The sequence below is a fragment of the Homo sapiens genome, chromosome 1 (genome assembly GCF_000001405.40).
Source record: "Homo sapiens chromosome 1, GRCh38.p14 Primary Assembly".
Taxonomy (NCBI): domain Eukaryota; kingdom Metazoa; phylum Chordata; class Mammalia; order Primates; family Hominidae; genus Homo; species Homo sapiens.
Window position 1 is genome coordinate 105,558,483 of NC_000001.11, and position 72,089 is coordinate 105,630,571.

Sequence of the window (72,089 nt, forward strand, 5' to 3'; positions counted from 1 at the left end):
CCACAGGCCAAATCCAGGCTGCTTCCATTTACACAAACATTGTTTCAGGAGGGCCAACTATCTTCTTCTCACAATCCCAGGTATACACAGAATAATATATATCGAAAGTTATCAGAATATATGTATACATGTGTATATGTGTGTATATATGTGTATATACAACCTACCACAAGACATTAGCTACCTAACCACTTATAATATGCTTTCAATGTTACTTCTTTCTTTCATCAATAATGTTTTCCTTTGGGAAATCTATTTAATTTTTCTTAATGTTGTCTTTTCTTAGGCACGACTGCACAGTTGATGTTCCTGTGTTCTACTTTTAATAAAATTCATAGTTCATGTCACAGTTCATCCATCTTTTCCTTTGCTCTTTCAAACCCAGAAAGTTCTCCTTGTGTACTGCTTTGTTCTGAATTCATCACGTGGATCAATAAGTTTTGGAAGCACACAGTAAGAACAAGAATAGGTAATTATGTCTGTCCTTGAGAAATAGCCTTTACAGTATTAGACATATTAATATTTTATGAATATATTTAAATATGATTTTGTCATGTTTGTTTAAGCAGTATAAAAAAGCAAACATATTTGGCTAGGGTGGTAGAGAGATATTTCTTTAGAAAGTGACTTTTTTGTCTTGCTTTGTTTCTTCAGGGATATGAAATTACTGTGAACATATATTCATGTTGAACTTGATTTTTAAAGGCCAATATTCTGCCCAAACCTACAGCGAGGAGCATTCTATTCAACAATACCTTTTTTTTGCACACAAAATTTTTCCAAATCTGGCACTTCGACTTATGTATAAAACCTTCTCTCTAATTTGTTCTTCCTTGTCTGCTCCAAAGGAACTGCTATATGTACCGACCTTTGAACCCATAACACCCAGTTTGGCTTTTTCTCAAGCTGTGACCTCTCTAATGACTCCCCTATTTCCATTTATTGACACCACATGCCAAGACAAACGATTCCAGCCTGACTGGCTCTCTAGCCTCATAGCCAGGATCATAGTATCTTGGATTCATGCTGTTGGGTAGCGTGTGTGTGTGTGTGTGTGTGTGCATATGCAAGAGAAGATCTTCCAAGTCCATTCAGAGAACAACTAGTATTCGCAAATAAATAAATCAGCCAAGCTTACTAGCTATCATCATCATTAAGGATCAGCAGTAAGTAAAGATCAGGTTGATTTCAGGACTTCAGAAAATAACTTTTGCATACTCTTACATTTGATATCCTTCAAAATTCTAACACTTGACCATCTCTCTTAGCAATCTAAATATGCTTCCTTCGTGATCTTATCTCACCAGCTCTATAGGTTAAAAATGTTATTTTTGGTGTTGACTCTCAAATTATTTCCTTCAAACTGCACTACTCAATACTACATAATAAAAGCTAATTTTTATTAAGTAACCACTGCACACTCAATCTGCCCTAAGAACTTTTATATTTTAACTCATTTAGCCCTCAAAAGAATTGTATCTATTTTTACCTCCTTTAGAGATGAAAACTGGAGCATATACATGACATATGTGAAACCAGCTAAAATTTTCAATTCCTTTAAAACTACACTTTGTTTGAAATGTTTTAGGGACAGTGCATTAAATCAAAGAAATATATTAAAAAAACTTCTAATACAATAGAATTCTGATAAGGGATTAGTTTTTGTATAAGCCTGTTCCAATGTTTGTATCATGTAAATTATCTCTTACTCTTTCAATATATTACATGGGTAAATCAAACAATAGCAAACATTTTAAACCAAAGATATTTTCATAATCAGAGTTGTAGAACTCAAACGTATTGCAGGTTTAAATAATTTGATAAGTGTCAGAAAAACAAAATTGAGACAGTCATTGTAATACTTAATTTTTCCACCCAGATAACACTGCTATCAACTTCTTCTCTATCTTTCATTCTATTTTAATACAAGCTCTTATGCATACATAATATATATACATATAGATATGCACATTATATTTAATAGCTGCACAGTATTCAATGGTGGGGATTTACTTTAGTGTATTAACTTTTTTTAAGATTTAGGCTTGTATCAGTTAGCTTTGGTGAATAACAAACATACCACAAGTTTAGTGCCTTAAATACCCAATTTACTATTTGGTATAGATTGATAAGTGAGATGGTTTTTCTAATTTGGACCAGGGTAGGCTCACCTTGGGTGGGCTTACTCTTGTATCTGTGGTTATCTGTGTGGTTGGCTCTTGACTGGATAATCTAGAATAGCCTCAGTTTAAATATGAGTTTTTCCCCACCATGCGGTCTCTAATTCTCCGACTTACACAAGACTTGTTCTCATAATAGTAACAGATAACCAAAAGAGAGAACCATCTTAATCAAGTTTTGAAGGAGAAAGTAGAGAATCAAGAGTGACAGTATAAATATGCAGCTTCTTTTTTGGACCTCTACTTGAACCAAATTAGTTACTAGCTAATTGACAAAAGCAAGTCACAGGACCAAGCACATACTTCATAATGAAGAAGGGGACTCACCCACAAAGTGACTATGTAGGCAGGCATGGAATATTGTCTTCATTGATAAAATATATTTGCACAAAGGTTTATTATCTTGATTTTTTCTTAAGATAAAGGGCAGGAAACATTCTTTAGCTAACAATTTTCATTTTATTTTTAAATTATTTTTAATGAGAAAAATTGTATACATTTATTGTGTACAAAATAAAATTGTTAAATCAAGCTAATTAAAATATCCATTACCTGATATACTTATCATTTTTTGTTGTAAGAACACTTACAATTGACTCTCTTAGCAATCCTTACTCATATGTTACTTCATTATTAATTATAGTCACCATGTTGACAATAGTTCTCTGTATCTTGTTTCTTCATTATAACTGAAGTTTGTATCCTTTGATTAACATCTTCCCAATCCCACTCCCACCTCCAGCCACTGGAAAACACCATTCTACTCTGAGTCTATGAGTACAAATTTTTTAAGGTCCCACAAAAAAGTGAGATCATATGGTGTTTAACTGTTTGTACCTGGTTTATTTCACTTAAATTCATGTCCTCCACATTCATCTTTGTTTTCACAAATGATAGGAATTCTGATATACACAGTAATGGAATTGTTGGATCATATTGCCATTTTATTTTAATTTTTTGAGAAATTTTCATACTCTTTTACACAAATCCTGAACCAATATACACTCATAACAACAATGCACAAGTGTTCCCTGTTCTCCACACCTTCATCAACATGCTATCTTTGTCTCTTTAATGAAAGCCGTAATAATAAATGTGAGGTGATATCTCATTGTGGTTTTGATTTTGCATTTTCCTGATCATTAGTAATGTTGAACATTTCTTCATATACCTGTTGGTCATTTGTATGCCATCCTTGAAGGCATGTTGATTCAAGTCCTTAAACCATGTTTTTAAATGTTTGTCTTCTTAATATTGAGATATTTGATTTCCTTATATACTTTGAATATTAACCTCTTATCAGGAGTGTGACTTGCAAATATGTTCTTTCCTTCTGTAGGTTGTCTCTTTATTCTGTTGATTTTTTCATTTGTAGTGCAGAAGATTTTTGCACAGTCCCATTTGCCTATTTTTGCTTTTGTTGTCTCTGCTTTTGAAGTCATTTCTAAAGCATTATTGTCCAGATTAATGTCAAAATACCTTTCCCTATGTTTTCTTATAACAGTTTTACAGTTTCTATCTTAAGTTTACATTTTAATCCATTTTAGATTTATTTTTGTATAGGATGTGAGTCAAGAGTCTAATTTTCTTCTGCATGTATATATTCCATTTTCTCCACACAATTTATCAAAGAGACTCTTTCCTCCATTGTGTATTTTTCACACATTTTTTTAAAAAAATCAATTAACCAAATAAATCAGGCATAGTAAGACAAATAGTGCATTATCTTGCTTATATAAGGAATATAAAAAAGTTGAACTCACAGATGCAGAGTAGAATGGTGGTTGCCAGGAGCTGGATGTGGGAGTAAAATTGGGAAGGTTTTGGTCAAGGACACAAAATTTTAGTTAGACAAGAGAAGAAGTTCTGGGATGATTAATAATAATGTATTGTTTCTTGAAAACTACTAAGAGAGTGGATTTTGTGTTATTGACACACAAAAAAAGATGTTTGTGAAGTAATACAAATGTTAATTAGTTTAATTTAGCCATTCCACAACTTATTCATACTTCATGATAAATAGGCATGATTTTTACCAATTAAAAATATAAATAGGCCGACCACAGACTAAAAATAAAATTAGCCAGTCATGCCTGTAGCCCCAGCTTCCTGGGAGACTGATTCAGGAAGCTCAATTGAGCTCAGAGTTTGAGGATGCAGTGAGTTATGATAATGCCACAGCATCCTAGCCTGAGTGACACAGTGAGACCTTGTTGCATATATATATATATATATATATATATATATATATATATATATATGAGTTATATCTCCTATATATAGTTATCTCCTATATATAATCTCCTATATTGATATGTAAGACAGAGAGATATAGATATATATGTGTATATATATCTATAGGTACACCTACAATATATATTATTGATATACATATATATTCCTAGCACATTAAAAATAATATATATATGTGTGTGTGTAAATATATATTTAATATGTATAAATGAGGAAAACTTAAAAAGAACAATTGACTGTAAATGTGTGGATTTATTTCTGGGCTCCCTATTCTCTTCCACTGGTTTGTGTATCTGTTTTTATGCTGGTACCAAGCTGTTTTCATTACTATAGCTTTGTAATATATTTTAGTCCAGGTACAAGTGGTGTGATGCCTCTGACTTCATTTTTGTTCAAGCTTGCTTTCACTATTCAGGATTTTCAGTGGTTTTGTAAAAACATGATTTATTTCCTATTTTTACAAAACATTTTAATGGAAATTTGATAAGGATTGCATAAAATCTGTAGATTGCTTTGGTCAATATAAACATTTCAACAATATTAATTTTTACAATTCAGGAACACAGAGGATCTTTTAATTTTTCTGTGCCTTTTTTGATTTCTTTCTGAATGTTTTCTTTTTTCAGTATATACATCTTTCATCTCATTTGTTAGCTTTATTCATAAGTATTTTTTTTGGAAACTACAGTGAATAAGATCAGTTTCATAATTTCTTTTTTGCACAATTTATTGTTAGTGTATAGAAATGCTACTGAGTTTTATGTGTTGTTTTTATCCTGCAGCTTTACTGAATTTATTAGTCCTATTTTTGGTGGAGTCTTTATAGTTTTCTATATATAATATGATATCACCAGCAAACAGAGACAATTTAACTTTTTCATTCTGATTCAGATGGCTTTTATTTTATTTTCTTACTTAATTGCTCTGGCTAAGACTTCCAGTAGTATAGTAAATAGAAGTATAAATTCCTAGGATGATATAACCTACTAAGACTAAATAATGAAATAGATAATCTGAACAGACTCATAATGAGTAAGAAAATTGAATCAGTAATAAAAAATCTCCCATCAGAGAAAAGGCCAGGATTTGGTAGCTTTAGTGTGGAACACTACCAAATATTTAAAGAGCTAATTCCAATTCTTCCCAAACTACCAAAAAATTGAGAAGAGGAGACTACTTCCAAACTCACTCTATGAGGAAAGAATTATCCTGATAAGTAAAGCCAGACAAAGAAATCACAAGAAAAGAAAATTACAGCTCAGTATACCTGATGATCATAGATTCAAAAATCCTCAGCAGTCTATCACTTTAAGCCAGTGAGATTTATCCCTAGGATGCAAGGATGGCTCAAGATATACTAAGCACTAAATAAGATATCACATTAGTGATGAGGAACAAAAACCATACAATAATATCAATAGATGCAGAATAAACATTTGACAAAATTCAACATCATTTATGATAAAAACTCAAAAATTATGTATAAAAAGGACACACTGCAACACAATAAAGACTATATATAAACAAGCCCACAGCAAACATCATACACAATGATGAAAAGTTAAAACCTTTTCCTCTAAGATGAGGAAGAAATAATTTTATATTTATAATTTGACAGAGAATTTTACTTTAAGCTCTAGAAGATTCAGTGTTAAACATCTTTTGTATATGGAGCTTGTCAAAACACAAGTGACAAATTCTAACAGGTATGGAATGAAATTTATAACAAAATAAAAAAATAACACAAAGATAACACAACATTGCTAGCTCTGATTCAAAAGATGTTAAGAAATTGAAAAGTACTACAAAAAAGATGTCAATTTTTTTAACAGTGGCCACAGGACACTAAAAAACAGCTTCAGAAACATTAAGAATCAATGATGTGTGAAATGTTGACATTTTCAGTATTTTGGTTTACACTGTTACACTGTTCGGAAGATGATTGCCTTTAGGATAAAATTCCCATCATTTCATGTCAAACTTGAAAAATTGAAGTACAACAATATATATTGTCGTTACAAAATATACACAACTGCCTAGTCAGGCTCTTAACTTCTCTGGACTTAATAATATTTTTACTCTACTTTACCAAGAAGTCTAACAGCTATATATTCATATTATATTGAAACCTTATAAGAAAATTAATCCTCATAAGCATGAGTGAGTAAAATGATCCAAGAAAGGCCAGCTCACTGTGCATAATCTTGGCTCTTTTTCGTTAAAATTGCCTGTCAAGTACTGATAGAAATTTGAGATGCAGATAACCTGTAGATGGAGATGCTTTGTCATGCTACAATCTAAGCCATGTATGTATGCTAAATACACATTCATGTGTGACATTTATGAAGTGAAGATTTCAAACCTACCACTAGTTAAATAAATACAAAATGGCTCATGAGTGTCAAAATAAGACCGTATATATATACATGAAATTACTTTCTTATCTATAAAATAATAACTAAGACAAATGATAAGAAATTGTTTCCCAAGAAAATTTTAGTGAAGTTTGTTCTACATGTATGCATTAATAAAAATCTCAACAATGACATCCAATCGATACAGTTCACTATGTTTCCATTTCATAATCTTATGGTGCTTGTTCCACTCATGCTTGCAGGATGCATTAACTAGATTTCTAACGTCTGGTCGTTCCCATTCCTCAACTATGTTGTCATATTTTTTTCCATCTCATACCACTAAGTATCAATATAAATTATAAAAAGAGCATCAACTTAGCTTATGTCACATATTAATTTAGTACCTTATCAGGAAATTTTGTTTTGAGTGCAGAAGTGGAAGAGGTCTGTCTCTATCCTTTTCTACTTTTATTTTTCAATCTTAATAGACTTGGAAGTATTTTACTCATGCCTTGATAGAGCATCCAAGTACCTTATAATTTCCTTGCATTAACCTAAATTCTCGGCTTCTACTTACTATCATAGGAGATTGGTTGTTGTCCCACACAATCAGTATCCTCCCACACACCACTATGTATAAAACATTTTGAAACGTTTAAGAGATATCAAGAGAAAGTACTATATGCATGATCTATGCCATATAGTATTTGATCTATTACTACTCTATAGGCATGATCTATGCCATTACACAGTTATTAATTTGATAGCCTCCTATATTATAATACCATAACCCAGATCTGTTGGTTAATATGGCAAAGTAATGTGGAAGTTATTTGTAGTTACAGGTTTTAATAAACTATGCATGACAATAAATTAAAATTTTAATTAAGTAAACAAATTATTTTGTATATAATTAAAATATATTAAATACACCTAATATATTATTTAAAATAATTAAAATGAAAATAGATGATTCTTTATCTTTATTTATCTTACAAAAAGATCACTGGCCAATATATCAGCAGCTTGCATGTGGTATGTCTCATTAAGCATGAAGATCACCATGTATACTGTATCATAGATTTCATGTTTTTCTCAAATGTAAGGCACCCCTTTAACTTTTCATAAATATTAACATATTCAGCATAACAACATATTTGTTTACAACATACTCAATTTAATAGTATGTGTCTGTATAAAACAAATAGATAATATATGTTTTAAATACCATTTTGGCTGTATGAAACACCAGCCTCTTTATGTGAACCTTTCTCAACAAGAATCAATATGGGAACATTCATTCACATGTTTAAATTCTATTACTGAAAGCTGCTTCCTTTATCAGGATAAAACAGAATCATTGGTGGAAATATATTTTACTATTAAATAAAATCAAAACTATGTTTCTACAGGAAGAACAAACAAATTCAACTACAGGACAGAGTAAATTTAGGAGAAATTTCCTAAGTTATGACTCTGAAAAAGAACAGAAGCATATTATGTGAGAGAATACACATAAAAATTTGATACTATTGTATCTATTACAAGAAATCTAAAAATGTCAAAATGGAAATGTCATTTATATTGTTACTATGATATAAAATAGAATTGTCTAAAATTAATGAATATAGAAGGTATTATAAGTCTATTTAAAAATTCCTTAATTGAAAACCTATGTCTGTTAAAAACACTGTGTGATAAAATGACAAAATATTAGAAATAATTTTTGTTAGTGACAGTGTATATCTTAGAATTTTAAATACATTTTATAATAGCTTATGGTTTTTCATTATATTTTATAGTATTAAGGAATTATATTTGTTCCCTATTAATGTTGTTACAAATTTGATGGCTTAAAACACCACAGATTTAATCTATTGTAGTTCTGGAGGTTAGAAGTCTTGTCCTGAATGTAGCTGGGCTAAGGTTAGGTGTTGACATGGTTGTGCTCCTTTTGGAAGCTCTAGAAGATAATTAATTTCCTGTTTTTCCCAATTTCTAGAAACCACCCACTTTCTTTGACTGAAGTCCCTTTCATTCATCTTCAAAGCCAGTCACTTCAAAGTGAGTCCTTTCCACACCATCATGTCTCTGAATCTCTACCTGGTTTTCTCTTCCACTTTTAAAGGACTCTTGTGATTACATTAGGGCTGCTCAGGTAATCCAGGATTACCTTTCATTATAATATCCTTAACCTAATCACATCAAGAAAGTTCTTCCCCCCAGGTAAGGTAACAAATTCACAGGTATTTGTTACATATTCTTATTTTTATTTATTTATTTATTGAGATGCAGTCTTGCTCTGTCACCCAGGCTGGAGTGCAATGGCAGGATCTTGGCTCACTGCAATCTCCGCCTCCCAGGTTCAAGCGATTCTCCTGCCTCAGCTTCCTGAGTCACTGGGACTACAGATGCACAACACCACTCCCAGCTAATTTTTGTATTTTTAGTAGAGATGGGGTTTCACCATGTCTGCCAGGCTGGTCTTGAACTCCTGACCTCAAGTGATCTGCCTGCCTTGGCTTCCCAGAGTGCTAGGTTTACAGGTGTGAGCCACTGTGCCCTGCCACATATTGTTACATATTTATAGGTAATTGCTTCAGCAACACTTTGTTTCCTGGTACAAAAGCTATATTACTTTCCAATTGCTGCTATAAAAACTTACCAGACAATTAGTATTGCTGAATTAGAATCAAAGTATCACATGATTACTTCCTTTTTGAGGAATCTAATGGTGTGCATTCATCAGGGTTCTCTAGTAAAGCAGAACCAATAGAAGATTGTGTACACACACACACACACACATGGGGACATCAAAAAGTTTGTGGAAAAATGGAATTAAACCAGAAAAAAATAAAATATAAACATGATTTCTCAACATAATCTCCATCAATTTCATGACACCTTTGTAAGTAATGACACCAGCCATTTAGTCCATCCCTAAAGAACCGAGGTTCTTGGGAATTTAACCATGTCAATGTAGTCTTTTTTATACTATTAACTGGAAAAAAATATTTAAATATGTTTTTAAGATTAAAAAACAAAAATAACTCAGAAGGAGCCAAATCAGGACTATATGGTAGATGCCTAATAGTTCTCAAAACTCATAAAATTGCCGTTATTTGATGAAAGGAATGAGCACAAGACTATCATAATGGAAAAGGGCTCTTAGGTGAAGATTTCCCAGGCAATTTTTTTTTCTGCTAAAGCTTCAACCAACTTTCTCAAAACACTTTCATAATAGTCAAATGTTATTGTTCTTTGGCCTTCCAGAAAGTCAACAAGCAAATTGCCTTAAGCATCTCCAAGGGAGTTTTGCCATGATTTTACTCCTGGCCAGTCCACTTTTGCTTTGACTGGACCACTACCATCTCTTGGTAGCTATTGCTTTGATTATGCTTTGTCACCAGGATATTACTGGTAAAGCCATGTTTCATCCACCATTATCATTCTTCAAAGAAATACTTCAGGATCTTTATCTCATTGTTTAGGATTTCCATTGAAAGCTCTGCTCTTGTCTGCAGCTGACCTGGGAGCAATAGTTTTGGCACCCGTTAAGTGGAAAATTTGTTCAACTTTAATTTTTCAGTCAGAATTACGTAAGCTGAACCAATCGAGATCATCTATGGTGTAGGTTATTGTTTCTGCTGTTAATCATTGGTGCTTTTCAATTAGAACATGTACAAAATAAAATTTTTCTTTGAAAATTGATGTGAATGGTTTGCCACTGCAGACCCCATCTTTAACATTATCTTGTTTCTTCTTAAAACGAGGTTGGTATTTGTAAACTGATGATTTCTTTGGGGCATTTCCCACATAAACTTTTGGTAAAGCATTGATGATTTCACCATTCTTCCACCCAAAGTTCACTGTAAATTTAAGATTTGTTCTTACTTCAATTTTAGCAGAATTCATAATTCATTTGCAATCAATTAATATTTGTCAAAGTTGCCAAGAAAGCATAATAGAGGAAGGGAAGTCTTTTCAACAAATGGTATTGAATAAACTGGATATTTACATGCAGAAGATTGAAATGAGACCCATCTCTTACACCATATCTAAAAGTCAACTCAAAATGCATTAAAAACTTAAATAGAAGACCTGAAACTGCAGAGCTACTAGAAGAAAACAAAGGGAAACCTTTTGGACATTGTTTTTGGCAATGAATTCTTTTTTGGTTATAACCCCAAAAGCACAGGCAACAAAAGCAAAAAAAGACAAATAGAACTATGTCAGACTAAAAATCTCCCACTCAGCAAAGGGACAAATTAACAGAGTAAAAAGGCAACCTACAAAGATGAGGAAAATCTTCGTAACCATGCATGTAATCAGAAGTTAATATGCAAACTGTACAAGAAACTCAAATAAATCAATATAAAAAAAGAACCAGTTATAAAATGGGTGGAAGAACTGAATAGACATTTCTCAAAAAAAGACATACAAATGACCAACAGGTATAGGGTATAATATACAATGTCACTAATCAACAGGAAAATTAAAATTATAATGAATTATCACCTCTTATATGTCAGAGTACTTATAAAAAGTCAAAAGATAAACATTGTTGGTAACACTGTGAAGAAAATGGAACTTTTGTATACTGTTTTGATCATAGTGTAAATTGGTACAGGCATTACAGAAATTTATGGAAGTTCCTCAAAAATTAAAAATAAAGTTATATAATCTAAGAGTTCCATTTTTTGGTGTATATCCAAAAGAACTGCAGTCAGTATCTCAAAGAGATATCTGGAGTTTCAAACACATTGAAGCATTATTTGTCACAGCAAAGATACAAAGTTAACATAAATGTCCATGTAGAGGTAAATTAAGAAAATGTGGCTGGGTGTGGTGGCTCACGCCTTTAATCACAGCACTTTGGGAGGCCAAGGAGGGTGGATCATGTGTCAGGAGTTCAAGACCAGCCTGGCCAAGATGGTGAAACTCCGTTTCTACTAAAAACACAAAAATTAGGCCAGGCGCGGTGGCTCCCGCCTGTAATCCCAGTACATTGGGAGGCCGAGACTGGCGGATCACAAGGTCAGGAGATTGAAACCATCCTGGCTAACACGGTGAAACACTGTCTCTACTAAAAATACAAAAAAAAAATTAGCCGGGCATGGTGGCAGGCGCCTGCAGTCCCAGCTACTCAGGAGGCTGGGGCTTGAGAATGGTGTGAACCCAGGAGGCGGTGGTTGCAGTGAGCCGAGATCGCACCACGGCACTCCAGCCTGGGCGACAGAGAGAGACTCTGTCTCAAAAAAAAAAGAAAAGAAAATTAGCCAGGCGTGGTAGTGGGCACCTGTAATCCCAGTTACCTGGGAGGCGAGGCAGGAGAATCGCTTGAACCCAGGAGGCGGAGGTTGCAGTGAACTGAGATCGCACCACTGCACGCCAGACTGCGAAACAGCAAGACTCCGTCAAAAAAAAAAAAAAAAAGGAAAAAAGAAAAGAAAATATGTATGTGTTTGTATATCACACATATTTAACGGACTATTTCATGGAATACTATTTAACCTTAAAAAAGAAGGAAATCCTGTTATTTGTTACAAATTGGATGAATGGAGAACAGTATACTAAGTGAAATAAGCCAGGCACAGATACCAAACACTGCGTAATCTCACTGTGTGTGGAATCATCTAAAAAAATCTTTCTCACAGAAGCAAAGAGTTGAACGATCATTGTCAGGGTCTGGGATGTAGTGGAAATAGGGAGATGTTGGTCAAATGATACAAAGTTTCAGTTAGGCAGAATGAATAGTTCTAAAGATCTAATGTACAGCTTGGTGACTAAATTGCATGCTTGTACTTTGCTAAGAAAGTAAAAATCTTAAATGTTTTCACCACACACAGGCAAAATGGTAATTATGTGAGAGATGGACATATTAATTAGCTCGATTGTGGTAATCATCTTAGAACATATACATATACCAAAATATCATAGAATATATCATAAACATATACAATTTCAATTTGTTAATTACATCTCAATAAATTGGAGAAAAATGAAAATATAAGGAGATAGAAGCATCTAGTTTAGTATGTGTGAAATCCTTTCTCTCATAACTAACTTACCTACCTCATTGTTATATTCAACAACGAAAACAAAATCCATAGGGCTCTACCTGCCACATTTCTATAATTACTAAATAACTTTATGTATCCATTTGGTGATTAGAATTTCTAATTTTACAGCAAGAAAGCAATATAAAGTAGATAAAATATGCAACATTGCATTTAGGCCTAGAATGTTAGTAATAGAAATAAATTAGAAAATATGTAGGTATGTGAACACAAAACATTGTGTTTTTTTGTGTGTGCGTTGGAATAGAAATTTCTCCACAAACTAATCAGAGGTAAATTTATTTCCACCTCATCAAATGACCTGGAAGGAGAGTCATTATTCCTTCTTTACCCTGCAGAACGATATATACTGGACGTCAGAAAGATGAGAGATATTTCTATAGGTGTTCTTACTTTTAAATAGCTTGTTGAATAAAACTTCACCAAAGACAAATCTTATACACTTTTAATAAAAATAATTTATTTAGTTATTACATCAGTTATTCCATTTTGTTTATAATACTAAATATGTTTATTTTATACATATAGAACTAGTTTATTCAATAAATATTTCATAAGTGTATACATTATCTTTTCATCTGATGGTAAACCAGTACAGTATATCAGTATTCACAGTCCATTTAATGTGCTGAGTGTTTTTGTTTTTTGTTTTGAGATGGAGTTTTGCTCTTGTTGCCCAGGCTGAAGTGAAGTGGAGCGATCTCAGCTCACTGCAACCTCCGCCTCTCGGGTTCAAGCTATTCTCCTGCCACAGCCTCCCAAGTAGCTGGGATTACAGGAGTGCACCCTCATGCCCGGCTAATTTTTGTATTTTTAGCAGAGACGAGGTTTCATCATATTGGTCAAGCTGGTCTCGAACTCCTGACCTCAGGTGATCTGCCCACCTCAGCTTCCCAAAGTGCTGGGGTTACAGGCGTGAGCCACCACGCCCGGCCCAGTGTATTTGTTAAACAATGTTAACTTCTTTGATTTTTAACCTAGCAATGTGAATGGCAGTGCCTAAAGCAAGAAGAAAAGACATTGTCACTGTCACTGGATAGTTTAGTGATTTTTAATAGTGCAAACCAGTATAGCTAAATGATAGATTTCTTTACATAATGAGTCTCTGATTAACAATACGAGTTGGTCTTGGTTTGCTTTAAAATGAAACTTACCCATGCAAAAAGCATTCATTTGCATACTTGTACACACACTTTTAAGTAACACTTACACTGTATAAAGTGATGTAGATATGGGCCTATTTTCAGATTCAGTCATTTGTGTAAAGAGATGACTACTGTATCTAGATAATGGCAAAGTTTCTTCAATTAGAGGCATGGGAAGAATGGAACACAGAGTTCAATCATAATTATTGTAGACATTTCAATGGACTGTCACTATATACACATTTAAAGTTCATTAGGTTCAAGTGGCAGTAGCAATCTAAAATTGTATATAATTCCAAACAATAATCTAACAATGCTGAATAATGTCACTTGACATCAAACATTGACTAAAATTTATCCTAAAATTATAAGCTTAGTATAGAATATTTCCACCTAAATACTGCCTTGCAGCAACAGTAAATTTATATAGTGCTACCACATGTCATCTTGTACTTAAATTAGGTGCATCATGCCCCTAAACAGCCTGTTCTTACAACAATCTTCAAAAGTGATTTTAAGCTCAAACTCCTGTGCACAGTATCAACAAATTTATCACCTACTCTGCTGGTGCATCGTGTTGGAAATTGTTTATTTTGTTTCATTGAGCTTTGAAAGTGATCATAAATTCTGTTCAATAAAAGGAGAATGTTAAGAATGTCGATTCACATGCCAGGTGGATATAGTAATAAATATGACAGCTAGGATGACTATAATAAAATGAATAGAATTTACTGGCAGGGCAAGACTCTTGTACTAACATGTAAAAGACAAATGCCATTAAATATCTTGTATTTCATGATATGGTATGTAAATTTTTTGAAACGTGTCATATTCTTTCAGAATCTTGCAATAATTGCTAATCATGAATGTTAACATAAAGTAATTGCATCTTAAGACAAAATTATATGAAAATTACAAAGTTATGTAGTCTCGTTGAAGAATATAGAGCCTCTGAGTAAACAATTCATTCACCTGAAATTCCTGATATTAAAATAGTCTAAATAAAGGAAAAGTCTATTTTTTGTCAACAATTGTAAGTTACTGAGAGCCTGAGTATTCTCTCTTGGCCTTTGTTTAACATGTTTTCCCTAGGAAATGAGTTAGATCTAGAGAATAAGACCTTAGATAATATCTTCCTTTGTTGGGTGAAAGGCTTATCTTGGGCTTTCAGTTCATTTCTGGCATGTACAAAACTTCCAAATAAGCACACAGTATCATACCACCAGAAAAGTTTGGACAACTTTAAAATTAATTAATTTTATTGTACCCATCAGAGAACTGCGGTTTCAGAGTAAATTGTAATTCAGAAATTTGGAGCGACAGGTTCATATGAGTTCTAGCTGAACTTTGCTTACTTGCAGCCCAGGCCACCAAGTCATAAACTGATATGAACACTTAAATACTAATTTTGATGAGTAGCTAAAGGCTAAGGAAACAGCTGGAATTCATAATATTATAGGGGTCCCTTCACTTTTGTGACTTACCTTCAAGAATCCTATCAGGTTCTCATGGTGAAGATTCAAGAATAACCTTGTCTTACTCTGTTTTCTGTTGCTTAGTATAGAATATTTCCACCTAAATACTGCCTTGCAGCAACAATAAATTTATATAGTGCTACCACAAATCATCTTGTACTTAAATAAGGTGCATCATGCCCCTAAACAGCCTATTCTTACAACAATCTTCAAAAGAGTACCCAAAACTGGATAATTTATACAGAAAATGAATTTATTTGCTATAATTATGTAGACTGGGAAGTCTAAGTACAAGGGGATGCATCTTATGAGGGCCTTCTTGGTAGCAGGGAATCTTCACAGAGTCCTGAGTCGACACAGGGCATCACATGGTAACAAGGCTGTCTGCTAGGTCTGGTCTCTCTTACTCTTCTTGTAAAGCCACCTGTTTAGTTCCCTTGATAAGCTATTAATCCAATAACCCATTAATCCATGAGTGGGAGTATGAAAATTTAATTTCTATAGTTTTCTTTGAATTAAAACTTTATGAATAGGTTGTGACCATTTTTATCTCTAATAATATATATCATACATTTTAATCTATTAATGTGGTTTAATTAGAATTCTAATGGAAACCATGTGTGTGGCACATTGCTAGTGTTTAGCAAGTTTTTTATGTTATGTTATTGTGATTAGTTATAATTGGAATTATTTTAATTTACTTTTTAAACATTTTGTTTTGTTATATATTCTTTTCAACAATTTCTCTTTCTCTTGCCTTACTTAATGTAATGATTTTTTAAACCTTAATCTGTGATTATTCTCATCAGATTTGGGAGTTATACACCTTGTTACAAATACTTTTAATGGCGAGCATGGAATATAATTCATATAACCCAAGCTTCATGTCTTACACAAAAATTAACTCAAAATGGTTCATGGGCTTAAATGTAAGACATAAAACTATAAAACCTTTAAGAAGATAGAAAATTAGCAACTCCAAAACAAATAATTGTCAGATTCACCAAAGTTGAAATGAAGGAAAAAATGTTAAGGGCAGCCAGAGAGAAAGGTCGGATTACCCACAAAGGGAAGCCCATCAGACTAACAGCGGATCTCTTGGCAGAAACTCTACAAGCCAAAAGAGAGTGGGGGCCAATATTCAACATTCTTAAAGAAAAGAATTTTCAACCCAGAATTTCATATCCAGCCAAACTAAGCTTCATAAGTGAAGGAGAAATAAAATACTTTTCAGAAAAGCAAATGCGGAGAGATTTTGTCACCACCAGGTCCACCCTAAAAGAGCTCCTGAAGGAAGCACTAAACATGGAAAGGAACAACCAGTACCAACCACTGCAAAATCATGCCAAAATGTAAAGACCATCGAGACTAGGAAGAAACTGCATCAACTAACAAGCAAAATAACCAGCTAACATCATAATGACAGGATCAAATTCACACATAACAATATTAACTTTAAATGTAAATGGACTAAATGCTCCAATTAAAAGACACAGACTGGCAAATTGGATAAAGAGTCAAGACCCATCAGTGTGCTGTATTCAGGAAACCCATCTCACGTGCAGAGACACACATAGGCTCAAAATAAAAGGATGGAGGAAGATCTACCAAGCCAATGGAAAACAAAAAAAGGCAGGGGTTGCAATCCTAGTCTCTGATAAAACAGACTTTAAACCAACAAAGATCAAAAGAGACAAAGAAGGCCATTACATAATGGTAAAGGGATCAATTCAACAAGAAGAGCTAACTATCCTAAATATATACGCACCCAATACAGGAGCACCCAGATTCATAAAGCAAGTCCTGAGTGACCTACAAAGAGACTTAGACTCCCACACATTAATAATGGGAGACTTTAACACCCCACTGTCAACATTAGACAGATCAACGAGACAGAAAGTTAACAAGGATACCCAGGAATTGAACTCTGCTCTGCACCAAGCGGACCTAATAGACATCTACAGAATTCTCCACCCCAAATCAACAGAATATACATTTTTTTCAGCACCGCACCACACCTATTCCAAAATTGACCACGTACTTGGAAGTAAAACACTCCTCAGCAAATGTAAAAGAACACAAATTATAACAAACTGTTTATCAGACCACAGTGCAATCAAACTAGAACTCAGGATTAAGAAACTCACTCAATACTGCTCAACTACATGGAAACTGGACAACCTGCTCCTGAATGACTACTGGGTACATAATGAAATGAAGGCAGAAATGAAGATGTTCTTTGAAACCAATGAGAACAAAGACACAACATACCAGAATCTCTGGGACACATTCAAAGCAGTGTGTAGAGGGAAATTTATAGCACTAAATGCCCACAAGAGAAAGCAGGAAAGATCCAAAATTGACACCCCAACATCACAATTAAAAGAACTGGAAAAGCAAGAGCAAACACATTCAAAAGCTAGCAGAAGGCAAGAAATAACTAAAATCAGAGCAGAACTGAAGGAAATAGAGACACAAAAAACCCTTCAAAAAATTAATGAATCCAGGAGCTGGTTTTTTGAAAGGATCAACAAAATTGATAAACCGCTAGCAAGACTAATAAAGAAAAAAAGAGAGAAGAATCAAATAGACGCAATAAAAAATGATAAAGGGGAGATCACCACCAATTCCACAGAAATACAAACTACCATCACAGAATACTACAAATACTTCTACGCAAATAAACTAGAAAATCTAGAAAAAATGGATAAATTCCTGGACACATACACCCTCCCAAGACTAAACCAGGAAGAAGTTGAATCTCTGAATAGACCAATAACAGGCTCTGAAATTCTGGCAATAATCAATAGCTTACCAACCAAAAAGAGTCCAGGCCCAGATGGATTCACAGCCGAATTCTACCAAAGGTACAAGGAGGAACTGGTACCATTCCTTCTGAAACTATTCCAATCAATAGAAAAAGAGGGAATCCTCCCCAACTCATTTTATGAGGCCAGCATCATCCTGATACCAAAGCCTGGCAGAGACACAACCAAAAAAGAGAATTTTAGACCAATATCCTTGATGACCATTGATGCAAAAATCCTCAATAAAATACTGGCAAACCAAATCCAGCAGCACATCAAAAAGCTTATCCACCATGATCAAGTGGGCTTCATCCCTGGGATGCAAGGCTGGTTCAATATATGCAAATCAATAAATGTAATCCAGCATATAAACAGAACCAAAGACAAAAACCACATGATCATCTCAATAGATGCAGAAAAGGCCTTTGACAAAATTAACAACCCTTCATGCTAAATACTCTCAATAAATTAGGTATTGATGGGATGTATCTCAAAATAATAAGAGCTATATTTGACAAACCCACAGCCAATATCATACTGAATGGGCAAAAACTGGAAGCATTCCCTTTGAAAACTGGCACAAGACATGGATGCCCTCTCTCACCACTCGTATTCAACATAGTGTTGGAAGTTCTGGCCAGGGAAATTAGGCAGGAGAAGGAAATAAAGGGTATTCAATTAGGAAAAGAGGAAGTCAAATTGTCCCTGTTTGCAGATGACATGATTGTATATCTAGAAAACTCCGTTGTCTCAGCCCAAAATCTCCTTAAGCTGATAAGCAACTTCAGCAAAGTCTCAGGATACAAAATCAATGTACAAAAATCACAAGCATTCTTATACACCAATAACAGACAAACAGAGAGCCAAATCATGAGTGAACTCCCATTCACAATTGCTTCGAAGAGAATAAAATACCTAGGAATCCAACTTACAAGGGATATGAAGGACCTGTTCAAGGAGAACTACAAACCACTGCTCAAGGAAATAAAAGAGGATACAAACAAATGGAGGAACATTCCATGCTCATGGGTAGGAAGAATCAATACCATGAAAATGGCCATACTGCCCATGGTAATTTATAGATTCAATGCCATTCCCATCAAACTACCAATGACTTTCTTCACAGAATTGGAAAAAACTGCTTTAAAGTTAATATGGCACCAAAAAAGAGCCCGCATCGCCAAGTCAATCTTAAGCCAAAAGAACAAAGCTGGAGGCATCACGCTACCTGACTTCAAACTATACTACAAGGCTACAGTAACCAAAACAGCATGGTACTGGTACCAAAACAGAGATATAGATCAATGGAACAGAACAGAGCCCTCAGAAGTAATGCCGCATATCTACAACTATCTGATCTTTGACAAACCTGAGAAAAACAAGCAATGGGGAAAGGATTCCCTATTTAATAAATGGTGCTGGGAAAACTGGCTAGCCATATGTAGAAAGCTGAAACTGGATCCCTTCCTTGCACCTTATACAAAAATTAATTCAAGATGGATTAAAGACTTAAACGTTAGACCTAAAACCATAAAAACCCTAGAAGAAAACCTAGGCATTACCATTCAGGACATAGGCATGGGCAAGGACTTCATGTCTAAAACACCAAAAGCACCAAAAGCAATGGCAACAAAAGCCAAAATTGACAAATGGGATCTAATTAAACTAAAGAGCTTCTGCACAGCAAAAGAAACTACCATCAGAGTGAACAGGCAACCTACAAAATGGGAGAAAATTTTCGCAACCTACTCATCCGACAAAGGGCTAATATCCAGAATCTACAATGAACTCAAACAAATTTACAAGAAAAAAACAAACAACCCTATCAAAAAGTGGGTGAAGGACATGAACAGATGCTTCTCAAAAGAAGACATTTATGCAGCCAAAAAACACATGAAAAAATGCTCACCATCACTGGCCATCAGAGAAATGCAAATCAAAACCACAATGAGATACCATCTCACACCAGTTAGAATGGCAATCATTAAAAAGTCAGGAAACAACAGGTGCTGGAGAGGATGGGGAGAAATAGGAACACTTTTACACTGTTGGTGGGACTGTAAACTAGTTCAACCATTGTGGAAGTCAGTGTGGCGATTCCTCAGGGATCTAGAACTAGAAATACCATTTGACCCAGCCATCCCATTACTGGGTATATACCCAAAGGACTATAAATCATGCTGCTCTAAAGACACATGCACATGTATGTTTATTTTGGCGCTATTCACAATAGCAAAGAGTTGGAACCAACCCAAATGTCCATCAATGATAGACTGGATTAAGAAAATGTGGCACATATACACCATGGAATACTATGCAGCCATAAAAAATGATGAGTTCATGTCCTTTGTAGGGACATTGATGAAATTGGAAATCATCATTCTCAGTAAACTATCGCAAGAACAAAAAACCAAACACCGCATATTCTCACTCATAGGTGGGAATTGAACAATGAGAACACATGGACACAGGAAGGGGAATATCACACTCTGGGGACTGTTGTGGGTTGGGGGGAGGGGGGAGGGATAACTTTAGGAGATATACCTAATGCTAAATGAGGAGTTAATGCGTGCAGCACACCAGCATGGCACATGTATACATATGTAACTAACCTACACATTGTGCACATGTACCCTAAAACTTAAAGTATAATAATAATAAAATAAAATAAAAAAGAAAAAGAAAATTTGGGGGATCTATGGTTAGGCAAAGTTTGGACTCTACAGTTTGGCAGAGAGTTCTTACACTAAACAACGAAGCACAACAAAGAAATGTTTACAGTGAAATTCATCAAAATTTTAAAAATTTGTTCCACCAAGGACATTTTTAAGAGAGAATGAAAAGACAAGCTAAAGAGAGAAAGTATTTTAAAAGTATTCAGTAAAGAACCAATGTCTAGAATATATAAAGAATACTGATAACAGTAAGAAAACAGTCTCATCAGAAAATAGGCAAAAATAAAAAAATAGCTATTTCACCAGATAATCTATAGTTAGCAAATAAGCTCACAAAAATATGTTCTTTATTATTAGTCCTTAGGGAAATGCAAATTAAAATCACAATGGCATGTCATTACCTACGTATCACACTGGCTAAAATGAGAACAAGTGCCAATATCAAATGCTAGGAAAGATGTGGAGAAACCGGATCACTCATATATTGCTAATAGGAATGTAAAATGCTACAACTTTTATTGAAAACAGTTTGGATGGCAGAGTCTTAAAAGTAAACCACTTTTAAGTGTATGTTAAGTGTATATGCAACCACTATACAACCCAGCAACTGTACTCCTGAACATTAATATCAGAAGTAATAAGTAATGTTCATGAAAAACTTGTGTATGAATAATTATAACAGCATTACTCATTATTGCCAAAATCTGGATAAGTCCAGATGTTCCTTAATAGGTCTGTGGTCAAACATAAAACAAAATACTACTAGGGCCGGGCGCGATGGCTCACCCCTGTAAATCCCAGCACTTCAGGAGGCCGAGGTGGGCAGATCACGAGGTCAGGAGATCGAGACCATCCTGGCTAACATGGTGAAACCCCGTCTCTACTAAAAATACAAAAAATTAGCCGGGCACGGTGGCGGGAGCCTGTAGTCCCAGCTACTCGGGAGGCTGAGGCAGGAGAATGGCGTGAACCCGGGAGGTGGAGCTTGCAGTGAGCCAAGATCGCACCACTGCACTCCAGCCTGGGAGACAGAGCAATACTCTGTCTCAAACAAACACAAAACTACTCAGCAATTTAAAAAGAAAAGAAAATAATAATCTATTGACACACACAACAATCTGGATGAATCTTGGGGAATTATACAGAATCATAAAAGTTAATTCTGAAAAGTTACATACTACATAAATCCATTCACAAGTTGAAATGGCAAAATTACAGAAATAAAGAACAAATCAGTGGTTTCTAGCATTTTAGAGTGGAGGAATAGATGTTACTATAAAAAGACATCATGAGGGATCCTGTGGTGCTGGCTCAGCTCTTGACAGTATCAATGTCATTATCTTGTTTATGATGTTGTATTATACATTTCAAGAGGTAACCATTGGGGAAATATAAGTATTGAGTATATGACAATTCTTTTTTTATTTTTTTTATTTTTTTTTTATTTTTAAAACTGCATGTGAATCTCTGTTTTTATGTTAAAAAGTTTAACTTTTGGAGGAATCTGTTTATTTCTTGTATTTATTTATTTTGTATTTTCTTCAACTTTTATTTTGGATTCAGGCACTACATATGCAGGTTTCTTACCTGTGTATATTACATTACAGGTTTGGAATATGAATGATCCCGTCACCCAGATAGATAGTTTTTCTACCCTTGCCCCCCTCCCTCCCTTCTCATTCTAGTAGTGTCCAGTTTCTATTGTTGCTATCTTTATGTTCAGGAGTACCCAATGTTTAACTCCCACTTATAAGTGAGAACATGTAATATATGGTTCGCTATGTTAATTTATACTTAGTTTTCTGTGTTAAATTGTTTAGGATTATGTCATCCAGATGCAACCATGTTGCTACAAATGAACATGAGTTTGTTCTTTTTCATGTCTGCATATTAGTCCATGGTGCATACGTACCAAATTTTCTTTATCCAATCCATCACTGATGGACATCTAGGTTGATTCCCTGTATTATTTTTTATATATTTATTATTATTTTTTTTTTGAGACGGCATCTCACTGTGTCACCCAGGCTGGAATACAGTGGTGAGATCTCTGTTCACTGCAACCTCTAAACCAGGCTCTAAACCCTGGGTTTAAGCAATTTTCCTTCCTCAGCCTCCTGAGTAGCTGGGAATACAGGTGTGTGCCACCATGCCCAGCTACGTTTTTGTATTTTCAGTAGAGACAGGGTTTTGACATGTTGGCCAGGCTGGTCTTGAACTCCTGACCTCAGGTGATCTGCTTGCATCGGCCTTCCAAAGTGCTGGGATTACAGGTGTGAGCCACCGCGCCTGGCCAATTCTTTGTCTTTACTATTGAGAATACTGCTGTGATGAACATGCCAGTGCACGTTGTGGACATTAATCCTAGAGAGGTAAGTAATATTCATGCAAAAACTTGCGTATGAATAATTATATCAGCATTGCTCATTATTGCCAAAATCTGGATAAATCCATAATAATAAATTATAAATTATCAATCCATGATAATAAATCCATAGTCCATAAATTCAACTATTGACCCATTAATGAGTCTATTGTTGAACACCCATAAAACAAAATATTCAACAATTTAAAAAGAAAAGAACAATCTTTCGGTATGATATATATATATATTTTGGGTGGAGTATATACCTGGTAATGGATTGCTGAGTCATATAGTAATACTAAGTTCTTTGAACAATCTCCGAATTTCTTTCCTCAGTGGCTGAACTTATTTTCATTCCCACCAATAACATGCCAGCATCTGTTATTTTTTGACATTTAATAATAGCCATTTAGTATCTCATTGTGGTTTCTATTTGCATTTCTCTGATGAATAGAGATGTGGAGCACTTATTGATAGATTTGTTGGCAGCGCGTATGCATTCTTTTAAGAAGTGTTTGTTCATGTCTCTTTCCCATTATTTAATGGAGTTATTTGGTTTTTTTTACCTGTTCAATTGTTTAATTTCCTCATCGATTCTGAATATTAAATCTTTCCTGAAGGCCTAGTTTGCAAATAGTTTCCCTATACTGTAGGCTGTATGTTTTCTCTTTTGATAGTTTGCGTTGCTGTGCCGAAGATTTTTGGTTTAACTAGGTCCTACTTGTCAATTTTTGTTTTCCTTCGAATTGCTTTTGAGGCCTTAGTCATATATGCTTTCCCATGGCCAATGTATATAATGATGTTTCCTAGGTTTTCTTCTAGGATTTTTATAGTTTGGAGTCTTACATTTAAATCTTTAATCCATCTTGAGTTGATTTTTGTATGTAATGAAAAGTGGGGGTCTATTTTTATTCTCCATGTGGCTAGCTGCTATCTCAGCCTCAATTATTGAATAGGTAGTCATTTCTCCATTCCCTACTTTTGTTGACTTGGTCAAAGATCAGATGGCTATAGGTGTGTAGCTTTATTTATGGGTTCTCTATTCTGTTCCATTGGTCTATGTATCTGTTCTCGTACCACAAGTACCATGGTGTTTTTTGCTACTGTAGCCTTATAGTAGAGTTTGAAGTTGTGTAATGTGATGCTTCAATTTTTTTTGTAGCTATTCTGGCTATTTTGGACTTTGATATGAATTTTACTATAGTTTTTTCTAATTCTGTGGAAAGTGATAAAAATAGTGTTGATTCTACAGATTGCTTTGGGATATATGGCCATTTTAACATTATTGATTCTTCCAATCCATGAGCATGAAATATTTTTCCATTTGTTTCTATCATCTATGATTTCCTTTAGTAGAGTTTTGTCATACCTGTAGAGATCTTTCACCACCTTGGTTAGATGTATTCCTAGGTATTTTAGTGTTTTGTTGATATCATAAATGGGATTATGTTTTTAATTTTGTTCTCAGCATGAATATTTATGTATATCTACTTTGTATTCTGAAACATTACTGAAATCATTTATCGATTGCAAGAGCCTTTTGGCTTATTAAATTTATACCTAAGGATTTCATCTTTGGGGTGCTAATATAAAGGGTATTGTGCTTCTACTTGTAAATTCCAATTGGTCATCACTAGTACATAAGAGAGAGTGATGTCGTGTAAGAAAGCGACAAACTTTGCATCCTGCAATCTCACTATAATCATTTTATAATTTTTTGAGTTTTTTGTTGATTCTTTTATATTCTACATAGATGATCATGTCATCTATGAATGAAGGCAGCTTTATTTCTTCATTCCCAATGTATGGCTTTTGTTTATTTTTCTTGCATTGCATTAGGTATTTCTTTAAGTACAGTGTTGAAAAGGAGTGGTGAGAGAGGGCATTCTTGCCTTTTTTCTGGTCTTAGTGCAAAAACTTCTAGTTTCTCACAATTAAGTATGAGGTTAATATTAGTTTAATGTTTGAATTTTTCTATTTTATTGACAGATTTCTTTATCAAGTTAAGGAACTTCCTTTTAGTTCCTAGTTCATTAAGAGTTTTTTTTTTTTCTTTTTTAAACCATGAGTAGATGTGGTCTTTCACATTTGAAAGAGATTTATTCTTAAGTATTTTATATTGTTGATGGTAATTTAATTAGTATTACTTTTAAGTTTCAATTTCTAGTCTTTTTGGTAGTATATACAATATGTAAAGATACAATTGATTATTGTCTATTGTTCTTGAATATTGTAACCTTGATAAACACAGTTGTTAGTTTTCTTGGTTTTTGATGCTATATCACATTTTTTCAATCCACAAATAAAAACAATGTTATTTCTATCTTTTACACTTGATGCCTGCTACTTATTTTCTTGATTATTACACTAGCTAGTACTCTACTACAAAGCTGAATAGAAATGCTGAGAAGCTAGAATCCTTGTCTTAATTCTGATGTTAGGAAGAAAATATTTTATTTTTTATTCTTAAGCATATTTTTATCTGTAGGCCTTTCTTACATGTTCATCATCAGATCAAGACATGCTCTTCTACTATTAATTTGCCAAGATTTTTATTAGAAATGTGTTCTGGATACTATGTAATAATTATATACATTAAGATAAATAGGGTTTTTTTTTAGATTTTTATATAATGAAGCACATCGTAATTTTGTAATGATAAACCAATCTCACACTGTTCAGATAAACCCATGTATCACCTGATATATCATTCTTTTAAAATATTCTGGCATTTTCCAGCTAGTAAATACTAGCAGTCTTGGTCTACCTGGATGCTCAGCTCTCTCTCTTTAACTCAGGCAGTTTGGCAGACTTGCCTGAATCTACCATCATGGCTTGGAAACTGGGTCAATGTAGTGAGTTGATAAGGCTCAAGTCCTTTGCTCCCATACTTTAAAGATTTCTCTCCTTTGTTGTCTCAAATTCTATTTCTTGAGAACTGACATTTATTTTCTTTTTTCCATATTTGGTTGTTTCAAATGGGAGGCCAAATATTGTCCCCGTTATCTCATTGTAACCAGAAACATATTTTTCACAATCCATTCTTTAATCTCAAAACTATACCTTTTAAAAATTCCCCTAGTGACTCTCAGTTGGAAAGTAATATAATTTTTTGTCTCCCCCTTGAATTGATAGTTTTGATGGATATAGAATTCAATGTTAACATGTATTTCTCAAAGCATGTTGAGAATATTCCTTCCCTTTTTTAAACTTTCATTGCTGCTTTTGTGAAGTATTCTGTAAGTCTATTTATTATTCTTTAAGTGATCTATCTCATCTTTTTGATGCTTTTAAGTTGTTCTCATTTTTAGATAACATGATTTTAATTTTATTGGTCTAATTTGTAGTCCTTTATGTTTATACTGTTCAGAATATAATCATTTTCTTAACTATATGTATGTTTTAGATCTCTAAGTTTTTTCAATGTTTCAATTTTTCTCTTCTTCACTTTTGAAAAAGGACATATTTCTAATTAACTGCTCATAGAAAAAGCAAATATATGTTTCAGTCTTGTATCATTGCCCTTCATCTTCCCTTATGTTGATATTACCTAGAATATTAGTTCCAAGTTATTTTATCTATTGTTTCTATTTTACAAATTTACATTATGTTGAATGAGTGTTTTTCTTTTCACATGTAAAATACTTTATCAAGATGTGTGATCACATTGATCTCACATGCTCCCTACAGAATTTACAAATTTCTCTTATTTATTGATTTGAATTTTCAATCGAATCTACCCTATAGCCTCATTTTTATATTTTATACCCTAATTTTTTCCTATCATATTTTTCAATTCCTACTTTATTTCTTTATTTCTATTAAATATTGTGTGATATTTAATTTTATGTGTAAATTGGACTGGGACATGGGGTGCCCAGAGATGTGATGAGACATTATTCTGGCTGTATCTGTGAAGGTGTTTCTTAGTGAGAATAATATTTGAATCAAAAGACAGTAAAGCAGATTGCCTTCCCAACATGGGTAGGCCTCATTTAATCTACTGATGGCCTCAACAATAGGTTGAGTAAGGAAGAATTCGCTCCTTTGCCTGACTGTCCTTGAGATAAGAGTCTTCTCTTGCCTTTGGACTAAGACTCAGACTGGAACTTAAGCCTTCAGTGCTCCTTAATCTCAGGGCATCAGACCCAGATAAAACTATGCTGTTTGTTTTTTTTGGCTCTGCAGCTTTCTGACTCCACATCTTGAGACTTCTCAGCCTCCATAACTACATGAGCTAATTTCCTACAATACATTTCTTTCTGTATATATGTGTGTATAAATATAGATCCATTTCTCCTGGGAACCTGAAGACATGTTGCTTTTATTTTATTTTTGTATCTGATGTTCGTGTGGGTCTGATTCTGCTATGTTCATTTTTACTATCATTCATGGTACTTTGTTTCTTTATGCTTCAGAGACTGATGTTTAGGAAATTTAATTCTAAATAAAATTATTAAATTTTTAAAAATAATTTTCTCTAAAACATTTTTAAATTTTTTGTTTGCTAGTTTTCTGAATGATGACAAAGCAGTAATTTTAAATTTTAAATTATATAGCCATTGTGGAGCTGTTTAGAACATGGTGATAGTGTAAATTAGGTTCTCAAATTCACATGAAGGTAAGATTGCTATTAGAATTTTGTGTGTGTGAGTGTGTGTGTGTATGACACACACACTTAGAATTTAAAGAAAAAATGAGTAGAAATTTTATTTTCTTCTGTAGAAGAAGTATATTTTCCTTATATTTGTTAATCCTGGTTTTATACATACTCTCTGATAAGATCTACTATTCTGCATGGTCTCAAATTTTGTCTTCTATTTGTAAGCTGTAGGTAATTTAGAGACCGACAGATGACCCGGAGGCAGCATCAAGTCTAATGTTTGAAAATCATTTTTAATTTATGATTTCCCATAGTTTCTGGACTCTGACTTTTCTTCGTACTTTTCTGTTTATGAATTCATATAAAAAGTTGTTATTGTTATTTTAATTGTCAAGCGTTTTCAGATATGTTGTACCAGGAGGTTGCTAATGAATATACTAGAAAACAAGTTACCAGAAAAGTAAGGCCAATGACATAGAGTTCTTAAGAAGTATGAAAAAGCCCTGTACTATCCTATTCATTTGCTAAATGTTGCAAAAAAACAATAGCCTAAGAAAACATAATACGTCTACACATCTTGAGCTCATTTTAACGTTTACATAAAGTTTAGAATTAACTGAAGTCTTAATAGTTATTAAGAAGTTCCTTTTATGTGTTAAATATGTATTTTTTTGTATTACATTTTGTATAAGAAATTGTTACGGAAATACTAACATAATCTGTGTTTCAGAATAGCTAGAAACAAACAAATGAATAAATGTGATAGGTTTAAATAAAATATTTGGGAGGTTGCAGATAATTGATTTATCTTTGAAAAAGGTTGAAAAAAATCTTAGTGAGATTTGAGAAGACAAATAAAAGTTACTGCAACAATAACATTATCTGACTGTGGAGGAAAAAAATAATGCCTCTAATCTCTCTCCTACCAGTAGGGGAAGGGTGGTAAATGAAGAAAGGCCTGGAAAAGAAAGAATCAACTATGAAAGACTATAATGCATCTGGACAGTCCCTAAGGAGGTTTAAGAATCTTCCTTTTTTTCAATGACGTGTCTGTATTGCCTTTGATAGTAAATCACAGTTGCTGTTTAATAAAAGTTTATATTAAATTCTCTACTGAGCACTTCTTAAATGACAAAAGCAAATGGCAGCATATACTCTCTAGAAAAGTGATGTCTTTATTTGTGGAAAAATGTAATTTTTGTAATAATGGCTGTGTAACCACTCTTCACCAAGCTAAAAGCAGAAGTTTTACACATGTGCCTCATCTTATTGCCTAGTAGCTGCCTAGTTTATTTTATGGTAGCAGCTCTTGGGTGTTAATCAAATCTGAAGTTCTCAATGCCCCTAGTACCAACAGTAGCCCATATTAAGTGCTTAAATGTATTTGTTGCAAGATTGGATAACTGAAGTGTCCTTTGGCTTAGACCTGAGAAATGAAAGATAAATATGTAAAATAAAAACATTACTATTTTCAATTCTTCAAAGATAAATCAGTAAATAAATTATAAGACCACTAAAATGTATTCCTATTATATGAAACCTAATAGTTATTTAAAATTGCTCCTCCATTTTACATTTACTATTTCTTAAGCATAAGAAAAGTCAATAATATCCTTTGAGAATTAGTCACAAATGCTTAATATTAAGTGTATAGAAAACTTTCTTTCTGTGTAAACATAATCTTATAATACTTAAAAAATAAAGTCAAACAGTGTGTTATATATGAAAAACACTATATGCGTTTGCTTTTTTGGGTCCACACTTTAAAAGATACTGGAAAAACACTTAGAAGGTCACTGCATTAAATGTTTTCTTTTTTTTTTTTTTTTAAGGCAGAGTCTCGCTCTGTCACCCAGGCTGGAGTGCAGTGGTGCGATCTCAGCTCACTGCAAGCTCCGCCTCCCAGGTTCACACCATTTTCCTGCCTCAGCCTCCCAAGTAGCTGGGACTACAGGTACCTGCCACCACGCCCGGCTAATTTTTTGTGTTTTTAGTAGAGACGGGGTTTCACCATGTTAGCCAAGATGGTCTCTATCTCCTGACCTCGTGATCTGCCCACCTCGGCCTCCCAGAGGGCTGGGATTACAGGTGTGAGTCACAGCGCCCAGCCTAATGTTTTCTTACTTATTAGAAATGTGGACTTGGAAATAATCCAAAATGTTAATTAAATTTATTTTAATTTCTAGGCAAAAAATGTTTAAATTTTTGTGTATCTCCTCATTTTCAATTGTCACTGGAGATTGACTTAAAACAAGCTTAGTAACAACTTTGTAATAAATGATCCCAAATTTAGAAAATATCTACCCATGTGTGTCTAATGTGAATGGCCCCTTTATGCCATAATTTAAACAATTTTTTATCTCTAAGAACTGTTACACTCATAACTGTAGCATATAAAGAAAAGGCCAATTTGTGTCATTTGATGAAAGCAAAACAAATATTTAAATTATGGATATAATATTTTTCACATAAGAATTTTAACATACCATAGTTCAATTGTTACTACTTCTCACTCAACATTCTACATGCTTGAAATTTGTTTAATCTTCACATATGGCACTATAAAATGTGCATAGCTGCACATGTACCTTATCTTACTGCTTAGTAGCTGCTTTAGTAGTAATTATCAGTATTTGCCTTATTTTACCGCCTAGTAGTTGCCTTAAAAGTTATTACTATTTTTCACATGAAGAATCTCAGCGCCCATAAGCACTGTGTAGACATAATCAGAATAATGTGAATTTGAGGTGCCTTTCACATGTTTAACACAAAGGGACAATATTGCTTAATACGTCGATATTGAACAACACCTTTTTTCAGGATAAGTTGATATAATATGTTCGCTATATGTTCCATGAGAAGCAATTTATAGTCCCAACTATTCTCTTAAAACCAAACTAGAGATACCATAATTAGTAGCTGCATTCAATGTCATCTACGAAGGTGGAGTTTCTTCTCCAGTTCTAGAATACGTGTTTGGATATCCAATGACCTGTTACATAAACTTTATAACTAAATATAAGTCAAATTTGTCGGCTGTGGCTCAACCCTTGGGATTCAAGTCAATTGTCTCTTATGACACATGGAGGCAAAAAGCAGTGTAATTGTTTTTCAGTTTTTAAAATGTGCTATAAATGTAGTGAACAAACACTTCAGTTTCCCCGGAAAAGTCTCAATTTATGCCTGCTGCAATGAAGTACCATAAGTGTCCCAGTTTGGATGATAAACAAGGTGGTTAACGCTACCCATAAACTCACTTCTGATAGTGTAGTTGTTATCATACTGACTTTTATTTGGAGGAGAAAAGTACTGCAAGATCAATGCATATTTCCTCAGATGTAGGAGGTGTCCTGAAATGGCAATCTGCAGAAAATGGAAGGGTAAAAACACAGAAGTTTGAAAATGGTGACCAAAATTAATAAAGGGATGTATGATCTCCTAAATACCCCATAAAATGTTCTTGAAGTAAAATTTCACAGAACCAACTAACTATATAGGCAGGCACTATTGTTTACAAATTGATTCACAAACTGTAAATGTCAATGGGTGAATGAGCTCTCAGAGCATTTCACAGTGCTAAGATTAAAATACATGCTACTTCTCTGATTGCTGTAAACAGTAGTTTTTTATTTTATTGCAGATCTTTAACTCTACTATTCCAGAAATGACAGTTTTAAAAGTGTCATAAAAATGAAATTTCAATACACTGTCAATCATCCTGATTCCATATTGACTGAAGAAGAATAAAATCCACTTCTCAAGAATTGGCTTATTGTATGCTCGTGTCTTATAATTATTGTCTCATTGATTCTGCCAAAAGAGAGTTAATTGAATTTTAAGCATATTGAAATGATGTTTTTATTCTGACAATATCTTTATTCCTTACAAATAAATTTAGAGCATAAACAAGAATATATAAAACAATAGTTATTATTCATACTTCCCATGAAATATGAATATTTGATTACCTCTGTGACTTAGATGATTTATACAACATATGTATTGATTGAGATTAAAAATTAGACTGCTTAAATCTATTACCTGTTTTCTTATTCCTTATCAACATTCCTGATCATAATTTCTGGTGTTGAAATACTACTTAGAAAATTTTTAAAATGCAGTCATTTTAAAATCCTGTGCTTGAGGATAGGAATATGTTCTAAGAAATTCATTGTTAAGAGATTTTTGTCACTGTATGAACATCATAGGATGTACTTACACAAACCTAGGTGGTGTAGCCTACTGCACTCCTAAGGTATATGAATAGCCTACTTCTCCTAGTTTGTAACCCTGTACATTACATTACTGTACTGACTACTGTGGGCAGTTGTAGTAAGACAGTGGTACTTACCATTGTGTATATAAGCATAGAAAACGTCCAATAAAAACATAATATTATAACTTTATGAAACCACAGTCATATATGCAGTCCATCATTGACTGAAACATTCTTATATAGTGCACGGTTGTACCATATTTATAATAAAAATATTGTGATTAATATTAACTTAATTTTTTAAATGTTTTTGGCTTTAATTACTACAATGTCACTTGACTTATTTTTCTATATACTCTTGTGTCAAGGCTAGCCTGTTAATTAAACTGTTTTAAGTTCCAAAAAAACTGCAAATGCAAATTCTATCATTTTATTCACTAAATTATCAAATAATTTATTCCAATAACACATTTACTTGATCTTCTCTTTAGATGACATTATAGTTATTAAGGTTAAGGTGTGCATTATGTTTCTATTTTATAATTACAAATATATTTAATCTACCAATGTATTTTAAACAATATAAATTATACTAACATTAGTTGCTTCTGAAAGACTCTAATAACATATTCTCATCACTAAATTTACAAGATACTTTGCTAAATTTATTTTTTTATAATACATATACATACACACACACTGTGAAATTTTGTAAATGTAAAAGTATAAAGAGAGAAATTAAACTGTCCTATAATGCCATTTATTTATAAATAACTAACATAAATATTTGCATGTTTTCTGTCATTGTTTTTTCGTAACTGTTGATGTATTTTATACTGTAGACCTTTTATGTGATAGCTTTTCTGTGATCATATCTTCCTTTTTTTAAGTAGATGTCAATGTCTCTAGTGTCTTATAATTAGAAGCCTATGTCATAGACAATAAGGGTGGTATTTCTACACAGTTTTTCCTCTGCTATCAGTAAGCCTGCCACTTATTGAACTTGAACCTGAGCTCATTTTCCATTTTGATATGCCAATTACGAGCCTAAAACAAGTAACTGTAAATAATACCATTTAACATTTAGAACAGTACAGAGTACAGCTCTCCAAATGAGTTTAGCAATACTTAGAGCCAGATTTGTTTGTGACAATGTAAGTTGATACTATTGACATTTAGGATGTGAACTCAAAGGAGCTACACATCCTGCAATGTTCTGGTTATTTCCTACCAAAAAGACATACTGCTAACATTGAGACACAGATGGGCATTTAAGAACAAATGTTTTTACTTAAAAACAAAAAAAAAAAATTTGCCTTGCTCAAGATACAAGAATGTATTCCCAGGAAAATATATGTTGGCTCTAAGTATCTTTCCTCTTTTGCATGGTGTTTCAAATTATTTCTCAGCTATGCTTCATTGATCATGATTGGAGTTATGACATTTTTCCTAACTGCAAAGAAGGAGAAACATTTCTCCTCCATTTTCTTTTTGGCTTTGATGTTGTCAGTGGATTCAAGGAACAGACGTAAAACAACTGATTTTTTTTTTTTTTAACCAGAAGCTTTAATCTCTACCAGAGAAATCCTTTTAATACATGAGAAAAAGTAAGTGGAAAAAATGGCGCAATAATTATTCTGAAGATTGGGGATAGAATGCTGGGTATATTCTGGGGAAAGAATGTAATTTCACATATGTCAATAGAGATGTATGTGTGGGAATACTTACCATATAATTATATTAAAATGCATAAGATTATTTTTAAAAAGCATCCAGAATAATTGTGGAGCATGTTCAGTAATAAGAAGTGAAGTTCTTCAACATTTTAAACTCAAGAAACATAGGTGGATCACCTGAGGTCGGGAGTTCGAGGCTACCCTGACCAATATGGAGAAACTCCATCTCTACTAAAAATACAAAAATTAGCCGGGCGTGGTTGCTTATGCCTGCAATCCCAGCTACTTGGTAGGCTGAGGCAGGAGAATCGCTCGAACCCAGGAGGTAGAGGAAATGCTGGGGAAAGAATAGGCTATATTCAGGGAAGGGTCATGCCATTCATTACAGAAGAAAAGAAAAGGATGGATGTTACTGCCAGTAAATGATGACAACATGGAATTATATTATTCCTGCTTATTCATGCTATTTTCTAAAACTCAAATCTCTCTACCAAAATCTAGACTGTTATATTCAACTACATTATTAACTTTGCTATTTGAATGGCTGTTTTATTACCTAAATATTAATAAATCAAAAGCTGACTTTTTGACCATCACCCCCAAACCTGCTCCATCCACAGCCCCCACTTCAGTTTACTAAAACTGCCTTTACAGTTGTATAGATTAAGAACAATGGAGTCATTCTTGACTCCCTTTGCAATCCATGTTCAGTCCATCAGGAAATTGTATTGAGTCTGTTTTTAAGAATATAAACAAAATATGACCCTTCTTTATCTCTTCCACTGCTATAATCCTGGAACAACCCACCATGAGTTATTACTTGGATTACTGTAATAAGCTGCCAATTAATTAATGCTCTTTGTTTTAATTCTTACCCCAGAAAAATTGATTCTATTGCAGATAGTCTTTGAAAAATAAATGTGATACTGTCATTCCGCTCAAAATGTTGCAATGTTTTTTCGTGTCATGCAGAGTAAATACCAGATCTTGTAATTGTCTTCTCTGAGACCTATCTTGGTAATTTCCCCTTTCACTCTGTTCTGAGCACATTGGTATCCTTACTCCTCCTGCAATACTCTAGGCACACTTTCACCTTATGATGCATGCACTAGAAATATTCCTGGAACACACTTAGATTTTATATTGTCATGAATAACTTCTTCATCTCTTTCAAGTCTTTACTCACATGTTACTCTTTCATTGAAGGTTATAACTAATCACACTAGGGATATTACTCTTTACTTATACTTCTGATTTATATTACTCTTTCTTTCTTTTATTCATGTAGTTGTACTTCTTTCTTTTACTTATATAGTTATCTTTTATAACAAGATACTTTATTCAGTGATATAGCCTAAGTGCCTAGAACAGGGTTCTACACAGGACAGGAGCTCAGGAAATAATCGTTGAATAGGTGAATGAATATGAACCTGAGAGGGAAGGTTATCCGCAGAGAGTGATTTAATGGCTGCTTTTCAATCTTCGACATGTTTTTCACCACAGAGCTTTTGACACAGTTAGCCTTGCCTTCTACTTGGAAATATTTCTCCATATAATCAAGGTTTCTTTCCTACCACTTTGGAAACTCCACTTAAATATGTTTCTTGCCTTTAAAATGTTGAAGAACTTCACTTCTTATTACTGAACATGCTCCACAATTATTCTGGATGCTTTTTAAAAATAATCTTATGCATTTTAATATAATTATATGGTAAGTATTCCCACATATACATCTCTATTGACATATGTGAAATTACAGAGTCTTGCAAGTTGTAGCTGTAACTGTAGCTGGATATCTTCACTTAAATTTTGTTGTCTTTTTAATCTCCATACTGCTAACCAGTTCTCTTATTTTATCCTATACAGAGAAGCCATAATCATATATTTAACATGTAAATTAACTTTTGTTACTTTCATCATACATATAAAACAAAGAATGGCTTTTATACTCAGCTAAGTCCTCCATGATTGGCCTACACCTACCTCTCTAAACATATTTTCTACAAATCTGATTCTTACTAAATCTGCTTAAGCCACAATGGCTTTTTCAATATCCTCATCTCAGAGTTGTTTCAGTTATTGTTCTTACGTCCTACTGTCCCCATAATTTATCCTAGTACCTGTTCACATGATACTTTCCTAAATGTTTCCTCCCTACCTAAAATTGCATCAACTTCTATTTTTCTCAGCCAGCACTAACCCAGTTGAAAATAATACCACATTTTTGTTAATGTGATTGTTTACTCCAATTTTCTATTTTCTCATCAGGCTTCATGTGGGTAAGGATCATGACTGTTGCATTTTTCTATAAAAAAATTTTGGTAGAGGCCGGGCATGGTGGCTTATGCCTGTAATCCCAGCACTTTGGGAGGCCGAGGCGGGCGGATCACCTGAGGTCGGGAGTTCGAGGCCACCGTGACCAATATGGAGAAACTCGGTCTCTACTAAAAATACAAAAATTAGTCGGGTGTGGTTGCTCATGCCTGCAATCCCAGCTACTCGGTAGGCTGAGGCAGGAGAATCGCTCAAACCCAGGAGGCAGAGGTTGTGGTGAGCCGAGATTGCACCATTGCACTCCTGCCTGGGCAACAAGAACAAAACTCCGTCTCAAAAAAAAAAAAAAGAAAAAAAGAATTGGTGGCCATTATCCTAATTCACTTACAAGAGAGAACATGCAGTATTTGGTTTTCTTTTCTTATAAGTGACAGCTAAACTTGTATATGTTTGGACACAAAGAGAAAGAGAAGAACAATAGATGCCAGAACCTACTTGAGTTTGCAGGGTAGGAAGAGAGTGAGAGTTAAAAACTCTCCTATCAGGTACAATGCTCACTACATGGGTGATGAAGTCATTTGTGCACCAAAGCCCAGAGAAATGCAATTTACCCATGTAACAAACGTGCATACCTGCGTATATACCCTTAGAACCTACAATAAAAGTTGAAAAAGAAAACATATATATATATATTTTATGTATGTATATATATACATACAATATATATTTAGTCTTCTTAAGTCATATATATATTTATATATACATAAAATATATATGACTATATATAGTCTTGTCTTATGTATATATATTTATATATACATAAAATATATATGACTACATATATAGTCTTAAGTCTTATGTATATATATTTTATGTCTTAAGTCTTATGTATATATAAGTCTTATGTATATATATATTCTATGTATATATGTATATATGTGTATTTATGTATATATTTATGTATATATATTTCTTAAGTCTTATGTGTATATATATATTTTATGTATATATATGTGTATATGTGTATTTATGTATATATTTATGTATATATATGTCTTAAGTCTTATATATATATTTTATTATATATACATATATACTTTTATATATATACATAAAGTGTGTATATATATATTTATTCTCATATAAAATAAAGAATGCTTAAGAAGAGGATGGAATGCCATAAGACAGAAGATAAACAGGTATTTCAAGGGTCTCCAAGATCACCTTCAGGCTCAGTGATTCACTAGAGGCACTCAGGAAAGTTGTTATACTCATGCTTACATTTTTTTTTTTTTTTTTTTTTTTTTTTTTTGAGACGGAGTCTCGCTCTGTCGCCCAGGCTGGAGTGCAGTGGCGGGATCTCGGCTCACTGCAAGCTCTGCCTCCCGGGTTCACGCCATTCTCCTGCCTCAGCCTCCCAAGTAGCTGGGACTACAGGTGCCCGCCACTACGCCCGGCTAATTTTTTGTATTTTTAGTAGAGACGGGGTTTCACCGTTTTAGCCGGGATGGTCTCGATCTCCTGACCTCGTGATCCGCCCGCCTCGGCCTCCCAAAGTGCTGGGATTACAGGCGTGAGCCACCGCGCCTGGCCTCATGCTTACATTTTTAAGAGTGAAAGAATACAGATTACAATCAGCAAAAGGAAGAGGTCTGTGGGACAAGGTCCAAGTAAAACCAGACTCAAGCTTCTAGGTGTCTTCTGTTGGTAGAGTTTCAATGACCTGTTTAGATCTCCCAGCAACAACTTGTGACAACACATGGAAAGCTAAAGTGTTATCAATCAAAGAAACTCATGAAGCTTTGGGTGTCCAAAGTCTAAATTGGAGGCTGACATGTTTTGACTGTGTTCCCACCCAAATCTCATCTTGAATTGTAATTCCCATAATCCCCACATATCGTGGGAGGGATCCAGTCTGAGGTAATTGAATCGTGGGGGCAGTTACCTCCATGCTGCTCTTCTTGTGATAGAGAGTGGGGTGCTTTTATAAGGTTACCCCAAAATTTGGAAGCAACTTTGGACTTGGGTAACAGGCAGAGGTTGGAAGAGTTTAGAGGGCTCAGAAGAAGACAGAAAAATGTGGAAAAGTTTGGAAATTCCTAGAAGCTTAGTGAATAGCTTGGACCACAATGCTGATACTGATATGGACAATGAAGTCCAAGCTGAGGTGGTCTCAGACAGATAGGAGGAATTTGTTGGGAATTGAAGTAAAGGTCATTTTTACTGTGTGAAGAGACTGGTGGCATTGTATTCCTGCCCTAGCTATCTGTGGCACTTTGAACTTGAGATAATTTAGGGGACTTGGCAGAAGAAATTTCTAAGTGGCAAAGCATTCAAGGGTAGCATAAAAGTTTGAAAAATTTGCAGCCTGACAATGGGATAGAAAAGAAAACCCACTTCCTGGGGAGAAATTCAAGGCTGCTGCAGAAATTTGCATAAGTAACAAGGAGCTGAATGTTAATCACCAAGACAATGGGAAAAATGTCCCCAGGGCATATCAGATACCTTCACAGTAGCCCCTTCCATCATAGGCTCAGAGGCCTATGAGGAAAAAATGGTTTCCTGGGCTGGGCCCAGGGACCATCTGCTGTGTGCAACCTAGAGACTTGGTGCCCCATGTCCCAGCCACTCCAGCCATGGCTAAAAGGGGTAGAGGTACAACTCAGGCTGTGGCTTTAGAGGGTTCAAAAACCAAGCCTTGGCAGCTTCCACATGATGTTGAGCATGCAGATACACAGAAGTCAAGAATTGATGTTTGGGAACGTCTACCTAGATTTCAGAGGATGTATGGAAATGCCTGGAAGCCAATGCAGATGTTTGCTACAGGATGAAGCCCTCATGGAGAACCTCTGTGACAGCAGTGGAGAAAGAAAATGTGGGGTCATAACCCCAGACAGAGTTAGGTGATAAACCCTGACAGACTCCCTGCTTGCATGGCCTTGTGGAGCTGTGAGAAGAGAGACATCATCCTCCAGAACCCAGAACAGTAGATCCATCAACAGCTGGAACTGTGCACCTGGAAAATCCTCAGGTACTCAATGCCAGCTTGTGAAAGTAACTGGGAGTGGGGCTGTACCCTGCAAAGCCACAAGGGAGCCAAAGCTCAAGGCCATGGGAGCCCACCTCTAGCATTCACCAGACCTGGGTATGAGATGTGGAATCAAAGAAGATTATTTTGGAACTTTAAGGTTTAATGACTGCCCTATTGGATTTCAAACTTGCTTGGGCCCTGTAGCCTCTTTGTTTTGGCCAATTTCTTCCATTTGAAATGGGTACATTCACCCAATGCCTGTAACTCATTGTATCTAAGAAGTGATGAACTTGCTTTGGTTTTACAGTCTCATAGTTCGAAGAGACTTGCCATGTCTCAGATGACATTTTGGACTTGGACTTTTGAGTTAATGCTGGAATGAGTTATTACTTTGGGGGACTGTTGGGAAGGCACAATTGTGTTTTAAATTATGAGGATATGAGATTTGGGAGGAGCCAGGGATAAAATGGTATGGCTTGGCTGTATCCTCACCCACATCTCATCTTAAATTGTAGTCCCATAATCCCATGTGTGGAGGGAGGGACACAGTGAGAGGTAATTGAATCATGGGGATGGTTACCCTCATGCTTCTGTTCTTCTGATAGTGAGTGAGTTCTCATGAGATCTAATGGTTTTATAAGGGCTTTTTTCTCTTTGCTCTTTACTTCTCCTTGCTGTTGCTATGTGAAGAAGGATGTGTTTGCTTCTCCTTTTGCCATGATTGTAAGTTTCCTGAGGCTTCTCAAGCCATGCTAAACTGTGAGTCAATTAAAGCTCCTTTCTTTACAAATTACCCAGTTTTGGGTATGTCTTTATTAGCAGCATAAGAGTGGACTAATATAGGGGCCTACCACATAGGCATCTAGTCGCTGCATGACTGACTTCAGCTACTCAGGTTCCAGTCCCTTAGGATGAATACATTCAGACACCATAAATCACAGTGTAAGCATAAATTACCTGATCACACTGGTCCTTCAGGACCAAAGCTTTAGGGATACATAAACTCACTTATCAAACAAACAAAATATTCTAAGGTCTCAGAGATTATCTTTTTCCTAAACTGTCAAACTACTCTGTTTTTCTGAATATGTAGAGTTTGAGCAACCTGCACATGCTGATTTAACCATTTCCTCCAGAAAATTAAGTTTAAATAGAAGGAGCTACTATTTTTTTTAGGCTTTGATGTTCTCAAAGTACAGGTTTTAAATAAATAAAACCTCACTCTTCATGGAACTGATATGTGCAAATTTCAGTTTCCATGATTTAGAGAAAATAACACCATTCCCCAAACAACAAAGTGCAATTTTTAACTACCACAAAATGTAAACTGTAATTGCACAAAGTATAAACTTTGCTGCTGGTTCTGCAGCCCACAAATTACCATGTATGCAACAGAGTCATGTCCTGATCAATGACTAATCACGGCTTTTCTTGTGATTCAGTTTACACACAGATAACAAATGTGTAGTGTTGTTCCCTTTTCTCCGAGTGATAAGCTTACATGACATCTTATAAAAATGAAACCATATATTATATCCATAATACCATTATATATTAATATAATATAGTATTTTAATAGAGTATAGTGTATATTAGTTGTATAATACCATTATTGTATTATATACACTATTGCCTATGTAAACAAAAAAGTATCTGAGAAAAGTCTCAATCAATTTAGAACGTTTATTTAATATTTTGCCAAGGTTAAGGACATGCCTGTGACACAGCTGCAGGAGGTCCTGATGACATGTGCCCAAGGTGGGGGGATACAGCTTGCTTTTATACATTTTAGGGAAACAAGAGACATTAATCAATATGTGTAAGATATACATTCTTTTGGTCCAGTAATGTGGGACAACTCTAACTGGGGGCTTCCAAGTTAGAAGTAGATGAGAGTCAAAAGGTTGCATTATTTTCAGTCCTTGATTAGCCTTCCACTGAATACATAATTTGAGCTCTTGATCAGCCTTCCAATGAACACACAATTTAGTCTGGCTCAGTGAATCTGCATTTTTACATAAACAATAGGGCAGAGGAAGTAATCAGATATGCATTTGTCTCAGGTGAGCCTCAGAGGGATGACTTCGAGTTCCGTCTGTCCTTTGCCCAAAAGGAATTTCCTTGTGGGCAAATTGTGAGAAAGATATGTAGCTTTTTATATTTTAGCAATCATATTTAGAAATATAATGGAAAGTGTGTTTGTCTGACATAGTTCCCAGCTTGACTTTTCCTTTGGCTTAGTGATTTGCGGGTCCTGAGGTTTATTTTCCTTTCACATATATAATATATTATAATATTATATGTAATATCTATATAATATATAATATTTGTATAACACTATATAGATTTTACAGGTGAAATGACAGATTGTGGCAATGATGACACTGCCACTGCTTGAAAGGCTCTAAATAAGCAGCCAGAGTAATTTAGTGAAGGTGAACTTATCAATGTAAATAAAGAAGCTGATTACGGTAAAAGGCTAGAGATGACACACAGAAAGTAAAAACAACACAAAACTTCACATTCCTATAACTCTCAGAGATATTTCTTAATGTTGAAAGTGTAAAGAATAAAATATTGGGGGCTGATCCAAATTTAGAAAGGAATATAACAATTCTCCAAGACATACAAAAAGATGCTTGCTTAGTGGTGTAAGTTATACAACCACAAGGCAATCAATGTTCAAAATATTCTTGATGAGATTTTTTTTACAAAGAAAACAATTTTTTAATTTTAAAAATTACAGTGTACTAAATAAATATTAGTTTTACTATTTTTTTATTTCCCTATATATTTTATCACCCACACTAAGAGCATTTTAAAATTTTTAACAAATATTTTATAGGTCATGGAACAATCATAATTTTCCCCATTGATTATTAAGGTTTATTGCCACAGTTTCAGCTTTCATAGTAAATTTTTATGGTCTCACACTCTCATGCAAAGCAAAGTCTGTTTGTATCTTAAATTATCATAAAATTCTACTCGTTTTTGTCTTTCTTCTCCTTTACCTTATTGATTGCTGAAGGACAGGACTTCGATTTGCATATTCCATATAATAAGTACCAGATAACAAAATTTGAATAAAAGTAAAATAATCCAATGAGCATAATTAATTTGCCATAGATGGGTAGTTAACACTGAAATAAAATATGAGATAATTGAATAAAAAATATAAATGTCTCTGCCATCCTGGACTTTTAAAATGTATTTATCTCATTAAAGCAAATATGTACCTAAAAGACTCAAACAGTTTAACTATATTCACAGGCCCCAATTCCCTAATTACTTTCCACCTGTGCATGCCATTCTGCACTTTCTCACTGTATCTCTATAAAATAGCATTTTTTTCCCTTAAGCTCCATATATCCTAAAAATGCGTAGAAGATTATATCAGTTATCTGTTGCTACATAACAATTTACTCCAAATTGATCACCTTAAAACAAAAGTTTCTAATGACAGAATGCTGAATGTGGCTCAGCTGAATATCTCTGGCTAAAGTTTCTTGTTTTTTCAATCACACTGTTGTCCAGGGCTGGAGTTTTATCTGAAGGGCAACCTGGGGAGGGTGGAATGTCAAGTTCATTTATTTGGTTCGTGGCAATATTTAGTTCCTCAAAGATGTTGGATGAACAGCCTCAGTTTCTACCTGGCTATTGTCTGGAGCCTCTCACTTCTTGCAATTTTAGACTTTTCGTAGGGTATCTCACTGTATGACAAATGTCTTCCCAGAAAGTGAGCAAGCCAGAGAGTGAGGAAGAGCACCTTAGATGAAAGTCAACAGTCAATTTTGTAAAGTAGTCTTCCAAGTAATGTCTCATTATATATGCAGTATTTTATTACTTATTAGCATCTCAAAGAGTCCAGGACACACTCAAAAAGAGAACATTTCACGAGGTACAAATACCAGAAATAGAGATATGTAGGAGCCAATTTAGAGACATCTTATCACAAAGGCTTTTCAGATTTCAATTTCAACCTATTGATATTTGGGACAGCATCTGTGTATTTATGGGATTTGGAATCTGAGGGATAAGATCTGATTTTTTTTTTTGGCAAGCCTCTTGCCTATCCATTACCAACAGTCAAAGGGGAAAATATTGGCCTCTATATCATCTTCCATTGCACACAGGCCCATGAAGAGTTTATGGGGAGACTTTGAGCTTGCCAGTGGTGGTATAGCCAATTGAAAAATACAATTTACTTGAAAATATAAATTCTATAAATTATCCAGAGAAAAATTAGTTTGTAATATCTAGAGGTTATCAGAGAATATTGTTTTTCAACTTATTTTGATTTACTACACACACATGCATACACACAAACACATACATATATGAAGAGATAATCTACGATTAATTTTATAATTAAAGTAAAAGTATTAAGGACTTCCCCAAATCAGAGGTTATTCAGTCTAGGTGAGGAAAAAAACATGATAAACTTTCAGGATATCAAAACTAGTCGAAGATATTTTTCTTTATTCTCTGATCAAAACAATATTAAAGAATCATGAAATGTAATGCATAGAAGATTCAGTATTATGCTATCTTATTCTTTTATATTAAAATACTAAGTATAATTTCAAAATGAATATGGATGAGGAGGATTAAGTCATTTATTAAACTAGCAAAAATTACTGAAAAAAATCACACCTCCATTATCTTATGTGATGCTAGGTAGAAAAGTATTAACATAAAAGAGTGAATTAATTATCTCAATTAGACATTCCTGTAAAATTATAATGACCTCCTACTAATACCAAATATAAATACCATTAATAAAATGTTAATGGTATAAACTAGGGAAAGGCTGTTGTCTGGAGCAGACGATAATATCATGGTCTTGATTTGTTATAATTTAAAATAAAACATATGAATTTAGGATAGCTGGCTGGCTTGAAAATAGGGAGAAGCCCATAAATAATTTTTTTCTCAATGCAATCAACAGTATATAAAAGAAAAAGTCTCCAAAACCATAATAGTTTCCTTTTGTGAATTGTGTTTCTGCACACATTGTCAAAACTTCTTAATCCAAAATTGAAATACATGTTAATATAGGAGGAAAATGAGTTTTTGTTGCTCCGTCTGTTGGTTTTGGGATCCTCCGGGAAAAGAATGCTTTATCTGTGCCCAATGCTTGCTTATGCCCTTTAAATATGTAAATTTTGATGCTGGGTAAAAATTATTATTTGCTTGAAGCTGCTTTTATAATTCAAAACTTTGCATTTGATATTTTTCAATTGAAAGATATCTTTTTGTTTTATAGTAACAAAATTAATCAATATACAGCAAAGTTTTTGACAGAGCCTATTCTCACTGGAAACTTGTAAGCTTCTGTATTTGTAGCAATTCGAGTACTTTATCTATTAAGAAATGTATACATGCATTAATACAACTTGTTTGGATAGGGTGGAACCATTTCAGAATTCACCAAAATTCTATTTTTTTTCATTCTAACTGTACATTCACCAACTATAGGTGAATATTGGTGCTTTAAAATGTAAACCCTTAATTTGGTTGTTTTGTTTTATAGATTATTTTTTATAAAATCATATACATCTTCAAGCTGTTTTAGCATATGATGAAAGATAATAGATGTTGGATGAAATTTTAGGTGCACTGAAAGCTTTGAACAGAACTATAACTGATTGACTCACTTAAGAATTAAACTTGAGGCCAGGAGCGGTGGCTCATGCCTGCAATCCCAGCACTTTGGGAGGCCGAGGTGGACCGATGGACTGAGGTCAGGAGTTTGAGACCAGCCTGGTCAAAATGGTGAAACCCCGTCTCTACTAAAAATACAAAAATAGCTTGGCCTGGTGTCAGGCACTTGTAATCCCAGCTACTAAGGAAGCTGAGGTGGGAGAATTGCTTGAACTGGGAGGTGGAAGTTGCAGTGAGCCGAGGTCGCGCCATTGTACTCCAGCCTGGGAGGGAAACTGTCTCAAAAAAAAAAAAAAAAAAAATTAAACTTGAGGCTTTAATGGTGCCCCACCCTGCTGCAATAGACTATTTAATATATTTTTCACCAAATAAATTTATTATTTAATATTTTGTTCTCACTTAAACCTTAAAAAATTACAAAAACTGCCTCTTGTGGCTATTATTTTTGTCATATTTAATATAATTTCAATGTTTTAGAATAAATATATAAACACGTTTATTTTTGATAGTAGAAAACAATGAACTGTTTTCTACATTTATTTAGGTATATTCTTTAGTATGCTTCCATTATAATTTTAAAAAATTAATTTTTAAATATTTAGTTTCAAGCAACAATTATTAGAAAATGTTTTGTACACTCTATTTGAAGATATAGTTTCTAAAAATTCTTCATGTTCTAAAAATTCTTCATGAATTTAATATGCTGATTATTCTTACAATATTTTTTTTACTTATGGCTGCTTTGCAAAATATAAGATAATTTATCTTAGATTATCTTAATATATGATTAAGGACAGAGAAAATTTAACTTGATCAAAAACATAGGAACTGATTTATACATTTTTAAAAATCGACTTTATTGGATCTTTGGAAACTTACCTTTTTCCTCTGAGTGGTTCAGTTATGCAGACTTCTGCATTGCATAGGTATTTTGTTCCCATATATTTTCTCATTGCAACTCTTTTCTTCAGCATGTTCTATCCTTATTTTAAAAGGGGATTTTAGAATGTTAGCAGTTTGAATTTCAATAATGCGGTTGCTCGGAGAGGGGAAGGTATTCTAAGACACAGGGTCTCTCTTTTTTTGAATTTAAACTTTGAGTACAAAGGCTGAATAGGAAACCTACATGTCTTCATTATTACCTCTTTGGTAGGGTAAAAAATCCATACCTTGAATATGGATTCACTATTTCACTAAGCAAAATTTGAGTTTTATTTCTGTATTCTATTGGCAGGAAAATAAAATTTTTATAAATAAATAACTTTTTAAATGGAGAGAGATTTCTGAACTTATTACCTTTAAGTTTTTCATTATCCTCTTACTGAGGTGCTTTGTGGTGCTAACATTTTAAAGTCAAAGGATTTTGCTGAACCCAAATAAAAACATATAAAGATTTCAAGAACCTATTTTGGATTTTTAAATAGTTATATTTAGTTGAAGAAATTTAAATTACCTATTTCTACGTAATCTTTTTATGTAGCCACCATGTACTATGTTTGTGTATGTTTGCAAATGTGTACATATATGTAAAGTTTATGAAAAGTATTCCATATTACTTTAGTATTTCTCTTCTTTCTATTACTTGCTTTTATTTAATTCAGGTGAATAATGTGTGTGTATGATATGGTTTGTCTGTGTCCCCACCCAAATCTCATCTTGAATTGTAGCTCCCATAATTCCCACGTGTTGTGGGAGGGACCTGGTGGGAAGTAATTGAATCCTGCGGGCAGGTCTTTCCCATTCAGTTCTTGTGATAGTGAATAAGTCTCACAACATCTGATGGTTTTACAAAGGGGGTTCCCCTACACAAGCTTTCTTGCCTGCTGCTGTACAAGATGTGTCTTTCTTCCCGTTTACCTTCTGCCATGATTGTGAAGCTTCCCTAGCCATGTGGAACTGTGAGTCAATTAAACCTGTTTCCTTTATAAATTACTCAGTCTTGGGTATGTCTTTATTAGCAGCGTGAGAACAGACTAATACAGTATATTTGCATGTCTATACACACACACACATATATATATATATAACTATTTAAACTTATGTCTATAATTTTATATACAATTACATTTTACAGCCAGGTGCGGTGGTTCACGCCTGTAATTCCAGCACTTTGGGAGGCTAAGATGGGCAGGTTACGAGGTCAGGAGCTCGAGACCAGCCTGGCCAACATGGTGAAACCTCATCTTTACTAAAAATACAAAAATTAGCCAGTTGTGGTGGTGGGCGCCTGTAATCCAAGCTACTCGGGAGGTTGAGGCAGGAGAATTGCTTGAACTCCAGAGGTGGAGGTTGCAGTGAACCAAGATCGTGTCACTGCACTCCAGCCTGGGCAACAGAGCAAGACTCCCTCTTGAAATAAAAAGAAAAATTACATTTTATTATGCATTTGGAAAGATAGACTAATTCATAAATAAAAAGACTAAAATTATTAGTACATGCCAAATTACAACCTGTCTTTCTTTTGTCACACACAATATGTACTGAACAATTGAGAAGATGATTTTATTCAGGCTATTGCAATACAGCAAACATTCATAAATGGCAAACATCTTAAAAAAAGAAAGGAGGCTTAGAGTAGTATAGCTTCAGGTACAAGGGAGTCATCCCCAAGATGTGGGGGAGTCATGGGGCAGAGTGACAGTAAGTCTTACCTGAAGAGTGGAGGTGGGTAGTTCTTGTCACATGTAAAAAGTAGGTGGTCCTTGGACACACAAAGTGGTGAACAGATATCTCAATTTTTGTTGTTTTCCAGAAGCACGATGATCAGCTAAAGTCCAGCATTGCCATATATTTGATAATTATTAACCTAAAAAGGAAAAGAAGGTGAAATTACATTAAAAGTTTCATTAATTAAATGAATCTTGGTTATGGCACTTGGAAAAAATAGCAAACTTTTTACCCAAAGTGTTTTATTGGACAAATGTTTCGCTGAAGGTATTACAGTTTAGCTGGAGTATACCTTATTTACTTGACTTTTAACATATATAAATAAAAGAGTATTTGGTTATTGTTGTGTCTATATAATGTCTTCTTTGAAAAAATATTAATTTAAGAGCTAATCAAGCTTACCATTTCAATGAAATGAGCCAAAAGACACAACTTAGGACCAAACTATCTCTTTAAAAATAATTTTTCTTTTTACAAACAAAAAGTGAGTTACTTCTCATGTATTAATCTATGTAAATTTCCAGACTTTGTATTAATATCTTTTAAAAATACATTAATGCTATTTTTATTGAATGTTTTATGAAACATTGAATACATCTAAAATCAACTAGTTTGCACTTAAGGACTTCATTATATTCTTTCAACTATATTGCTTCTAGAAATGTTAGTAACTTGTTCTAAAGAAGTATATAAAATGTTTATTCTGTATGTAAAATGTTAGTGTAAAGTACAATGTATTTTGTAGCCTACTTAGTATTAATCAGAGGAGTAAAATGTAACAATATTAGAATGCTAAAAGAGTCATACTAATACAATAAGCATGTTTTAAATTCATACAAGAAAGTTGAAGATTAAAAGTATATTTCAGGCAGTAAGATCAACACGCTAGGTTAATATAATAAGATATTCAGAATTATGAGAATCACTCCCCATTTCATCAATGACTATATTAGACAAAATGGAGTGCAGAAGTTATTGGCTACGATGTTTAAAAGGATGAAAGCCGAGAAAGTATAGATTTATGATAAATTCTGAAAACAGGAATCTACTGGAAGATGGGAAATGTATTTACTTTTATATTTTTATTTATTTATTTTGAGACAGTCTTTCTGTCGCGCAGGCTGGAGTGCAGTGGCCTGATCTTATCTCACTGTAAACTTCGCCTCCTGTGTTCAAACGATTCTCCTGTCTCAGCCTCCTGAGTAGGTGGGATTACAGGTGTGTGCCACCACGCCGACTAATTTTGTATTTTTATTAAAGACAAAGTCTCACCATGTTGGCCAGGCTGGTCTCAAACACCTGACCTCAAATGATCTGCCTGCCTTGGCCTCCCAAAGTGCTGGGATTATAGGCATGACCCACTGATCCAGGCCAGAAGATGGGAAAAGAACATTTAGTGAGTAAGAATTCAACGAATTGCTTAAATATATTAATGTATAATCGGTGTAAGGCAGTATACAGCATTTCCAGTATAGGATTCCTAGTTCCGGACCTGTTTGTCTATGACACCTGTGATGTTGTGCAAAAGGAATATTAATAACTGCTAAACATAAAATTAGAATTAATACACTTACTGGATAAACACACAAAATATCTAAATGTGTATATATTAGTATTTTTATTAGAAGAGAAATTTTATAGATATTTGCGTATATGCATAGACTTAAAAATATATAAATACAGCTTATTTGGTACAATAACATCTGAATAATAATTTTAAAAGTACAAAAATAAAATTTCAAAAATGTATACACCTGAAAAACACTAGTCTTCTAAACTCTAGGGAACATTATTGCTTCATTTTGAATTTCTTCAAGATTTTTTAAATTCTTACCTCACTGGCTGTGGGCCCTGGCTCACCTGCACTAGATTTAATTTCAGAATAATAAAATATAATGCATTTTTTGCTTTTAAGGTTTAGTAAATTTTTAAATTAAATGTGGCCTCTGTGTTTTTTCTTTATTGAAATACTTTTAATTATTCTCTTTATATAGAGGTTTCTGATTTATTCATTTTTATTCAAATATCTTTTTGTTTAATGCCTACAATTTATCAAGCTCTATACTTAGACTATAATGATGAACAAGACTAACACAAGTGCTGTGCTAATGGAAAGCTTCAATATCATATCAAACATATATTTATTATCATGTAATTTATCACATAAATTATCACATGTAAATTATCACATAATTTATTATCATGTAATAAATTTCAATTATAATAAAGAATTGAATTTCAGCATTCTATGTGAAGAATTAACAGAAGAATCTATATAGGTTTGTGTTCTCACGCAAATACCCATATAAAGGAATAGTAAGAGTTAAATGTCTTTTCAGGTACAGAAAAACTGACTTAGAGCTTGAAGTAACCATGACAAATAAGGGAACCAAATGAAAGTCAATATAGCTAAGGTATGGAGAGTTACAGGAATAGATACGTGAAAAGATCCTAGAAAGTTAGACAGAAAGAAACCCCTGGATGGTATTATTGGCTAGATTTTGGGTCTGTTCAAATATCACTAGGAAGGCCTTGAATTGTTCTATACATCAGATGACCATCAGTTTTACATTTACAAAAGGAGATCTTAAAGAATGAAGAACAAATAACAAAGTAGGAAGAGTTAATTTTGAAACATCACTTAAGAGAATATTACAATAATCCAGAGGAGAAATGATGGCCACTTGACAATGAGGAACAAAATGGTGGGTGGGTTTCAGAGGTATGTATGATATAGAATAAATTGGATTTGTAATATAATTGATGTCAAATAAGAGAATCAAGAATAATTCCAGATTTGGGGCTGAGGGAAAACCATTATGTAAACCATGGTGTAATTTTCTGATTTAGGGAACACAGAAAATATATAAGTTTGGAGAGGAGATTTGTGTTAAATAGGTAGTGCTGTTGAGACAGTTCAAAGTGGATGTCAATAAGAAGCTCCATATTTAGGCCCTAGAGCAACCCCTACTGGATATATGAATATGAGAGCCTCACAAAGAGATTGCAACTGAAATAATGAGAGTAGATGCACACTAAAATTTTTTAAACGTCCACTATAAATTTCAGAAAAACTTTAATCATTAATGAATGTATACATGAAGAGAAGCTGACAAGAGACTACAAAAGAATGTCCAGAAAAATAGCAGGAAAACGTTAAAATGGCATTTTACGGAAATAGAAATAGAAAATTCAAGATAATATTTTTAGAGAAAAACAACGCCAACCTTATAGGGTACTAAAGTCAGGGCAAGGCAAATTAGGATTAAGGTATGTTCATTGCATTCATGATATGAGGTCTTTAATAAACTTGCTCCAGGTAAGTTCTGGAAGAATTATTTAGGCAGCCCCTTGAAGTGTGTTAAGGAATGGGTGGCTGATGAAGATTTGCAAATAGCATTTGTAAAAAACTTCATAGAAAAGTTTGCTTATGTTAACCCCATAATAGCAGTGTCTACTTTAATCCTGAGAAGAGTTATCAGATATTTACTAACACTATTTTATTTTTCTTTTACTAAATATATTAAGAATATATATGATGATGAAAGCTCTGACATTTCATAGTGGTTCCTTTTCTGAGTTTAAAAACTTATTTTTTCCTTTTGTTCGGTTTTTAGGCTTGCTTAATATTTACCAGTACTGATTTATATTAAATTTGATGAAGTCTTATAAAAATGACCCTTCACAAATTTTTCACAAAATGATCTTCAAGTCTAGACAAAAAGAAGGATGGAGAAAAAAAAATCACCAGAATCAATCTGCAGTTCAGAAATTCAGTAGCTTTGGGATGCTGGGAATCTCTAATGATTATTGTAAAAACTGGAGATATGAATAAGCAACCAAGTAAAGCAGCCATTGCACATCTTATTCCTATTTCCCACTTCTCAACTTTGTCTGGAAAACTCTTCCAGTAATAAACTGGTAATTACATCCAACATGATCTTTTTCTTATTCCTACCTCTCCTCCCTACTCCTATAAAATCTTTTCTGCAATAGCAACACTTCTTTGAGGGACAGAAAATGTGTAAGACTGAATATCAAGTAAACTGTCAAAGAGTGAATACGCCTTATCTAAATTGCTCTATTATAATCTTGAAGTATAAAGCAGATCAAGAATAAAAGTCCAAGAAGCAGAATAAACAAATAACTTAAGTCTCCCTTAATCCAGTGGGAATTGATTGATTGCCAATATTAAATTTACAATTCATACTAATATATAAATTAGCTATTTATTTCATTGGTAAACTTGTTTACTAATTTATCTAAATTCACAAGCACAAATGTTTTATCTAAAAATCTAACCTCCGTACAAGTGACTATAATTAGAAATATAATATATAAGATTTTAATTCAAATATCTCATAGTTATAATTACTTTTTTATTTTTCCTCACCACAAACAACTGCTACATATATCTGTAAATTTTGCTTTCTTTCTACCTTTCCCTTTGAGATCCTAAGTGTTCTATTACTAAAATTTACATTTCCCACATTGATAGATATTTGATAGGTTTCTAAGTTTTTGCTGTTATAAACATTGTTAATATGAGCAACTTTAAACATTTTTGGCATGCATATATGAGTATCTCTAATGAATATACATAAAACTGGAATAAGGAGTTACTGAGTAGGCATATCCAACTTTCCAAGATAAAGCATAATTATTTTCCAATGTGGCTAAGAAATTTAAACTCTTAAATATTAATATTTCACAACTTCCCACTATATTTTACTTGCTAATTTTTGGTACTTTCAAACTATAAGTTTCATTAACATAGTGGCTATAAAATTATATTTATGTAGTAATTTTTTGCATTTTCTTTATCACAATTAAGGTTCAACATTTTCATATTGTTATTTAATAGTAATCTACTCCCTGAATTTAATTTATTTTTTAAACCTGGGTCTTGCTAGATTTCAAAAGTAACGTTGTTTAATTAATTGTTGTAATTCTATCTTATACCACTTGTTTAGGTTGCAAGTCAGTCCAATGAAATGAATCCATGTTTACTCTGTATAATTGATTTCTAAGTCTTCATGAATAAGAAACACAAGTTATGTGCTATTTTTATGCTAGCATTATACACTTTTTCTCTGTGTGTTTGTATACATATGAAATGATATATTTGGGTTCAAAAATTAGGATTATAAAGGGCTTCCAAGGATGCAATTAAGCATTTTGTGTGCTGAGCATCTTTGTTGATGCTAGTGGTTTCTGTAGCAGTGTTCTTCCAAGTTAAGGAAACATTTTTTTAAAAGGCAATGATTTGTTTACAAGATACACAGAGCTGGGGGCTTTGTGGAAATAAATGAGGTCAGGAATTTGAGACCGGCCTGACCAACATGGTGAAACCCCATCTCTACTAAAAACACAAAAATTAGCTGGGCGTGGTGGCGGGCGCCTGTAATCCCAGCTGCTCGGGAGGCTGAGGCAGGAGAATAGCTTGAACTCGGGAGGCGGAGATTGCAGTGAGCTGAGATTTTGCCATTGCACTTCAGCCTAGGTGACAGAATGAGACTCCATCTTAAAAAAAAAAATCAAATTAATGTAGTTCTGTATGACAAAGTGCAGTCTATACACAGATAAATATAGATGCTGTGCTCTCTAGACAAAATGGAAAATAAAAAAAAAGGACAGTATGTAATCCATCAATGAAGAAGCTGGAAAAATAACCACACATGTCTAAAACACATGGAAAAGAAGAATTAAAAGGCTTATTCCAGACCTGCAAGGTGGCGTCAGGAAAATAGGGATCAAAAGGCCCAGAAACGTAGAAATACTTAAAAGAACTGTTCATTTTCTGTTGTTCAAGGTTGTTCTCTCAACTAAGGTAGCATTTTATATGCTCGTTTTATATACTGTGGATTATCCCTATGACGTGTTTGAAGCACTTTAAATCTTGGTAGATTCACGGATGTTTACTACTTTAATGTGTGTAACTCTGTGTTGTCTTATCACTTATCTTAGTCTTCTGCATTCATATAAGAAGATAAAATTACGCTTATATGAAATTGTAATGTTACCTAATTAAATGTTTCCTTCATGGGATCAGGGCCAATGTCTGCTTGCTTACTAGTCTATGTTCAATGTCTTTCTGGATAATTACCACGTTAGAAAACTTAATAAATGTTCATTGAGAAAATAAAAACTAAAATAATTGTTGCCCATTATTTATTATCAAATTATATTTATATATAAATAAGAATAAAAATTAAATTGTATTAAAATTAAATAATCTATAGCCCCTGTAGGGTAAATCCCATGTGATTTTCTGGCTGTAAACAAAATAGGTATAATCCCTAAGGAATAAATAATTGTGAAAGCAAATGTGAATGAATATATTTTACCAATGGAAACAATGTCTTTGAAATATCAATTATATCTGGAAATAATTGGTTTAATTTAGTTTTAAATTATCAATTATGTAACACAGGGTGCAAGCAAGTCTCTGTGTCTCTGTCGATATTTCCGAGAGAGAAAAAAAAGAGAAACACCTATTCTAACTTAAATCTGATCTTTACTTTTGTTCTTCAAATTAAGTCCTTCCAAGAAAAAATAAATATAAAAGTCCCTTAGGGTTAATAGAATAACTCAAAACATAATCCCAACAACACAGCACTTTTAAAGCTATTATTTACTGAAAACTTGTACTAGTTGCTATGAAAATAATCCTTATTAAGTTCATGTGTAGAGATAACATTTAGTGTAATTTAACCAGAAATGGTGTAGAATAACACAGAAGAAAAATAAAAATTGAATTTTGATGTGAAAATTTAACTAAGTTGTATTAATTCTAATAATATGTATTATCCATTGTCAGTGTATGGTAATCAGATTATTTCTTTATTAGAAAGAGCTCATAAAATTGAAGGAAGCTTAGAGTAATTTTGTAAGTTCACTATGTTCTTGAAAACAACAGACTTACAGGGGAAAATATTCAACAACTTACTTAAGACTATCAGTTATCCTTCCATAATAACTGTGTCACCAGCTCCTGCAGAATGTCATAGAATTTTATTTAGAATGTTTCATTTTATAATTTGTTTTATCCCATATATTGCAAGACATTAAAATATTAACAAATGTACATGGTTTCGATGAATACCAGCATACATTTTCAATTTGCAAATTATAGCTCACTTAGAAGTTGTAAGGGATTATTTTCTATGGATAAATAATATCATTTATAATAAAGTTTCAAATTATTTTCCTCAGAAAGGTTGAAGTAACTTTTTGTTAATTAACTGCTATATCAGAAATGATTTAGCTAAAAAAGCATGAATAATTTATTGTCACAAATAATTATAATTTATATGATTTACAATTATGAATGTCTTATGATTTATTCTACATTTTCAATTTATGTCATTCTTAGGTACTTTCTTAAATAACTATGAATCAAAACATATTGAGAAAGCACTAAAAATATTTTTATTACATTCGTAGGCATTAACTATCTTCCTTATATATTCCTTGACATACTTTATTACTTAAATAAAACATATAACTCTATTTAAATAAAAAATGTAAAATTATATTTTAAAACATGGATATTGTTTTGAAATTATGTATATATCATTTTAAATATAATATTTAATTGTATTCATTTCAATAAATTATTTGATTTTGATTTTCTCTACAGTCTTTTGTGGTCACACATTTAATCACAAAACACCTGTGAATTACATAATCTTATTCGTAAAAATTATAGACAGGAACCTAAGCAGAAGATGTTATCGCCAGTTGAACTATGGATGCTTTGTTGTATGACTGCATTTACAAATTATTTGACCTCCTTTAGATTTGGTCTTATGTTGAGTATAGGCAACCTATTTTAAAATAGCCTTCTTCACATTTGTTTTCTAATCAGCACAAAACCATCAACCTCTACCTGGAGAATTGCTGTGAATTTAGAATTTGCAATAAGTGTTGAGTTCTTCATAGTGTGCGAAACAATTTGTATTCATTTTGCCTATTTATATAGAAAAATGTTTGGTCTTGATCATACTCTTGATGATTCAGTAATATTATTCAGAATGATTTATAAAATATTTTCAATTTTTAGCCCTTTAGTTTGTCTTGGATGAAATTTGAAAACATACTTTAACTTTGTTCAAAATTATTTTATTCCACTGTCTAGGAATGTAAAATAATTACAATTTTTGTGTGAATCTTGATGATTACACATGGCTTAAAAATTATTAGCACAATTATTCTTTGAAGGAATGTTACTAACTTTAAATTATTAGACAACATTATACTATGATAATCAGTTTAAAGCTTTTTTCTGAAAAAAAAGGGGCATGTTATCAACTCTAATTTTGGAAATTGTGACAATGTTTAAATGTATATTATTTAAACACAAAGTTTTGTAGCTTTCTCAACCTTCTATGAATGAATGCACGCAATTTTAACCTCTCATTCTATAACTATATATATATATATTTTGAAAGAGTAAGTATAATTTATTTTTTCTTAATCCCTATATTTTTAATAATTTTTTTTTTTTGAGACGGAGTCTCGCTCTGTTGCCCAGGCTGGAGTGCAGTGGCATAATCTCGGCTGACAGCAAGCTCCGCCTCCCGGGTTCATACCATTCTTCTGCCTCAGCCTCCCGAGCAGCTGGGACCACAGGCGCCCGCCACCACGCCCAGCTAATTTTTGTATTTTTAGTAGACACGGGGTTTCACCCTGTTAGCCAGGATAGTCTCGATCTCCTGACCTCGTAATCTGCCCGCCTCAGCCTCCCAAAGTGCTGGGATTAATAAATCTTTATATCACTAATTTAACATTGTTATTAGTTGTCCTAGCATATCTAAAACAATTTTTGTATAAACATTATCTAGCTCTCATAGATATTTGATTTTTAAACATTTTATTTTATAAAAGCAGTCTTATGGGACAAATGTTCACTTTATAGTAGTGTTTCATTGATGTTGATTCTATTTGATAAGTAAAGTTCATCTCCCATGTAAAGCAGAATATTCGTATACCATTTTAGTTATTGACATTTTTTTCTATGCTTCTGATTTTATGAAAAAGAAGTCCAAATTTGAATTATACAAGTAAAATAACACAAACTAACATCAACACAGGAATACCTATTAAATGCACTTTTAAATATATGCATAAATTGCTAACTAGTTTTTAATTTAAGACTATAAACTTGAATGATGGCAGAGTATGAATATATAGCCTGACAATTGTCAACTTACGAGACACAATATTATATTTATTTAAGTGAACAAAATTTTCCATATTCTTATTTTCTATTATTTGTAATCGTCTGAATAAGTACTTAATGCTGAAACTATGTTTTCCCAATGTAATTAAGACAGGGAAATCCTAGAAAAAACTCTAGGAAGGAATTCATGACTAAGTCTTCAAAAACACTTCTAACAAAAACAAAACTTGAAAAGTTTTAATCTAGTTAAACTAAAGAGCTCCTGCAAGGCAGGAGAAACTATGAACAGAGCAAACACACCAGTTACAAAATGAGAGAAAATATTCACAAACTATACATCTGACAAAGGCCTAATAGTCAAAATCTACAAGGAATTTAAACAAATCAATCAATAAACAAACAATGCCATTAAAAAGTAGGCAAAGGCCATGAACAGACACTTCTCAAAAGAAGACATATAAGCGACCAAGAAACATATGGAAAAATGCTCAGTATCACTAATCATCAGAGAAATGAAAATCAAAACACGAGATACCATTTCACACCAGTCAGAATGGCTTTTGTTAAAAAGTCAAAAAATAACAGATGTTGGCTGGATTGCAGAAAAAAAGGGGATTGCAGAAAAAAGGGGAGGCTTATACACGTTGGTAGGAATGTAAATTAGTTCAGCCACTGTGAAGTGCAGTTTGGAGATTTCTCAAAGAACTGAGGGTTGAACTACCATTTAACCCAGCAATCACACTACTGAATACATATGAGAAGAAAAATGAATATTCTACCAAAAGAAAGATGCACCTGTATGTATATCACATCAGTATTCACACAGCAAAGACATGGAATCAACCTATATGCCCATCAACTGTGGAATGGATAAAGCAAATGTGGTCCATATACACTATGGAATACTATGCAGCCATAGTGAGAGAAAAAATCATGTCCTTTGCAGCAGTGTGGATGCAGCTGGAGGCCATTAGCCTAAGCAAATTAATGCCGAAACAGAAAACCAAACATTACATGTTCTCACTTATAAGTGGGAGCTAATCCCTGAATACACATGGACACAAAGAGGGGAACAATGGATGCAGGGGAGTACTTGACGGTGGACGGTGAGAGGAGGAAGAGGATAGAAAAACTAACTATAGGGTACTATGGTTATTATCTGGGTGACAAAATAATCTGTACACCAAACCCCTGCGACACACAATTTATAACAAACTTGTACATATACCCCTGAAACTAAAATCAAAGTTAAAAAAATGAAGAAAAATATAGTGTTTCAGATCCCATCCTGGAACTACTGAAACAGACTCTGGAGGCATGGTCCAGTAATTTACATTTGAAGTAATAATTGATGGTATATTTTTTCCATCCTTTAAATCTATGCATGTTGTAGAATTTGAAGTAAATTTTCCAGTAAACAGCATATGGGTAGGCTGTGTATTTTATCCTCTCTGTCAATTGCTTCTTTAAATTGACATGTTTAACCATGTGCAATTAAAAAAATAATTCTATATCAGAGAAACATTTCCCATTTTATTATTTATCTTCTGCTTGCTTCCTCTGCTTCTTATTCCATTGTTTCTCTTTTTTTTTCGTCTTCTTCTAGGATACTTGAACATGTTTTTAGAATTCTATCTTAATTTTTTTCATAATGCTTTGAGTGTATGTCTTTGTATATTTTTCTTAGTGGTTGCTCTGTGTATTACATTATTCGTATGTGTCTTAGAACAGTCTAATGGTATCAACATTTTAACATTTCAAGTGCAGTGTAGAAGACTGACTTTCATTCAAATATTTTACTTTCTGACTTTTAATTATGATTTTCTTTTTTATCTGATGGTGTCATTATTTTCAATCATCAATATGAATTATACAACTCATGAAGATAGTCTATTGCATGAATTATACAGTGAATGAATTGTCCAACTTGTGAAGGTAGTAAATTGTATGTGTCCACATATCTATTCTTTCAGTTGTATTTCCTTCCCGGTGATCCATGAGTTGTTCTTTTATAATTTCTTTGCTTTATGAAGAACTTCCTTCTGCCATTTTTCAATGATGTCCTCAAGATCTGCTACCCAAATTCTTTTACTACTTCTTTGATATAGAATGTCTTTGCATCCCAAATTCTTTTACTACTTCTTTGATATAGAATGTCTTTGCATCCCCTTCATTCATGATAAAAATTTAACTGGATATAGATTTCATAGTTAATAGTTATCTTATTTCTGCACTTAAAAACATCGTGCAATGTTTTTCTAGACACCATCATGTCAGTTGAGAAGTATGCTGTCATTTGTATTGGTAGGCAATGCATCATTTCTCTCTGGCTATTTTCAAGGTTTTGCTTTGTCTTCAATGTTCAGAAATTTCACTGTGACATGACTTGTTGGGTTTTGGGGGTCTTTATTATATGTAGGGTTTCTTTGAATTTATCCTATTTACAGTTCACTCAGTTTCCTAACTCTGTATATTTATGTATTTTACCACATTTAGAACATTTCTAGTCATTATTTCATTGAATGATTTTGCAGCTCTATTCTCACTTCCCTATTCTTTGATTTTAATGATACAAAAGTTGGATCTGTTTTTCTGCCCCATTTATGTAAATACTGCAAGATATATAGATGGACCCTGACGTCAATGATGGTTTAATTTAACATATTTTTGACTTTATAACTGTGCAAAAAATATATGCATTCATTTAAAATCAAACTTTGAAAACCTATACAACTATTGTGTTTTTCATTCTCACTACAGTGTTTAATAAATTACATGAGATATTTAACACTTTAGTACAAAATAGAATATGTGTTACTTGCTTTTGCCCAACTGTAGGCTAATGTAAGTGTTCTGAGCACATTTAAGCTAGGCTAGGCTAAGCTATGATGTTCTGTAGGTTAGGTGTATTATATGCCTTTTTTACTTATAATATTTTCAATTTATAACAGATTTATTGAGTTGTAACTCCATTGTAAGTCAAGCTGCATCTGAATTTATAATTTTAATGGAGCTTAATAAATGTTGTAAAAATTAACAAAATTGATGGGGGAAAACATTTGAGTTGTGATTCAAAGTCTATTTTTAAATAAAAGTTGTTAATTTAGTAAACTATATATATATATCTTAAAATTAACCAAGAATACATTACTTGTGGTTTATTAGTAGGGTCATAAATGGCATAATAACATATAAATATAAAATATTTACTATAAAATAATGTTAAAACTAACATTAGCTTAAAATGTGTCTAACATATTTTGAGAACATGTATAATTGGAAATATATTTATTATATTATATTTGAGGTATTTTGTTTAGAGACTATATATCAATAGAATACTTCCACTTATGATTCTTTATATCATTACCCCAATCTTGCCAAATAATTTATAATATTCATAATAAAATATATTTCAGATAATGATTCTTGGGGAACTCTTAAGGAACTCTAATGATACTGCTAAAACTATCCATTACAATAAAAAACTCAAAATTATCATAAAATAATCAATGTTCCCTTTATACTTTTAGAGTATAAACTAAAATAATGGAGTTATTATAAAATTTAGCAAATGAATTCTCATTATTTCTCTGTTTGTACTATTTACATTCCCTACTATACAGAGAATGATACTTACAGTAGGAAATTTAGATCATATATCCTTTTTATTAAAAAGCTTCTAAAGCTATCCCGTTTCACTGAGAATATAATACAAATCTACCTCATGTCTTGCTCCTCTTGCTGTCAATCACTCAGCTACTGAATGTGTCTCAACCCAACCATAAACACTCCTGTATTAGGATTCTTGTTAGCTGCTCCTAGAAGATTTTTTCACCAGATTCTGAATGCCTATGATGTCACATTCAGTGTAATAATAAAATGGCCCTATATCAAAGATGCCTGCCCTGGATCTCTTGTCTGAAACAGCCCATCTTTTAATCTTATTCTGCTTTCTTTTTCAAAAGATTATAAATGGGTAAAAAAAGACATAAATCCTATGACACAGCACTAAATGTGGGGAACCAGGAAGTATTATGACAATAAAATTTGTAATTAAGATATTTTATGGGCAAAGTCCTCAATTTTATGATTAACATTAACTAGTATATACATATATATATATGTACCTAGGGCCTACCTTCATGCAGGCAGTTGACTACTAGAGTATAACTTGAAAAATGCTAAAACATTTTCCATTTTTACTACAATGTTTGCCAAGTGCATTGTTTTGTTTTAAAGATATGCTTTTTACTTTTTCTGACTTCATTCAGTTCACATAAAGAGTATAGTCTAGTCAATATTATCTCTTATCGCCCTTGAGAGATACTGCAAATGGGGAAAGGGGCATTTCTTCATTATTGTGTAGAATTGTGTCTAGAGTGGACTAAATTAATTATGTATAGGCTGGAAAAGGATTATGAATATTTTAAAACCTTCTTTATTGTTGTGACATATTTAGAACATTGAGCTGAATGAAAGTCATTGTTAAACACATTTGTTGAGCTAGTAACTGCCAGAAACAATGTAATATGAATAAATATGTACATAAATTTATAAGAGAAAAGTCAATTTTGGGATTTTGGGAATGGATTAAGCAAATATATTTGTATAGAGTAGAGATGTTTGAGAGGAGACTGCTAGATATATAGACTGGAGTAGTAGAGGAAGTCAAAAAGGATTGAACATAAAGAAAGAAATATACCAGTACCAGCTTTCAAATGTTCTACATAGAGGACTAAGTCCCAAATAAAGTAATTTAAAATAAATTTATGAGCATATATAAATGCTTGGACTAACATCATTCATTTTTGTTTCCCAAAAGCTGATTCCTTTATTCTCAGCTTTATTGGGGTTATACTGATAAATATAAATTTTATACAGTTAAAGTGTATAATTTGATTTTTTGATACACTATATATTGTGAGTCACCACAATCATCCTAGTTAACATGTTTGTCACCTCACATGTTAAACTTTTGGTGAGAAGACTTAAGATCTACACTTAACCAATTTCAAATATACAACACAGAATGATTACCTATAGTCAACATTCTGTATATTAGATCTCCAGAACTTATTCATAGTGCATAACTGGAGAAATTCTACAGCATCAATCATAAAAAATATAGCCATACATATTTATTTTCTAGGTTTGTGTGAGCAAAGATCAAAGATAAAAGAGTAGAATAATTAAAAATCTCTATCATTAGTAATCTTAGGACATAGTTACACTAGTTAAGTATTCTTATTAATACCTAGTTGAATACTACCTCAGTGAAGGAAACATTAAGTGAATATGACACATCACCATAGAAAAGACCTCACAGAGACTAAATTATTTCTTTCTTATATAATTATTTTTTCCCAGATTTATTGAAGTATGATTGACAAATGAAAAGCTGAATATATTCAATTTGTGGTATATTTGACATTGAGTATACATGTATTTATCATTGCTATATCTGCCTATTCAAGTGACAATTTATCATCATATAATGACCTGCTTTGTTTCTTGAGACAAGTTATCACTTAAAGTCTATTTTGTATGATATAAGAATAACTATCCCTCTTCTCTTTTTGTGATTATTTTTTATGAAATATCTTTATCCTTTCTCTTTCAGCCTATGTGTGTCCCATAAATCTAGAAAATATATTGTAGATAACATACATATATATGTAATATTTATATATAAAAATTTATTCAGCCACTCTGTTTCATTTGGTTGGTAAGTTTAATTCATTTACATTTAAAATTTATTAAATTGATTTGATTTATAATAGATTAAATGGATCACATTAAGTGTAACCCATTTAATACATATACATTTAAAATAATTATTGATAGGTAAGGAATTACTTTTGCCATTTCATTAATTGTTTCCTGTCTCTTTGTAATTTTTTAATCTTCTCTTGTGTTTCTTTTTGTAGTTTGGTAATTTTTTTGTATGATGTGCTTTGATTCTTTCCCTTTTAGCTTTTGTGTATCTACTGTGTACACGTTGAACATTTTCTAGATAAAGAAGTCTGCTTTAAGCTGATAACATAACTTCATTGCATACAGATACTCTACACTTTATGTTTTTTCTTGTATATGCAGTTTATGTAAATGATGTTACATTTTCTTTCTACAATGTATTGATATTAAAAAAATCCCGTGGTTATGGTTATTCTGACTACTTTTGTCTTCTAGTTTATATACTGCTTTTAATAATGATTTATGTTCTACTATTACAGTATTAAAATATTCTGTTTGTTTATCTTTTAAATTATATTTTTACTTTTATACACTTTTATGTTGTTGTTTAACATCTGTACTTTAAAACTTGAAAATCTTCCTTTAGCACTTCTTGTAAGACAGGTTTAGTGGTTAAATAACTTTCTTATGTTTTGTTTGTCTTGGAAAGTCTTATCTTTTCTTTATTCTTAATGTACAGTCTCACCCTGTAAAGTATTTTTTGTTGGCAAGTGTTTTTCCTTTTGTTCTTCTAGTACTTTGGATGTATCATTTCATTCCTGGCCTGCAAAATTTCTGCTGACAAATACACTGATAATCTTTTTACTCTTGCTGCTTATAAAATTATCTCATTGTCTTTGACTTTTGTCAGTTTAATTATATCTATTTGGAAATTTGGGCTTTATGAATCAAGATGTTCATTTCTCCTTCTAGATTTGGAAAGTTTTCACCTGTCGTTTCTTTAAATATACTTTCTGCTGTTTCTCTCCCTTTTTTCCTTCACAGATTCTTGTAATGAATACATTGTTATTCTTGATGGTGTCCCATAAGTCCTTTATACTTTTTTTGCTACTTTTTTTTTCTTTTTTTTCCCTCTCTAATTGGATAATTTCAAATGATCTATTTTATAGTTAGCTGATTCTTACTTCTGAATTATTGAGTCTGTTGTTGAAGCTACCTGTTAAAATTTTAAGTCCAGTCATTGTATTATTTAGTTCCAGGATTTCTTTCTTTTGTATGGTTTCATTTATTTGTTACACATTTAATATTACTTGTGTATTGATTTTCTGATTTTTGTTCCATTATCTACATGGTTTTTTTTTTGTAGCTCATTGAGTTTCCTTAAGATGATTATTTTGAATTCTCTGTCAAGCAGTTTATGAAACTCCATTTTTTTAGAGTCAATTACTGGGCCTTTATTAGTTTCTTTTGATGGTGTCATGTTTTTCTGATTCTTGGTGATCATTGTAGACTTGCATTAGTGTCCGTACATTTGAAGGAGCAAATAATTTTATCATTGTTTACAGACTGATTCTGGCAGATATAGACCTTCTTCTGCTGGATACCCAGACTGGTGGGACTAACTCTGTGACTGTAGGTGAGCAGGAATAGAGTTGGGTTGTGGGGTAACTTTTGGGTCTACAGTTGAGTCTGAATATGACAGTCCTTTTAATCAGAGTCTTATATAGGTACAGCTCCTGCCAAAAAGACTCTCATTGATAAGGTCCCCCGTGGACCCCTGGGTGGGCAGGACTGCCTTCAGGAACCCAGTAGAGCAAGACTGTATCCAGAGCATTAAGCTATTTCAGGGTCTACAGGCAAGTCTGAGGTCAGCAGGCTTCTACTGGGAATGACAATTTGCATGGCTCCTGCCAGGTTTTTGAGTGGGTAACACTGCCTCTAGACCATGATAGCATGGGGCTAGAGTGGGCCATTGAGCTTCTTCAAGGGGCTACTGTCCAGTCCAATGTCAGTGGGCCTGTTAACATGGGCATAAAGAGGCATATCTCTCATTAGGTACCAGAGCAGGCAAGACTGTCCCTGGACTGTGGTAGTGTGGGGCTGGAGCCAAATTACAGGGCTGCTGCAGGATCTGTAGTCAGGTTCAATGTCAGAGGGCGTTTTACCCGGGGTAGATATGGGCATGAGTCCTCCCAGGTTCCTGAGCTAATGAGGCTGGTGTGAAAACCACGGCAAAGCAGGACAAGAGCTGATCTTCCAGAAGTATATGGCTGCCTCTAGTCTAAAGCTAGGTCTGTGGTTGGTAAGCCTGCCACTGAGGCACAAGACTGCCCTCTTATAGTGGATGTTTTGGTTTTAAACTCCACTGGAGATTCACAATCTCCTATCCGGACTCCAATGCTCCTGCAAAGGCACTTTTGACTGTGAATGGCTGCTAAATCTTTCTTGCCATTGGGGAATGTGAACTGGGAAATTTCTGTTCTGACATCTTGCTGACCTAGGCTAACATGATTTGTATCTTTCTGGATTTCATTTTTTCAGATATTAAATTCTATTTTTCATATTTACATATCTTTATAATTAAGAATTAACAGCACTATTAATAATTGATAAAATCAGACTTAACTTTAGTAATTTATGTTTCCAATGAATGTAAAACAGGTACTTTAAAAATTTTTATTAATATAGTTGGGGGTTGTAAAAAATGAGTTAGACAATGAGAGAGTGTAAGACTTTTACTAAAGAGCCTTTATTAAATCAAGTGCTTCTACATTGATAGAATTGGCAGTTATCATAATAAATCCTCCTATACTTTTATGCTGTTTTGAAAATATATAATGTAAAACTAACTTTTTATAAAAATGTTTTTTATTTTTTTATTTTTTCATTTTTTTAATGTTTTAATTTTTATTTTTTATTATTATACTTTAAGTTTTAGGGTACATGTGCACATTGTGCAGGTTAGTTACATATGTATACATGTGCCATGCTGGTGCGCTGCACCCACTAACTCGTCATCTAGCATTAGGTATATCTCCCAATGCTATCCCTCCCCCCTCCCCCCACCCCACAACAGTCCCCAGAGTGTGATGTTCCCCTTCCTGTGTCCATGTGTTCTCATCGTTCAATTCCCACCTATGATAAAAATGTTTTTTAACAAAAACTATGCATTTTTAATTCAGTTTTTTTTTTTAATTTTTTCCAGTGAATGTTAATATATGTTGTTTGAATAAATATTCATTGTGTTCATAGTTCTATCTGAATGAGGGTTTTTTTCTAGCCATGACAGAAGAATCTCTTGGTATCATTATAGGTTTTGATATACATTGATATGCTGAAAATTACTTTACATAAAAAAAGAACCATTATGTTATGAAAGAAAAAAAACAGAAGAATTTAGACTCCAAAATTGTTTTAGCTCAAATATAGGTTATCTCTGTTCAAAGAGACGAGAGTCTAACATCTACAAATCCCAAAATCACCTTTGTCATTGGCATCCAGTTAGTGAAAGAGGAGAAAATACAAATTATCACTTTGTTGGATATACTTATGAATTAGGCCAGAGAGAGACAAATATTACTTCTGCCCACATCCCATCGACTATAACATTATTATTATGGTCACCTAGCCCCAAGGGATACTTGGAATATAATCTATCTCCATCTGCACAATATATTGCAGATCTATATTCTGCAGATATATATTTGCAGATCTATATTCTGCAGATATATATTTGCAGATCTATATATCTGCAAAAGGGAAAATAAACTGTGATAATCAGGTATCAACATCTTACACATCCGTTTTTTTATTCTTACCTCACACTCATGCTTTACACTACATAAATACTGTAACTACTCTTGTTATCACTACTAGCACTAAATAATAGCAATAATGATGATAAGAACTACTGACATTAAGCATTATGTGCTAAACACTGTTTTGTATAACATTATCTATTCCTCCCAACAATCCTATTTTTAGATCATATTATCATCATTAACTTGCAAATGTAAAAACAGAGGCACAGAAAAGGAGATAAATTGCCCATTTTTACACAAATACTAACAGAGTCTATATCTACATGGAGGAAATATATGGCAAGATCATCTATTCTTAGGTATACACAATGGGAGATTATTTAACACTGCTTTGCGGAAACACCTTAAACTCTCCAAATCTGGTTTTCTCATCTAAAAAATGTGGGTAATACGTATATTCTAGGGTTGGTGGAAAATATAAATTATACCATGTCTAAAAATGGCCTCAGCTACTCGGGAGGCTGAGGCAGGAGAATCGCTTGAACCCAGGAGGCAGAGGTTGCAGTGAGCCAAGATCGCGCCACTGCACTCCAGCCTGGGTGACAGAGCGAGACTCCACTGCAAAAAAAAAAAAAAAAAAAAAAAAAAAAAACAGGCAAAGTCGGTTATTGATACAGATTTTCAAGCTAAAAACTAAAATTTTAACCACAATGTCATCATTTTTTAAATTCATCATGCAAGAGAAGATATGCCCATACTGGATTGACCTCCACTTTTACTTTTGTGAAAAATAACTGACTGTGAAATTCTTTCCTACCATAATTACCACCATCAAAATTTTGATACTATAAACTCATTTATAAGCATGAAATGTTGATTTTAATATTTAATGTTTTAACATGTGGAATTTGAAATAACATGATAAATTTTAGATTATCATTTAATCATGTTTTGTTGTAAATACAGTTAAAAGATTAGCTCTCCTTCTCCTAGTTAGCTGTGACTCTCATTCTGAAAATATAAAAACTTTAATTGATACAGAATAAGAAATTATCTTAGCAGATATGGACCTTGCTCAGGATGAGTGAATATACATAAACTAAAATGTCACACGAGAAATAAGAAAAAGTGGCATATTAGGAAACTGATGAAGTGTCCAGAAAGATTGGTCTTTTTAAACTTTATTCAACCCTCTGTTAAAAAATTCAATTGGTTACCATTACTCTTCAGGTAATTATCTAAATCTTGAATTCGATTGTATGTCCTACTTCAGTTCTACTCTACCTCTAGAGTGATATGATGTTATTACAATTTTATTTGTTCCCTATGCTACATTCATGTGAACTTTCATTTCTTATTGTTCCAAGCTCATTTCAGTATAAACAATTTATGGAATGTTTGTCAAAAGCGACCCCATATGCATGTTTCCATTAACTGATTTATTCAATTTTCAGCTCAATTGCCACTTTATAAAAAGAAGCTTCCATTTATTTATCATTTTTTAAATGTCCATTATACATACATTTTCTGTAATTCTTCTCTTTAGAAATTATTAGAGCAGAAAGTTGTATATGTTTAAGATTATTTAATTAACTCTTTAATTCTATAACTTAATTCCATAAAGGTCCATGAAAGTAAGAATCATGTATGATTTTCTCAAAATTAATTTCTAGCCCATACCACAAATGTTATGTGGTAGAGTTTTGTAAATAATTGCTGAATAGATAAATGGTTCTCAAAAATATTTATGATATAAATTGAATTAGATTTCATTTTTACATAGTTTTTCCCATTGTATTATAATGCCCTTTTCCAACAATATTCACAAAAACAAAGACACTATTATTGTAGTTACACTGTATTTTTATTTATTTATTTATTTATTTATTTATTTATTTATTTATTTATTTATTTATGTAGACACAGTCTGTCTCTGTCACCCAGGCTGGAGTGCAGTGGAGCAATCTTGTCTCACTGGCAACCTCCACCTTCTGTGTTCAAGCGATTCTCCAGCCTCAGCCTCTGAAGTAGCTGGGATTACAGGCGCATGACCACCATGCCCAGCTAATTTTGGTACTTTTAGTAAAGCCAGGGTTTCACCAGGTTGGCCGGGTTGGTCAGGAACTCCTGATGTCAGGTGATCCGCCGCCTCAACCTCCCAAAGTGCTGGGATTACAGGTGTGAGGCACCACGCCAGGCTCCTTTATTGTAGTTACACTTTATGATGCTATTGACATTAGATCATAGACTAATGTTGCTCCTGAGAGTTGGGCAGCATAATGCAACTGAGTGAACAGTATGTAAACTACCAAGAATATTAAATTATAATTTGTATTGACATAAAAAAGTAGTAATTTGAGATGTAAGGAAAGCTGGAATAATTCTGTAGTTTTAAAACATAAGGATTCTAACAGACCAAAACAAATTACGTATAAAACAGAAATATTTACTGGCTAACTCTAATTTCCAAAGTGATGGTGAAGAAAAAAAACAAAAACAAATCTCATAAACCAACTCTTCCTTGGGCTAATGATTTCTAAAATGTAATGCAAGTTACATAAAACTTCTGAAATATTTCCATAGTCATAAAATGCTTCTGTGGGTTAATTTAAAATCAATTCTCTAGCTAATTGGTACAAAAGCCAGTGAAAGCTGCTACTGATTTTTGAGAAGACTCAAATAGAAAACAGTCATTTGCCAAATCCTCTGATAGTGAGATTCACAAGCATAATTATGTGCCAGGTTTTCATCTCTAATCTAAACCCCAGTGAACATTTACTTTGAAGGAATCAATAATAAATTCAAAGAGAGGACAGAATCCATAGGGTGAGAATAAAAGATCAACATCTGGCTTCAAGTCTTCTAGTGTGCATGTATCCAAGCAATTACACAGACTGAGCAACTGAGAATTGAGTTTACAATCTTATTGCAAATTTTTAAAGAACTTCAAACTTTAGTCTTTTCATTTTCTTGTGACTTAATCTATGTTCACGTTCCAGCCTGTCCTCTGAATTCTTCAGAACGGATTTATTTTTCTAATGTCATATGTGCCTTAGGCAGCATCCAGCTATCAGGTCTCTGCACACCTAGGAGCTAATTGGTGGAACTGCTTTCCATAAAATATTCATACCAGTAACTATTTTTAAAGTTAATTTAAAAACTACTTCTCTTTCATTTTAATCTCAAATATTGCTAGTGAAATTTTATGTGATATCTTTACTTACAATCCCAAAAGGTATTGAAAGTTATGAACTTTCCTTAGAGGAAAAGATGGTATAACTTCATAGTCACTGCCTCATTATCCTATACTGCAGTTTGGCTTTGAACCACCAATCCCAGAAGACATTACAATAAGTTATATACGCATTTTCTTGAAAGAAATATGATATATTCAAGTAAAATATATTTAATTTTCTGTAAGTTCCTTGGCTCTGAAAACGATAAAACAAAATGTAATACCGTTATACAAAAATTAGCACACCTCTATTCCTTAATTTTGTTTCATTTTGTGTTTTTAAGTAATTAGACCTGTTTATACTTCTAAGAATTATTACACAAAGATAACACTGCATTTCAGAGGGCCCTGAAATTTACTGTAAATAATTTCTTTTACTTGAGAATGAGTGTAAGCACACACCCAAATTCTAGCTCGAACAGAATTTACTTAATATTTTAAGGTTCAATTTTCATCAACAGAATTAGAATAATAATACTAACATCATAATATTAATAGAATGATTAAATTTGGTAATATATTTAAAATTCCTCCAAAACTTGAAAATTAAATAAGTGCTACCAATCGCAACATTAGTTTCTTTTGATTATGAGCCTCAGTGATTATATGTGTGCCTATATTAGAATTATTTTTACTGCAATAAAGAAATATATTATGAAAGAACTGTTCAAGTCTTATGTGTTTATTGGCACCTATTAAAAAAGTAATTAATAAAATTTAATATAAATGTATTGCAAACATTTGATTTTCTAAATATTGTTTAAAGCCCTCTTTCGCAGAAAAACCATAAAGCATGTTGTTTTTACAAAAATTAAAGAAAGTAGAAACTGAGAGGAAATATATGTATGATCAAATATAACTTGTAAAGCTAAATATTGGCTCTAAATGGCAGCGATTTAAGTCCTGAAAGTAGATATTTCATGCCATACTGATGAGCATAATATCAAAAAATAATGTTTCCTGGATAGTTTTTTACTGTGTTTATGTCCTACGCCTTGTATGAAAAGAACTTATGAACTATAAACAGAATTATGTTGTCTCCAAAGAGATCAGGGAACACACATTAGACACCACTCTCCGTAAACCTACTTAAAATGAACTAAAAATATTTAGCCTGTGAGGCTATTGACTTTGACTAATAATTCTAATAATAATTAGAATCACTCTTTTTTTAGATATATAAATTTCACAACTGAAATGGATTTGGTAATGATAATATTGTCTTTATACTACAGTTATCATTTGCAGCAATAATAAATGTAGACGGTTTCTTACAATACATTAGATAGATAATATTAACACACACATATATATACACACACACACACGGACATATATACACATACATGAAATTATGAAATTCTGGAATTGAGCTCAGAAATTTGCATTTTAACAAGCCCTATTTTAACAAGATGTTTCTGATGCATGTCAAAATTTGAGATGTACCAGTTTAAACAGGTGTCTTTTACATTTACTCATTTATTTACCTTTTTGAAGATCTTAATTCTTCTTATACCTTCTTTAGACTACCTGAGATAGTTTTTATTCAGCCTGAAGAATTTCCTACAGTATTTTGGTAGCGTTGCTCTACAGAGACTAATACTATTAGCTGTTGTTTGTCTAAGAACATCTTTATTATGACTTTTATTTTGAAGGTTATTTTTAGTTGGGTATAAAATTCTAGATTTGCATATTTGGGGTGGGAAGGCTTCAAGCCAGTTCCCAAACTGAATCAGCAAATTCTGTAGATAAGAAGGCAATCAGTAATGAAATTATCAATGAAACCACTCTCATATATATATATGTATATATATATACACACACACACATATGTACATAATTTTGTTCCCACAAATGTTATTCTTGAGATTTTTTATTTTTTAAAAAAATTATTGCAACAGTTTTAGAACAAGTATTGTTTCTTAACCATTCCAATCAACAAATTAAATTTCATTTATAGTGATAATAACAACTGAGGTAAATTCTCTTCTATTATAAGCCAGTTATTTTGAGAATGAAAGTAACAGTTTGGAAACAAGACTTTTAAGCCTCCTATAGTTCCTACTATGGAAGGATGCAACTATCATGCCTCATTCATTGCACTAAAGATTATTTAAGAAAATGCAAAATCTATAAAATAAAGACATTTTAACTACTAAACCAAGTAAACAATGAAAAATAATAATTCAGAAAATGATTAAGAAAACTTATTTGATAGAAGACAAACGAGTCTACACATCAAAATGCTTCTTCAAGAGCCAGAATAATTTACTTTTAATATATATAAAAACATTAGTTTGTGTTATCGTTGTGTCCGGAATTGGTGGGTTCTTGGTCTCACTGACTTCAAGAATGAAACCGCGGACCCTCGCGGTGAGTGTTACAGCTCTTAAGGTGGCGCGTCTGGAGTTTGTTCCTTCTTGTGTTCCGATGTGTTCAGAGTTTCTTCCTTCTGGTGAGTTCGTGGTCTCGCTGGCTCAGGAGTGAAGCTGCAGACCTTCACGGTGTTACAGCTCTTAAGGCGGCACGTCTGGAGTTGTGTGTTCCTCCCGGTGGGCTCGTGGTCTCGCTGGCTTCAGGAGTGAAGCTGCAGACTTTTGCCATGACCGTTACAACTCATAAAAGCAGTGTGGACCCAAAGAGTGAGCAGCAGCAAAATTTATTGCAAAGAGTGAAAGAACAAAGCTTCCACAGTGTGGAAGGGGACCCGAGGGGGTTGCCACTGCTGGCTCGGGCAGCCTGCT

General features: G+C 33.2%; 1 long non-coding RNA gene across 2 annotated transcripts; it reads right to left on the reverse strand.

Annotated features, from left to right (window-relative positions):
- Window positions 1-31,211: 31,211 nt before the first annotated feature.
- On the reverse strand, window positions 31,212-60,453 carry LINC01676 (long intergenic non-protein coding RNA 1676). Of its 2 annotated transcripts, none has more exons than NR_125955.1 (4): window positions 60,377-60,453; window positions 47,453-47,607; window positions 45,681-45,783; window positions 31,212-31,303 (listed from the first exon to the last, which is right to left on the reverse strand). It is a non-coding gene; the product is annotated as a long intergenic non-protein coding RNA 1676 (long non-coding RNA). The 2 variants fall into 2 exon arrangements; NR_125954.1 differs by lacking the exon at window positions 31,212-31,303 and adding an exon at window positions 43,670-45,076 and having other exon boundaries at window positions 60,293-60,453.
- Between the last annotated feature and the right edge of the window lie 11,636 nt (window positions 60,454-72,089).